Here is a 72,089-nt window from a genome sequence, read left to right on the forward strand (position 1 = left end):
TACCCCTTAAACTATGCAATCACCCTCTAAACAAATCGCAATTTAATATTGTTAAAGAGTTTTTACAGATAATATTGCTAAAGATTTTATTCTCCCATTTTATTTTTTCTACTCTCCCTTTTAATTAATCCAATCTTATACAATGAAATTTAATTTACTGAAAATTAAAATAATACAATAATACAGTAATATTATACATAATATAAATGAGAATAAAATTAAAATAAAAAAAAAAATTTAAAATGAGACATTTCAACTTATTTTTATCTTAAATGTCATATCACTGTCATTTTAATGCGTTATTCATACGGTAGTGTAATAATAATAACAATAATAATAAAATAAAATTGAGAAAATTCTTAAAAATCTCATGAGACAATTTCCGACTTTCAACTCTATTTCTATATATAAAATGCACATACAAGTATACAAACACATTAAAACTATCACGACACCTACATAATAATATGTAAAACTGTAAATATAATGTATGTATATTTATTTAAAGTATGTGGAATTTCTTAATGCAAACATTAACAATATTAACTTTTATATAACGGCATACATTGTGGCATTAATGCTATTGTGCATGATAACAAAGTAAGTGTATAATATCTAGGTTTTTAATAAAAGTACAAAAAACATTAATAATGGTTATCTTTCTATTAAAAAAACTTTTCAAACATTAACACTTATCATGCACATGTTATACATGGTAAATATACTCGTATTATTATGTACACATAGTGAGGGACTAAAACTTAATGCACTGTTAATTTTTCATATCATCAGGAAACTTTTAAACAGGAATATATATCAATATATATATATATATATATATATATATGTATGTATACAAAACAAAAAACAACTTGACCAACAGCTTATATATAATACGCTTTGGTTTTATGAAAGTATATAAAAATTAAAATGATATGCAATAATTCTGCTTAGAAAATGTTCTTAGTTGAAAGGGTTTGTGTTACAGTCTTACAAATTTACACGGTAGATCAGGTAACATAATTGTAAATTTTATAACTTCGGCTATTAAACGAACTTTTAAGTAACAATCTAGCCCTTTATATCTTTATTCTGCTGCAGGATCCGGAATAAGGTTCCTAAACTCAGTCTCGTAATAAACGCGGCCGTATTCAACAAACTATACACTAAATATTTCTAAATTTGTTTTAAATTAATAAATCTAGTAATGTGCATTTGCGTCACATCCGATTATAAGTGACTTATTATAATTGTTGCAGTACTCTACCAGTTCCTCGTTCGGGGGTGCAATTATCTCTTCCGAAATATTTGTTCTCAATTTAGAATCATGATCATAAATTCTAAAAATAAAATATATAGTGAATATTTTTTTAAAAGAATTACAATCATAAAATAGTTGTGCCTGCTACTCTATATTCTGTCAGTACATCTCTGATGAACAGTCCTTTTAGTTTCTGTTTTATTGAATTGCCAGATAATGTTTGCTTAGTATTTGGATGAATACAACCAAAGCTTACTTAACTTAACGGTTAATATTCATCCTAAACATTCTGCAATATTCTCCTTCTTTTATTTAAGATAAGGTAAACAGACAGGTACATCAGAACACCAATAACTTGCAAATATGGATGATTAATTCAAATTTATTATCCGTTTTCTTCATCGTTTGTAAGAAGACATCCGTCCTACGTAATTTCAAGCTTGTGTCAAAGCTCTTCTTCACCCCTAGTGTCGCATGGTGTATACATTCTCACCTAATTTCTCTCGCTAACAGCATTGTTTATTTTCAACACTCTTGATCTGTAAAAAAATTTGAATTGTGAAAAATAGCAATTTATTTACCAATACTTATGCTAATAAACAAGCTGAACAACAGCTTTATATCATTTTTATTTTAGTTTTGCAGAGATTTCCATACTTTCACTTTGAAAAAACGATGTGACATTATAAAAAAATAACAACTATTTTAACGGAATTTTGTTAGTTTCTTATTCATTCGCTTAACGGAAAAATCATATGTCGTGACAGTAAAATATTAAATCCCTTTTGCAGATAGCAAAACCTCCCTTAAAACAAAAAAAAATTTTTTTTTTTTCTTTGTTTTATCTTTACCTTTTTAATCTTTCGCCCATTTTATTATTTTATATATACAATATTTTTTTTTTTTTAATTTTAACATGTATATTATGTTTTCTTATTTTTATTATCCTGTTATATGTTAAGTGCATTCTACATTCTCGAGGGAAACGATTAAGTTTTTGTTATAAAAAATAATAAAGTAATAAAAAAAAAATTTGTAAAAGCGGCATATAAAAGCGGCACGAAATAACAAAATGCAAGAAAATTTTCAGTCAAAATTAAAGTATATGCAAAGCTCATAAAGTTTAAAAGAAAATAGAGCACATATGAGAGATAAATGTGTCAACTTGACAATTAAAATTTTTAACATTTGTTTTTGTTTTGTTTTTTTTTGTATAACATTTTTTTTTTTTCATTAACTTTATAGTTTTAGTGTATTTAATGATTTTTATTGAGCTGATCATTAATGAATCAACCTCATCCTAGTGTTATGCAGTAGGTCTATTAACTAAATCAAAAAAGCTGTTTTTTTGCTCTAAAAATTTTGCTCTAACTTTAACAGTTTCGACTTTGAATATTTATTAGGCAGATTGTTTTCATTTGATTTCCTTTAATACTTTAAAACTATCGATTTGGACGTCCCCTTTATATGTCAAATAAACAATTATTTTGCTAAAGAAGATCAAGGATTCAACATATAAGAATTTTAACATCAGCAGATGTTTAATCAAAAGTATTGAAAAATTTTTGAAATAAGAGAAAAATTTGCATATATTTAGGCGTATAAATTATATTTTTTTAAATAATAATTATTTTATCAATTCTTGGTTTCACAAGAATGATAAGGAAACAATGCTAATAGTAGATACTTGAATATATGTATCTGTATTTTTCAAATACAAATTTACAAAATTATCGGAATCTAGTAAAATTTCTGCACAATAAATGGAAAGAACAAATCAGTGCAAATATGAAACCAATACGTACATAACAACTTCACTATATTATATGTGAATAAACCTGTATAAGCACTTGTTCCTATACAAAATATTTTATTTTATATTTTCTTAAATTTCCTAAATGTTTTTTTATAAAAAACATACGAATGATCCTATATTTCTGATAAAGAAAAGAAAAATAATCCTTACAAAAAAGTCCTAATAAAGTTCTTCAAAACACAAAAAAATGCATGAGGCAAAAAAACAAGAAGAGCATGGCAAGAAATAAATAAACACTTTTTTTTAAGAACAGGAAACCACCCCAAAAAAACATTGTTGCTTCTTAAAACATTTTCTATACCACAACACCATCATAAATTTATTTAAATACATACATTTACGTGTATGTAAATACTTATAATAAGTAAGTACACATTATATGAATAGTAATCAGGTTAGGCAGGAATATATGTGCGGCAGTAATAACCGTCATATAAATTTTGGCCTTTCAAGTACTCAAAAGATTTAAGAAGTTGAACTGTTTTTCCTCTCTAGTTTTTTTTTTCTTTTCTGTGTACTTATACTCTTTCAATGGGTAATGAAAAAAAAAATATTAATGTATTACTGATTTGCATGTTTAACGTAATCATTACCTAAGTACATATATAATAACGGTGAATGTAAGTGTGTATATTCATAATGTACTCCGAACAGCCTGTGTATAGATTTCTATTAAACGTATATAAGAAGAATGGCAGGTTAATGCATTTTCTTTTCATAATTTTTTTTAAGCTATGTACGATATTTAAAATATTTCTTAACACACATTTTGATTATATAAGAATATGTACATGTATGTATGTGTTCCTATATTTTGTACTTGGTAGGCATAAATAGGCTATATTTGCTTCATAATACGTACTTATATTTAGTAGGTTTCCTTTAATATGCTAATATAATATGTTTTTATTTCTTTTATTTTTGTTAAAATGGATTTAGTACTTTAATTCTTCTTCATATTTAAAGCAATAATACTAACATATTTACATATGTATATGCATAATTGTATAGGTAAATAAAATTTAGGTGAATAAGTTTTCGTCCTTAGCAAACTTTCTACTTAAAAAAAGTAGAATTTAAAATATTAATATTGAAGTTTTAAGTATGTGTAAAAAGCAAATTTTATGTTAAACGAAAAAAAAGTAAGTACAAAACTGTGTCATGTTGACGTCGCTCTTTTGTGTCAAAATTGAATAATATCAAAATTTATTAATTTTCATCACAATAGCAGCTGTTAAAAATCATCGAAAGGCATAGATAGGCGAACTCAAATTTTTGTCAAACATATTGATAGTGTATGATCTTAACCCAATCTAAAAGGCCACTGGGAGGTAATAATTTCCTGAATTTAGTTAAACTGACTAACCATTACTTTTGTTCTATCGTGTCTTTGTACCTTCATTCTCTAAAGGAAGGCACAGATGTTCTTTTTCACCTCGGGAGAAATCGGGAGGTCTCGTTCGTGTCAGTTTTTTTGTCCTAAGCTTTTCTGTATAAATCGAAAAACCTCAATTACTATACATTCTGCTCCAAACGCGACCTGTGTGTCACACAGTTCCTTATTTCAACACTTTCTTCAAGGCCGCCGGAATTTTTATAAATGCCATTATTGCGTACATACCAGGGAACATGAAAAATGTATATTTGTTTTATATGCGTTTGCTTGGCACTACCCCGTATATGTTGCCAATTTAAACCTACGTCCAAGTTTTCTCTATATTTGTGTTCTAATTTTCTTATTTTCTTCTTCACTTATTCTTTCCGCCTGATTTTGACATCCATCATTCATCTCATTCGTAGATATTTTGGTATGCTTTGGATCGATGCTCTAGCACCATTCAAATTTTATTGTGGTGTACCTACTATATTTTTGTTTGTGAAATTTACATTCAGAGATTTACTTTCATTTAGTTTTATTTTCCATTTACTTGTCCAATTTACTTATATTATTGTAGTTACAGGAACTTTCTTGTCGATTTTTTAATAATAGCCAACATTTCTGTAGCATCATTAAGAAACAAACCGTCTAGTAATAATTTCTATATAAAACAGACCAAACAGGCAAAAGCACAGACTTAAGAATATTATTAATTAATTTTTTTTTTTTTTTAAATGATGAAAGAGTTATTTGACTTTCCTTAGCTTTTGTAAAAAAAAAACTTTTTCGAACATTTTTTTTAACTACCTTTTTAATAATTTGTTTTACAAAGATAAAAATTTTAAATATTTGTGCAATGATGGATTTCAAGTTTATAATACTTTCATATTTTTAACGAAATTATTTAATCATATTCTTATATAAAATCAACGATCAATCAGCCATTAACGATCCTATATAAATTTTAAATATGTGGAAAATGAAAAAATTATTTGAATTTCTAATAGATTTCAGGTAAAGACTTGCAATACACCAGGCTTATCAATGATGAATGACGATTTGAAATGAATTAGAATTTTTTACCTAACTTTTAAGAAAATTCTAATTTAAGGCTACTACTTGATGGCAGTTCTAGCATGTAACAAGATGAAGTATATAATCTTTAATTTAAAAGAAGAGTTTGTTAAATTATTCCAAAATAATTTTTGTTTTTTGTGTTGGAATCCTATAATGTCCAGTAATAAATGCATTTAAATATTTTTCTCTCTCAAAATTACTTGTTTCGGGTATACTACATGAATTTGTGTATTTCTGTTCTATTCAAAAACTTTTAAAAGGTAACATGCATATATATTTTATAACTGTAAATGAACTCGCATACATATGTACATGTATGTAACATATTATTTTACATAGAAATTTAAGAATATTTTTAAAATATATCCAAAATAAATATAGAACTTTTGATTAGAAGAGTTCAACGTTTTCTTATAATATTGTTTAAAGTAAAATTTTTTAGAATATTTTGAAAAATTAAAAATGTAAAATTTAAAATGAAAATATTTTCGTGTAACATGTAACATTTTTTAATCTAATTATGGAATTTAAGACCGGCTCAACCTTTTAAAACATAAAATTTTAACCACCTACAATTTCTAAACTATTTCATTATAATATTTAACTTTGATTAATCTCAAATTCCTGAAATCGTATTTTAATCACAAAATTTTTCTTAAACTTTGAAATTGTATTCTTCTCTGTCATTCATTTACCCCGATAAACATGCTTTGAGTTTCATAACGCAGTATTTTAATGTCATAAATACTGCGTTATGAAACTCAATGTCATAATGTGTTCAATTGTCATAAAGTGATGACGATTTCGGTAAAGTAGAATTCTTCTTTGCAATAAAAACTCTGGAGTACTGTTCACCTTTACGACATACATAATTTAAGATTTGATCTAAGTCTAATGAATGACGTACACATATGTAACATATTTTTGATGTCAGACAATATCTGACGGCGAATAATAGAAATTATTCTACTCTCTTATCATATGAGATAATTATTATGCTTTTTGTAACCAATCGTTAAATTTTGACGTAAAAACTTAGTCCCATTGATGGATGTTAGATGGATTTGATATGTAAACAGTCTTCAGACTTTGTCGTAGATATAACATTATCTTTGTCGTAGATTTTGTCGTATATCTAAAAAGCAATAATAAATTCCTTAAAATAATTTCTTTTAGAAAAATATATAAATTGTATCTATAGCATGGAAATCAAAAAAATTTTTAAAAATTTTCATAATTTATGAGCATAATAAATTTCTTAGATCACTGGTTTTATTATACAAAAATTTTGAAATTATTTAAAATAATTGTTTACCAAAAATTTATGGAGGATTGCTCAATTATAAATAACACCAAATATTGAAATTATTTTTATTTACCTATTTATTTGATCAACTCTTTTACGCTCCACTCAATTTAATTACGCTGTTGTTCTGTGCCTCTTTTTGAATATCTAAATATTTACACCTTTTTTTGGATTTCTTTGTTTTTTCTTCTTTAGCCTTTATAACCTGACGTAAAGTTGACATTTTCCGCTAAAATGAAAATAGAAATAAAATTTATTTATACTCGTATTTGTCTTCAAACAATTTTCCACTCTATTAATTTCATTCAATATTGAAGGTAATAAATTTTTTCACAGAAAATTTACTTGTACTTGACTTACCCACATATATATACATAAAAAAAAGTTACCTGGAATAAATTAAGAAAAAAGATGGAAATAAACAAGCCCATTTGCTTCTTTGAGAATATTTAATTTGCAATTAACTGAAGAAGACATCCAGAAAATCTTTTTTTTTTTAGTTTAAAATTTGATAATAATCGAGGGGGGGGGGATTCTGTAGTACTTTTACAATCCATGCATAGTATGTATACATGTGAATTTTGTTTACCATTTATTTATTAATGAACATAAAGCACTTTTTAAACACACACTTGAGTTGATAATTTTTTTATTAAAGACTCCGATGAATTCAAAAAAATCTTGGATTAAACATTCTTCTTCTTTTCAGAAAATTTCGAAAGCTTTCGAAATTCGTGTAAATATGAAAGCATAACGGGCGTTCTTATAACTAAAAAATCGTATTCAGGAGCCGATGTCGAAACCGGAGGCAAGGTCTTACAGTTATCTTAGTTGTTGAATTCGAGGTCTATGAAGAAAACAATAATTATTTTTTTTCTTATTTTCTAACAGATGTCGCAGTCAAAACACCTGCGATTGCAATCAAATTTGAAATTGCAAAACAATAAATTTATAACAGGAATCGGAATCGAATTTTAATACCAAAATTATAATCAAAATGAAAATCATGTATAAAATTATTTACTTTTAATATAAAACAAACAGTAGAGCAATTAATCCCTGCACCGGAGGTTCAAGAAATCGAAAAGGCGGTTGAAAAACTAAAAAATAATAAATCACCAGGAGAAGATGGACTAACAGCTGAGCTGTTTAAATGTGGTGGTAGCTACCTCTCAAATAGAATACATAGCTTAATATGTAGAATATGGGGCAGCAATTACATGCCAAAAAAATGGAAATTGGGATTATTATGTCCCATTCATAAAAGGGGTGATAAATTAATATGTGACAATTATAGAGGAATAACATTGTTGAGTTGTGCTTATAAAATATTATCGAACATCATCTGTAATAGATTAAGACCATATTATGAAGAAATATTCGGACAATATCAAGGTGGTTTTAGAACTGGTAGATCCACAATCGATCAAATTTTTATAATTAGGCAGGCCATGGGTAAATGCTATGAATATAATGTTGATTTGCATATATTATTCATAGATTTTAAACAGGCATTTGACAGCATTAACAGAAGGAACATTCCTAAAGCCCTGTTGGAGCTAGGAGTACCAAAGAAACTTGTTGAATTAATAAATATGACCTTGTATGAATCACAAGCAAAAGTTTTAATACAAGACAGCGTATCAGATGAATTTAATATAACAAGCGGAGTAAGACAAGGGGCGCTATCAGCGCTGGTATTTAATATGATACTTCAATATGCAATTGGAAGACTAGATAAAGGCGGCATTTTTATAAGGCCATATCAAATCATTGCATATGCAGATGACATTGCAATAGTTGCGAGAAGATTTTGCGATATGAAAGAAGCCTTTTTAATGCTAGACATGGAAGTAAAAAGAGTAGGTCTTAAGATTAATGAAAATAAAACTAAATTTTTGAAAATGTCCACAAATGCAAGACGAACACAACCACAAGATATACAAATACGGGACTATTTACTCCAAGGAGTGGAAAGTTTTAAATATCTCGGTGTAGTTTTATCCAATGATAATAGCATAAAAACATGTATACAGGACCGAATTAAAGCAGGTAACAGGCGTTATTTTGCGAATAGAAAACTTATAAAATCAAGACTTTTAAAAAGAAATGTTAAGATACAAATATATAAAACTTTAATTCGTCCTGTTGTAACATATGGATGCGAAATATGGACATTGAATGCAGTGGAGGAAAACCATCTAAGAATCTTCGAACGAAAAATACTGAGGAAAATATTTGGTGCAATAAGATTAGAAAACGGAGAATATAGACGTAGAAATAATAACGAAATTAATGATCTTATTAAAAATGAAGACATAATACGTTTTAGTAAATCGCAACGTTTAAGGTGGGCAGGACATGTTGTGCGAATGAATGAAAGTTTGCCACAATATAGAATTTTACAAAGCAGACCTAAATTTAATCGCAACAGAGAAAAGGCCAAGAACGAGATGGGAGGACAATGTTAAAAATGACACCATTAAACTTCAGAAACTGGAAAACAGAGGCTAAAGATCGAGAAATATGGAGGCAAATAGTAAAGAAGACCAAATCTTACCAGGAGCTGTAGAGCCAAAGAAAAAGAAGAAGATATAAAATCTGATAGAAAATCTTATATAATTAAAGTAATTTTTATTAGTTGTCTTCAATAGATGACATTAGATGTCAAATGTTGTTTGCATTCCAAAGTCGTATTCTTCACACTCAGATTAATTCTTAAATAACGTCTTAAATGTAAACAGTACCTTAGAGTTATAGAATTTTGACATCTAGCTCACAGTCATGTCTTATTTATTCAGGCAATAATACAATTTAAGAATTTCAATCATCTAAAATAGTATTCGAACATTCGACTTGTATCCATCGACGTTTACGTATATATAATTTAAATTAACATAATTCTTTAAACAATTCGGACCACTATAGGTGCCTATGGCTATTTTCAACCATATGTCCAGTCTTTAACCCTGACGTTAAATTGGAAAGGATTTAAATTTTTAAAGCACAGCATTACTTTCAGATTGCAGTTAATAAAAAACCTTTATAGTTTTTTTTTTTAACCTTTTTTATTATAATTTTTATACTTTTCTTGTTAAATCAATTTTTCTTACACCCGTTTTCAATATTATTTCAATTTTCACACTTGCTATATACTTATATCCTTTTTTCTCACCATCCTTTTGTTATGTACACATAAAATACATTACACACTCAATGTATATACTTTTATTATAAAGACCACAAAAATTGTAAACCATGAAAACGGAAGCTATAAGCTGAGACCGGAAATTATAATACGAAATGAATGTTAAATATATTTAAGTAGTATGTACATATATACAATATATTGTATATATGTATAATAGTATAATACACTTTTAAAATTTGCATACACTTAAGGATACCACGTTTTATAATCTGCGCTCTTATTGCAAAAAAAAGAAGCCATTCAAAGTGTAAAAAATTCAAAATTCTGCACGTTTTCAATTCAATTACATTAAAAACATTGTATGTATGTATGGATAACATATATTAAAATTTTATATTATGTACGAATATTTGTCTAGTATGAAATATAAGGTATAAAATTGTATTTAAGTATTAAGGAGACCAATCTATTAGAATTTTATATTATTCAGAACAGTTCGTCGTATCAATAACTTTTAACTTCTAAGATCCTTGTAAATCTTGGCTTGTAAAATCGATGTCAGATAGGAAAAACTTTTCAATTTGCTCAGAATTAATACAAATTTTTTACTGGGCTATTTTTTCTGCCGTAGGGAACCGAAACCCTTAAGTCCTCCTCACGTTGATTGATAGGATCTTTTGTGATTTCCATTTACACCTCTATTAACGTTATATCTACTCAAATTGAACTATTGCAGATACCTCAAACCGCGAGATTTCGGATTTATGTTTTTGATCCATCGCGCTCGCAAACTTTTCTTGAAGCGCCTCAACCGCAAACGACCGCTTTGCACATGCTCTTCAGATGAACCATCGACTGACATTAACAGCATCAAATCTAGACGATCAAGGGTGGCCAGTTTCCGCCGCCTCCGTCCCAAGAGAACTATAAAGAGAAGAAATAACCCGGTCACTAGACTATTGCGTTATGTTAATTCTATAATTCTTTGGTATTTCATCCAACTATTACTCTTAGATCTAGATTTTTGGGTAATATAAACTTGTCGTCACATTGCTTCTTGCTTTTTCGTTTTTATTCATTTATTTTTCCATTGTTACTGTTATTAGATTTGTTCTTACTCTTGCAGTAACTGGCAGTCGGTATGTTTGTAATTTTAAAGTTTTTTTTTGTAGTCGTCGTTTCATTTTAATTTCTTTTCTTCTCCTTCCACTTATTTAATTTTTCCAACACTCTTTTTTGCTCCCTTTCCTGCAGTAAATGGCGACGCTTGTTCCTTGTTAACTGATTGTTGTTGAATTGCGACTAAATGATGTTTTTACGCCTTTTAGCGATATGTTCAATGCTTGACCTAAGCAACAGCTGTCTAATATATACATTTTTTTTTGAGTGAGCAAATGTTCTTAATGTCGTCCCTGGTCCGTTTTTCGCAATCGCTTAATAATTCCGATTATATATCGAATATTATGAAATTTAAAGAAAATTTTTAGATTATTCATATATTTTTTAGTAAAAAATTAAGCCACACGATTACTTCGGGAGTGCAGGAAATTTAAATGTCAATTTTTCTTTTAAAAAATTTGGTAAACATTTTTTTTTTAATAACACCATTTATAATTCAATTTTTTGATTTTTAATTAAATTTTAAATAATCACTATTGCTATCACTATTTGCACTATGTGAATATTATTTCATTTATATGGGAACCCTAAAATATTTTTATAGGTACCTATACATACACATACAAAAATTAATGTCATATAAGAATAAATTTCATAGGGCTCAGTGTTACTAATACTTTACACAAGACTAACAAACACTTTTTTTTATATTAAATATAATTTTAAATTGTAGAACATCTTATACAAATAGGCACCATAGAATTCAGGAACTTTAACAGCTATACATAATATGTATAGCTGTATATGTATGTATATATAGAATGAGGATGTTTATTTGGTACAAAATATAAAATTATAAAAATGCTTTTTTAAACGGAAGAGTTAAAAGGATGTTTGAAATTTTTCTTTTTTATTTTTTTTTTTAATTTTGCGTTTAATTTTTTTATTTTTTTTTTTACTTGTATAAGGCATTAAATTGCTTAAAAATTTTTTTTTTATTTTTTCATCACGAAAAAATAGAATTGTAGCAAGAAGAAAAAGAAAAACAAGAAACAAAAGTGGTAAAAAAATAAATCTACCCTTTCATCAGGATTAAAAATCCGCTTGAGAATTTTTTTATCATTTTCAGCAAATTTCTCTTCCGCTTCATATCCTTTTATATGTAAACAAAAATATTATACATAATTGTATGTTATACAGGTACAGGAACCTATATGCACATATGAAAATGTAAAAAAAAAAAGAAAACCAGATATCCTTTCAATATCACGTATAAAAGTGAATTTAACCTTGAAAATGAAATACTAGCATAGAATTTTAAATACCAATTCACTGAAAATCGGAAAAATTCTATCTATACCCGCTATACATATAAATAGAATCCTGTTAAAAGAAAAAAAATATTGTGTTAGGATTGTTGCTGTTTTTTTTTTTGTTGTTTCTTTCTTTTTCCGATCATACCATTTTCATCTCATTTATGTGCCAATAAAATGCTTTTTTTTTATATTAAAAAGGTGTCACAAATTAAGGTGATTATTTAAAAAAAAAAACACATTCATTTTATACGTCAAATAAATGCTGAAAGGTGCAATGAAAGGAAAATTTTATTTTTTAATTTTTCATTTCGCATTTGCAATTTATTTGATTTTTTCATATTTTTTTACAAAATATTTTATTTTTAGCATATTTTTAACATTTTGAAATAAATTGTACCTATTGTACCTATATATGTACCAAGTGTACCTATATACATGTACCTATATACATACATTTACATGTGTTTGTGCGTTCATGTTGTGTACAAATTTATGTAATGCGAATTTTTTTTAAAAATTATGAGCTACAAAATGGATTTCTTAAACTTTTGCAGCCAAGTTTGTTGTGAAGTCTTAAATATTTTAAATATAATAAATATTTCCATTTGATATCGGAGCCATTTTCGGATTCAAAAAGGTGGCTTGAAAACTTTAAAAAATTTAAAATTTTACAGTTCTTCAATAATGTTATTCAGTTCTTTATTATAACTAGAAAGGCAAGGGTAATTACTAGATGAATGAATTGTAGAAATTCACTTTAATTTTTATTTACAAATAGCTTTCTCGATACACTATAGAAAATAATTAACTGCAATATTTAATAAATACTATAGTAGGCTCTTGCCCGGGGTTCAAAAGGCCGGCTATAAAGAGCCATGTAGGTATAACAAAAAGGTATACACAAATTGACGTACCTCCACATTTTTCATCTGGAAATATTAAGCTTGAACAATGCTAGTAATATTGTGTAGCTACCTTTCTTTACCTTAAAATCGGTTGAGAAATGAAAGAGTAAATCGCCAAGTAAAATTTGTATGGAAGTCTTTTGAACGGAATTATTATAAGATAAAACTTTACACATAAATGAATGCAATAAGAAAAAGTTGTAAGAAATTTTATATAATCTAACATTTGGGATTAATTATTATTAAAATTATTATTTAATTAAATAGAATTTAACTATAAAGACAGTAAATCGAATTGAAATTGAATTAACAACAATCTAACATAATTCTCATAGTTTCAGTAGGTTTAATGTGCTCAATTCATATAGTTAATCAGAAATGGCGAAAACAACCTAAGTATACTGATAAAGTGAATCATTTAAAATTTAAATCAATAAAATCAAGTATGTGTGTATATTAGCTCTAATTAATGACACATAACACATAGTGCCGCAGAGAACAGACAAATTTTCCTATATTAATGAATTTTTAAATTACAAAACTGGATTCCAGACAGACATATTTTTTTAAAATTTATTTACTCTTATGCTTATTTTCATTTTTATTACTCATAAATATTATACATTTTATTAATTTTTGTACATATTATGTATGTAAGAACATTTTTACTAATCATATACAAATTACTAAAATTATTTAAATATAATTCATTGGAATTTTATTAATGAAATGGCCTGACTAAAAGATAAGCTCATTATCACTAGCCGTGTCAGCTTTAAATAATAATTATATATTTATGTGTGCATTTTATCAGTTATTAAAATGGTTTATCCTTAATAGTAATAAACAAAGCAACTTATTAAAAATTTAATAAAAAGAACTTTGAACTGAAACTTTGCAATCTTAAAAAAAAAATCAATAAAATAATAATAATGACGACGGCTTTAACTAAATTCTGTTTACTTAATATAATCTATAATATTTTAATATATTTTTCTATTATATTATTTTATTTGAATACGAAATATCTCTAAAATATATTTACATGTTATATTAATAGAAAAATTTAATCAATCTCTTTTGAATTATTAGAATGAATTAGAATCTCTATATGTCAATAAATAAATAAATGTTATTCTCACCCTATTTTTAATTATTTTGATAATTTTAAAGTATATTTGTCTAAAATACCTAATCCTAATCCAAATTCTAAAAAAAATATAATAAGAACCATATTTCATTGCCAACAACTTTTAAACTTGCAACCTGCACACACTAAATTATTTACACTACAAATGGGGGGGGAGTCGAACATAAAGAAACTGGAAGCGCAATTATTTAACTTCAAAATCAATTTATTTTCTAATCTTTATCACATTTTTCCGGTTTGTCAAATTTTACAGTTGCCAAATTTTGAAATTCTAAAGTTCATCCTTAACGTGTTAAGGGCATTACAAGTGATACTACAAGAATAGAATATTTACTATAAGAATAGAATAACTAGTATCTTATTGTTAGCAAAGTAAGGCCAAACTGCATGAATTGGCACAGTACCAAACCGAAAATTATGCAAAATACTGCACAGTCGGTACTCATTTCAAAACAAAAATTAAAAAAAAAAAATATTGTACAAAAATCTCTATACTAATATAATGCAAACCTTTTTGTTTCTGTCGCGAAACTAAAAATATTGATTGAGTTCATGTTTAAAGTTCTGAGTTAGAAAGGCAGTCGAAGTCCATATATGCTTCAAAAAGCAGTCCGTTTTATTTTGTATTTTTTCGAAAGTTTTGCCACAAAATTTGCAATGAAAGAATTAATACCATACTTCAGTGTAGCTGTTTGTCTGTTTTGTATTTTGACAATATTTACTTTAATTATTTTGTAATTTTTTTTCTGAATAGGTAATAGAGTTGTAGCTCAAAGCATATAAAAGCTAAGTTGACAAGATCTTGTCTACATTACAAAAACATATTATAATTGCAGTGACACCTATGATTTAGTGATGGTATTACTATAATTGTTTTGTTTATGAAATTCATTTCCTAAAATCAAAAAAAAAATATTTTTTAATTATTTTTTGTTAAAAAAAAATTAATAATAAATCATTGCAGTTTCCTTTTTGCCCTATATATGTATATAGCTGTCATTTTATTACTCTATTAATTTTGATGATGATTATAAAATTTATTATATATGTACTCGGAAACATAATAATATTATCTCTTCAACTCAAAAATACACACATACATATGTAAATGAAAATCAATTACGGAAAAATAATTTGACGTTGCTCCGATCATTCTATGAGCACACGACGTTTGCACGTTTGCTGTTCAAAATATTTTTGACATTGAAAAGATATTTTGGAAATTAAAAAAAAATATATAGATTAACAATCTACTGTATTATTTATATTATAAATATATTTACATATATTTTCATATAAATTACCTATATATAAATATAATCAGTGTATACATACATTAATTTCGTATATAAAAATTATTTTAAATTATCTCTATATAATTATAAATTTATTTTGTAGAACAAATTTTTAAAGATTTATTTTAAATTTTTTTACCCGTATAATAGTTTCTAAATATTATTGAATTAATTTAATATAGAGAAAAAATATAATATAATTTATAGAATAATATGTATAATTCGATTTTACATATATTATTGATACCTACATACATACATACATACATATATGTACATATAAGAAAAATTAATATAGACATTATTTTAACAAATAAACTAAATTAATTAAATTAAATTTGAGTCGAATAGAAAAATAAACGAAAAAATTAATTAACAATGAACATATTAAAAAAAAAATTTTGTATATATATATGTATATTCTCATATATACATACATATAATAAATTCTAATATAATGCATTATTTAGTACTGTATTAGTTTTTTGATGTACCGAATCAATAACAGATGAACCAATTTTAACACTTGTACTTGTTACAGCACCAAACATTCTTCCCATAATACCTTTTGTCATAATATTATTTTTACCATCATTATTTGTATTCATTTTATTCATTTCATCAATATATTGTTGTTCTTGTGCTCTTTTACCAACTAAAAAATTTAATAAAATTTTATTAAATTCGATTGAGGCTTGCCTATGTGGCCAATGACCGCATGCTTCAATTATTTTAACAATTGAATTATTACAATAATCTGTACTTTTAATAATTGATTCTAAACGATAATAATCATCTTCATTACCAGTTATTAATAAAACTGGACATTTAATAATACAATTTTCTTTAATACGATAAAATGGAAATGATCTATAATAATTTAATGGTCCAGTCCAATCATTACGTCTACTAAATATATATTTATAACAATCTTTTAAATTATCTTTTGTATAAATTTGATCAAAATTTTTACCATCAAATATTAATTGATTATTTATATTATTTAAATATAAATTATTTATTAAATTTGTATTTGATGTTGATTTTTTTGAATATAAAATTTTTGATGCTGCTGTTGTTGTTGATGATTTATCTAATAAAATTTTTGATAAACATTTTTCTAAAAAATTTGAATATCTTGATGAATGATCTAATTCTGGTATATATGGTAATTGAATAAATTTTAACCATGTTCTATTCATAATACATTTTGTATTTAAATTATCCCATATTAAATTTGGATGTGGTGTACTTATACATATAAAACGTTCAATATTATCTGGATTTGTATGTGCAAAATACCATCCAATTAATGCACCTAAATCATGTCCAATTATTGTTGTTGTATTATAACCTAATGAAAATATAAATTGTTTTAATTCTTCACAGATTTTTTCTGGTTTATAAAAATTTCTCCAATTTGGTTTATCTGAATCATTAAATCCTTTTAAATCAATTGATATTACATGAAAAAATCTTGATAATTCAATAATTTGTTTATACCATCCTAACCAACAATCAGGGAAACCATGTAATAATATTATTAATGGATTTTCAATATTACCACATTCAACATAATGAAATTTAACACCTTTTAATTTAATATATGAATGACGTCCAAGTTTATTATCAACTAATATTTGTGGTGGTTTATTTGGATAATAATCATTATTAATTGTTGAATAATAATAATAATTATTTAATAATTCTAATGATTTTTGATTTTGTTGATGATATTGTTGCTGCTGTTGTTGTTGTTGTTGATTATTTTGATTACGATTAAAATGATTTTTTGATGCTATTGTTATATTATTCCATATAAAAAATAATAACCATTTTATTAATATCCATACACCAATACATATTGATTCAATATAAAATAATATTAATTGACGTTTTGGTAATGGCTCAATAACATTTGAATAATTTTGTGCTGGAATAAATTGATTTTTAATGAACATTCTATCACTCATGATGAATTCAATTGAGCGACGATCTTTTATATGAGAATTATTTTTACAAATAATTGCAGTTAATTATTTTTTAAATATTTATAATTAAATATTTAGGAAAAAACCAAATCGAATTTTATCGCATTTAATTTTCTTAAATTATTTTTATAATTAAATTTGAATTCACGCTACGTATTCATCGTCTCAAATATTGTACTGCACTAACGAATTAGTTAAAACTCGGTTGATATGGCCATTCAATTTGTATATACTTAGTTCTGTATAGTAATCTAAACATATTATCTCTATACTTTATTAATTGACCGTTGCTCAGGTCATAATATTTTGTGTAAATATATATATTTAGTATTAATGTATGTTCACAAGTAATTACATTTGAAAAAAAAAGTTTTTTAATCTCTTTATTAATAAAATAATATGAAGAGTGTACAAGACTCGATGAGACTGTCAAATCTGAGTGATGGAAATTTGTCAAGTTGAATAAATTTGGTAAACTAATTTTAAAACTCATGACTGATTTTCTAATGGCGTATTATAAACCTAAAAGCCTTTTTCAATTATTAAATTTTAAAAATTTTTCTAAAAATTTTTCTTTTACCCTCCATTTGCTTCAAATCTTTAAAGCAAAATAACTAAGCCAAATCGTACACCCTGTAGACATATATACATACATAATATATATATATATGTGCATATATTATAGTATATATTTGAGCTGTACATGATTTACTCAAAATAATTTCCTAATATTGTTGATAGGAGATTATAATTATACTCGACACATTTAATCGTACCAATGATTTCAAAACTGTACGTAATGAAATTGCTGTGTTAATTAACAATTCTATTCACAATTAAATTTTATAAAATGCAATGTTTTATTCTGAAATATAATGTAAATCTTTGAAAATTATATGAATCTATTACAAAATTATGCGAAAATATATACCCCTGGTATTTTAGCAAAATACACAATGTGGGTACACAAATATGCAAATTCATAATTCAATAATTTTTAACAAATCAGCAAAATGAATACAATTCTATAAAATTTAGTAAAATTAATATTCACTGTTATACTAAAAACAAAAACACATTCAAACTCCTATCCGATTAGTAATATTATCACCAGATATCGCATTAATACATACATGCGAACATATGTATATTAAGCATGTGTACATTCAAACAAAATATTCTGAAATAACCCAAGTTATTATCAAAATTTTGTTATATACTCATTTAATGATAAGAAATTTTATGTATACATTATATTTTTAAAAATTTAAAAACTTATATACATATATTTTCAATACGCATACATACTTAGTATATTAGTAATTATGATATTTATCAGTATATAGTTGTCGTATGTCGTGACTACATAACATTCCTAATATGATATTATGTTTGATTCTATTCGACTTTGAACACTTTCAATAGAGATGACGACAAAATTATTTATTTTTTTTTTTTTACATTTAAAAACATAACAATTTTCAAGAAATTCAATCATGCTATAGTTTTTTTTTTCATTATAATTATAATTACTAATATAATAAACAAAAATTTTTATATAAGGTTGCCAATCTTAAAAAATAACACAGGAAAGATTCTAAATAATATTGAACATAATATTATTACAATGACTATAGAAAACTTCTATACAATTAAATACAATTATTTAAATACAAAATTAAAAACCTCAGGAAATGCAATGTAGTAGTCAAGCAAAAATCTGTATAACAGTATAACAGTTCTTATTCTGAATAACAGTCTAACTGCAATCGATATTTTGCAGTATACTTATGCTAAATAATTTCATTTTTTATTTTGTCTAGAAAATCTCATTATCAAACTTGCATATACATAAGTGTTTTACAAACTTAACCATTTTTCCGAAATTGTTATACGTATGTTTTTCGTCATGATTCGAAGTGAATTAAAATTTTCTAAATACCTCCGCCCCAATTCTCGGTTTGAATTCAACTTTAATATAATGAAATTTCTCGCAATTTTCCGCAATAATTTTTATAACACAATTTAATAAATTTTGAGTATAGCACATATGTAACCATAATATATATAGTGAACGATATAAATAATTAATTAAGTGAAAAATAATATGCAATCAATTAAATTTAGGTCATTCGAAACAATTATACTTTAAAAATTATTCACCATTCAATTAAAGTATAAGAAATTTTTTTTTTGCAAAAAATATTTCAAAATAATTGAAAAATTATTATTAAACCTGCAGATAATTCCCTTAACAAAATATACACATACATATAATGTACATACATATATGTATATCCCATATGTGTATGTATATAACTAAATATCTCAATTAGAAAAAAAATCATTTTCTTTTTTTCTTTATTCTGGCAAATTGCAGATGACATCAAAAGCCATTAAAACCAAATGGTCATACTTTGCACGCTATTTTGGTTTTTTTGTTTTTTTTTATTTCTTTAATTTTGCTCTCTTTTATTTTCTCCAATAACTAGGTCGTATAAATTCACCCAATTCATGTTTTTATTCCTAGTTACACTTCCTGTTCTTTTTTGAAACTAGCAATTTGTGAAAAAAAAAACAAAAATCTAATAAAAACCAATTGTTTGCTTTTTAGCATTAAATTTTATTTCAATGATAGTGTATGGTGTATCTCTACATACATTCATATATACGAGTATAGTTTGATATTAAGGATTTAAAAACGGAGACAAGTACGACACAAGATCCTGCCGAAAACGACACACAAATACATAATAGAATGGAAGCAAATAGTGCAGAATAAAATATATGTATAAATTTATGTATGTATACATGTGTGTGTATGTAGAACCTGATAGAACTTTAATAATTGTAACATTTTCATCCTTCTATTCTATTTCTTGTACATTAAATTTTTTTTCTTGTTTTCCTTGTTTTTTCTTTGTGTACATTGTTCATGAACCTCTCTTTGTTATAAAATAAATACAATAAAATGCACATTTTATAATTTTTAATATAAAATAGAAATATAATATATTTTATAAAAATGGTTCTATTGTTGCATTTCCGAACATATTGTTTCTCAAAAATATTGTTCGTAAAAACAACACAATATACATATACAAAATTAATTGTTAAATATATTATAGTTATTCTCTAGTATACAAAAAAGGATATAACAAATTGACAGGTTTCATTTTGATAACACGACAAATTCTAATACTTATTTTATAACAGAAATATTTCTGTTTAAATATCTAGAAAATTTTTTGCTCTAAAGTTTTAAATTTTCATTAAATTGTATAGATTAATATTGGGCAAACATTATTGTCGCTTATTGCTATATTTAAAACTGTTCTACTAATATGGTATAGAATTTTTTACTAATTCTAATGTGTAGGTAATAATTAAAATTTTGCATTCTATAATTCTGTAAAAAATCACCAAAAAATGAATAATCTAATTTTTGGGAAATTTTAATTGATAATGGAGAAAGAATTCAAATTTGTGCCAAAATTTAGTTAGATAAGTTAAAAGAATTTTCTTTTGAATAAAACGGAATGAGAAAAGTGCCAATCCATTTTTAAAATTTTCTAATCGTCATACTGAAAAATTACAATTTCAAGAATATTGTGTTTCTTTCTTAATTTGCACAGCCATTTAATTTATATTTTGGATAAATCGTAAGAGTTGGATTGATTCTATTGTTTACATGATTCCATGAATTAAGAAAGTTTTTGTGATTGAATTCAAATTTCATAAAGTGCCGAGTTCTTAATGCAAATTCGCACTTCTCTATGTTATAAAAACGCAAAGGAATTTTTTTTCGTTCATCTGTGATAGACGATATATAAGAGTTTGCTTGGAGTTTCTCTATGAAAGATAAACTAAGATTTATAAGCTTTGTATACAATCTACATATAGAATTTCTGAATGTTCTGATTGCATAAGATTTCTTCGTCCAATCACCTTATATTAACAAAATTCAAAAGACCGACCATAATTTTTTAAATTTTTTTTGTTATTGCTCTTTCATATAAGTGTGACAATTTACTAGTTGGACATTTGATCAATTTTATTGATTGTGAAAATTATCAATGACATTTTTGTATAAAATAAAAAGAATAGCAAAAAAAAAAAATGAGCAAAATCTATGAAATATGTAGCGGGGGTGGATTAACGTTAACACTGCTGAAACCTCCGTACTTATTTATATAAGCTATTTTACTTATTTATTGTTTTTGTATTTCAATATAAAGATGACAATTAAATGATTTTAATTTTCTACTTTTGTTTAAAATTTTATACTTTATAACAATAAAAATTCTTTGACCTATATATTAGTTATACAGAAACGTACACGTATAAAACATCTAACTATAAATTAATACATAAAAATAACCTCCCGTCAACTCTTCTTTCATTTATTTGTGTTACACACTGAAGTTAATTGATCCTGAATAAAGAATTTTTTTTTTTTCAAAATTCACCAATTTAATTGGTTTTTCTCTTTTCTCTCAGTCTTTTAAATATTCCTAAATATTTATACGAATTAGTTAAAATGTTTTACTTATTTTTAAATTTTTGTTTTCTTTTTAGAATGATAAAGGGCTACAGAATGAAAAGAAAGGGATTTTTAAAACATTACTTAATGTCAAATCTGTTGACAAGGATATAATAAAGGAAAACAAAAGTAAAACAATAAAAAAGGACCTGCATCATTAAAAATATTCTCTATAATTTACTTTTAAATAAAGTAATTTTATGTAAAGAAATTATATTTGAGAGGAGAAAATGTAATTCTATTTAAATAGAATGACAAAAAAAAATTTATTGTATTGTAACTGCAAGGCAGATTAAATATACCCAATATTTGCAACCATATGTGAGGAAGACATTATGCTGAATAGGAAGACCTTATGTAGGTACGAAATACAATAAAATGATTTCATTTTTAAATTAAATTAGATTAAAAATTCATGTTTTTATAAATTTAACTTAACTCTTACAATTAATATTAATATGATCTCAATGAAATGGATGTTGATTTTCAATGACAATGTGATAAATTATCGAGAAACCAGAGAGATAACAAATTAAAATGGAATGCGTGTCATATAGAAAGAGAGTCACCCTCTAATTTTGGTTTATTACATAGAGTGTGTATTACAGAACATTTATGTTTATTATTTTGAAATATAAGTAATAAACTCACTTTGCAATTCCAAATAATTTAAAGAAATAGATATACATACAAATAAAAGTACATAATATTCATAATCATTACAAATTTTGATAATTACGAGTACTCAATGTGCCTTAATGTTTCATGGCTCTTTTAGAAATTGGAAGCCCAAAAAAAAATTTGCTTTTAATAATTAAGTCCAATATTAATGAGCAATATTTTATCAATGATTTAATTTACAGATTTTACATTATCAGAATTTTCTTTGACCTTAATATTGGTATACTAATTAATTATTGGAGTTTGAAACTCTAAATTGTTTATTACCCCAAAATTAAATGGTAACAAAATTTTTTACTTTAATAATTAAAAACCATTAAAATTTTAATATCAACTTATATAGTTTTAGTATAACTTTTATAAATTTAATTGTTTCCTAAGATATGTAAAGAAATACATTAATAAAAATATCTTTTTAATTTGTTTGATTGGATCAGTTGGTTTAAATTTTGATTGCATCACTTCTTAGACACAATGGATTAATGTGATCGATTGCTTTTTTAATTAATTGTTCTAAATTATAAAACTACAATCCTGTCTGTATCAATAATTATTGTTTCACATAATCTTTAATTAAGATTCACGCAAACGATTTTGAATCATAATAACCAAGATCGTTACAAATTGATACATTAAACTAATTAAACACATTTAATAAAGTTGAGTTGATAAAAACCCGCATAATCAAAATAAATGTATATTTAAGTACTTAAATATACATATTTAATACAATTAACATATTTGTATGTATCTACATTTATATATTGATTAATGATTATTATTATAATAAATAGTTATATTCATAAAAAGAACCTAGCTTAATTATAAGATCCATCGTAATTATTTTACTGGCGAATCCACTACTTAAAAAAGGGATTTGTACTTAAGTGAAGCTAAGTTCTTTTATCGAATTTGAAGTAGAAAAGAAATTTTGTCGAATTTGTTAGAGCTACATTTCTTTTCCCTTACAGTGTGCCTTATCATTTGTAAATTAAAGAAAATATTAAAGCTCTCAGTTGCTCTTTACACTAACAGTGAATCACAAAATATAAAAAAGAAAACTTTTTTATTTTAATAATAGAATTTTAATAGACAAAATATATTTGTTCAATTTTATTTATAAATACATAATTTTGTTTACATTACACTATTTCAGATTAAACTTACATATAAAAATCATCAATTATATAATGGCATCCATTTTTTTAAGAAATAAGAAAACTACTTAAAAATTTATACTAAATACATCATTGGATCATTTAAAATCAATTTAATAAAATCTATTCCGATTGGAAGTTCTTTAATTGCAAAATTTGTAAAATCTGACATTGGTGGTGTAGCAATATTTTTTATGGATAATTCATCTATTCTAGAGATTTTAATGATTATAACTTTTGATTTGATTTGTTTCTCTTTTGAATAATATCTGTGATTTTTATGAATTGCAACTTTATCTCTAAAAAAAAGAACAGAAATATGCAACAATCAATAAAAATTGTTAATTTGTGTATAAAAGTTTGTAGAGTGCATACTCAAAATGTTTTAAATCGGCTTCATTCAAAATTATAACTTCTATTAACTCTTGAACTTTCTGCACTGTTTCCGTTACCAAGGCGTTAAAATATTTTAAACAATCAGGTAGATGTTTTAGCTTTGAATATTTATTATAAAGTGATTCATTTGATGGAAAATTTTTCGATAGTTCCAAATACATTAATTTATCTTTAGGTGACCAACAATCTGTAACAAATATAAAAAATTTAAAATGATATACAACAATACATCCGCATATTCTAATGCGCATCAATCACATGTTGTTTTAGCAATATTGTGATTTTTGTATTTTAAGTAAATTTTAAAGAAATATTTTAAGTTTATTACCTTCCGAATATATGCAACTTTCCCTGGCAACAATTTTATAAAACTTTTTATTATAATCTTCAAAATTTAAGGGACAGCATTCAATTACCAATTCAAATATCGGACATTTGGAGTGTGTTAACATTATAAAGTTGCTATTATAGAAGCTGCGTACTTTTAGTTTCCAAAAGTCATTTATGCTGAAAATATTAGAAATAAATTTATAAAATATCTAAATATTCTAAATTTAATAACTTATAAGAAGCAATATATCTTACATAGGGAATTTATTTTTCAACTGTATTTCAAAGTTATTTATGAAAGGAAAGCAATTTTTAATTTGTGTTTCTGTTATACTGCGTGCATCCCTAAATATTAAAAAAATATTAAGTACATATTTTTTAAAATGATTCCAAACTTACAATTTTTCATTGTCAATACCAGTGAAATTTAGTGAATACTTTTCAATTTGTCGTTTTTCATCTGCATGCCATACATCTGCTATAGTTGGTAAATTTTTAAATTTATCTAAAATTGAAAAATCTATTGGCTTAATAGGGTTACATTCTAATTTAAAATTTTCAAAATTCGTAGCGTCAATTGAAAATCTGCACTTTCTACATCTGGAACAAGAAAATGAATTTGAAAAAAGGTCTTTTTTAGGTTCACAAGAGATCTCTCTAAGTTCTTGTTTTTCATTTGCTGTGCTTGTACAAGAGTTTTCCGCAGAGCTCTGCACTAAACTAAGATTCGTGTTTTCAATAGTGTCACGAAAACTTTCATTTTCATTAAAACAACTCCTAAATTGATTTGCACTAAGAACCGAAACTCTCATTGAAGAATTGGTATTATTCGTTATTGTTTTCCTTTTGCTTAATACATCTTCAGCAGTTTTAATAGTTTTTTCTGGAAAATTTTCACAATCGTTCAAAGCATCGTTTTGTTTCTCATCGAAATTCAAATTTCTTCGATAACTTTTAACCGATTTCTCACTATGATGAATTTCATTTTCTTGCGTTTCTGATGTTTTCATTGGTGAATTTCTCAAATAAATTTCTTTTCGTGGGCTTTTACTAATTTGCTTGCTAGATAAGAATAATTCGTTGTTGGATCCTGCTACTGGTTTATTAAGTGATGAAATTGCATGATTGGGACTTGCAATTTTAATAACAGGAATGGGCTTTGAAATTTCATTTAATAATGGTGTAGGTAAATTCGATAAAAAAGACGTATTTGTTTGTTCATGTACTGGACTGAATACTTGTATCTTTGTATCACCATCAATATTTTCTATTCTAATAATATCCCCTTCTTCCTTTTTAAGTATAACTTGATTCGGTTCATTATTAATTAAGTTTGATATTTCATTCATTAAAGCAAAATTTATTTGATTTTTTGTAAGTTGTTCTGGTTGACAGTTAATTGAACTTGCTTCAATCGAGTAATCTAGTGCTTTAATGCCGGTCAACTCCAAATCATTAAATTTATTATAAAGTAAAGTCTTTTGAAAATGTTCGTCTTCTTTACATTTTAATTTTAAAGTTGTCTCTTTTTCAGGTTTTTCACTTATATAGTTTTGTTCAATTTCATTGGTGCCACCACCCTTCTTCTTATTTTCAATATTTTCATCTTTTTGTGTTATTTCAAATTTATTGCTAATTGAATGTAATTTATTACTTCGTTTCAGAAACGGAGCCTCCGGGGGAGTACATTTGTGAACATTTTTAAATTGACTAAATTCCTTTTCGTTCGTCTTTTCAAAATTCGATACTTCATTTTTTCGAAGATAGCTTAAAGATTTTTTACTTTTATTCATTTTATTTGAATCTTCGCCATTAAGAGAGATCGTGGGATGCAGTTTTTCACTAAAATATTTGGAGGGGTTACCTAATTGATGCAACATCATTTCAGTGTTATCAAGATCCTTAAAATTGCTTGACACGCAGTTAACAGTTGGAAAGCTTGCACTTGCTTCAGGAGTAAAATATTTATTGGTTGGATTTGTGTTTCTATGACAAGAAGAACCAGATACCTCATGATATATACCATTTCGTTTATCAGCTAATTCATTAGGCTCATCAAAATTATTTCGACCTAAAAATTTTGTTTTATTATATTATTGTATGTCATTAAAAAATTGATTTTTTTTTCTCTCACCCGTATTGCAAATATTATTTTTTCCACTTGTGTTGATTACATCGTTTAGATTCTCATTCTTTTCTAATAACATTTCTTTGCCTTCAAAGGTATTGATACTTGGTACCATTTTTGCTTTCTCTGTTTCCTGTAAATTTTTTTGCACAACGTCAAGTTCCATTTCATCATTTAAATAAAGCGTTTTACGATTTCTATTGCTCTTCGAATTTGTATCAAAATCGGAACTGCAATAATCAATATGCTCGTTTAAATTTTCATCTCTGGGCTTGATTCCGTGTGAAAAAATATTGCCAGTTGAATTTAAAAGCTTTTCATTATTAAATATTATTGTTTTACGCTGTTCAGGATTTTTCGTCTCGCCTTCTATAGTATTAACATGGAAATTTTTATTCAAGCATGTTGCTTTAATATCTCCTTCAACTGGATCTGGTTGTAAATTGTCAATTTCCATTTCTTCATTCAAAAAAATAGTACGACGTTTTTCATTTGTGTTGGATTTTACATCCAGTTTGAAAGCAGAACAATGAACATCTTTATCTAATTTTTCTATTCTATTTTTCAAATTTTTAAACAAACGGTCGGAAGTTTCATGTGAGGGCTCTTCAATGTTAAATATTATTTTTTGTTGTTCACTTACTTTAGGCGCAACAGTATTAATACTTAAAGTTTCTTCTGAGAGTTTTGTATCGATTTCTGTTCGAATTTTATTTAATGGGGTATCATTTTCAATTGGTTCATTTGATTTAATGCATTTATGAATTTCTCCAATATTTTGTAAATTTGGTAACGCATTATCACATTCTACGTGATGGACTTGATGTTGGTTACTTAAAGCAATTTTGTCAATTTCCATTTCAACTTCACTTGGTGCAATATTCAAATCGTTGGTTGATTTCATGTACGATTGAGACTTTTCTAATGTGTGAAGATTTGGAAGATTTGGTGCCAAATATTCGATTTCCATTTCATCATTCAGAAACAATTTTTGGCGAGTTTTTGTTCCTTTTGATTTTGCATTGTAATCAAATTTGCAGCGAACGTTTTCAGTACTCGTGTTTGAAATTGTTTTCTGGTGATCAGAACTCTTTTGGTTATTTAAAAACATTTTTTCAATTTCTACTTCAAATGCAGTCGGTGCCGGTTTCAGCTCATAATCTGGTTTTACCTGGAATTCAGTTTTTTCAATTTTCTGTGAATTGTATATAGGACAATCGTATTCCATTTCATCATTGAAAAACAACGTCTGTCGACATTTAGTTTTCTGTGGTTTTATATGGGAGTTGGATACATCCAAATTGATTTCAGAATGTTCTAAATTTGAATTTTGAGCTGCAAAATTTTTTGTTTTACCTGTATTGTTCTTAATAGTGAGAACTGAAGGTTCGGCACTTGAAACGATTCTTTCTCTGTCCATTTCCATAGCATTGGAATAAGCTTCTTGCTCATTATTCGATTTTATATGCAAAAAAGGTGCATTTAATGTCTGCGGTTTTGGAATCAAGGTATCGAAACCCATTTCATCATCTAAAATCAGTGTTTCATGACCATTAGTTTGTTCAGCATCAAGCTCAAAATTTTCAGCATATTTATTCAACCTTGACTTTTCTTGTTCACCAGTAGTTACAATGCCTTCATTAGGATATACAGTATCCTGTTCACTATTTAATTCTACGTCGTTCACAACCTTCTTGACGCTTTGCGGTTTATACGGCGAAATACAAAATTCCATTTCATCATTGAAAAGTAACGTTGGACGAATTTTGCCTTTTTCTAGTTTTGTCGGACATTCAAAAAAAGAATTATCCATTTGGCAGTTTTGATTAAAAATTATTGTCTTCCTTTTCTCAATAAGTTTGGACTGATTTTTATCAACAATAATATTACTTAAATATGTTTTTTCTAGCTCCATTTTTTCTGCAACAGGTATGACATCCTCTTCAATTTTTTCATTATAGAAAATCGTTTTACGGCTTTGCATAATTTTTAAACCAGTTTTTGGGTAAATGTCTGGAGAATCGAACTCACAAACATCTAAGTTTGTATCAATTATCTGTGTATTATTGCTTGTGGTACTAAGAGTATTATTTTCTACAATTTTATCGCTTCCAGATTTCTTGTTATTGTAATTTTTCATTTTGTTTGTACTACTTGAAAGGGTGATGAATTCCTTACTGGAAACAGAATTTTCTGTATTATTAACAATGTTGGTTTCACGATTTTCATTTTGCACCAAATTAAAATCATTGTTATTTAAAATATCTGTAAATTTTGTTTTTTGCTGATTATAATTTTCTGATTTATCATGCATCATTGACATTCTACCAAAACTTTTACTTGCAGACTTTTCGATCATCATTTCAATTTTCAAAAATCCCTCAGTTGTATTCATTTTGTCGACAGACATATCAATATCAGTGTTGTTCAAATATGAATTTTCAGCCGCTAATGAAGATTCTCCAAAACGTTTTCTTGGTGATTTTTTTCTCAAACATTTCACAATATTATCAAATTCTGTAGCTTCTAAAGTTATGGAGCTTCCATCTTCTACTTCTACATTTGAACTTCCTAAAATATTCTGTTCTGACCGGTTAAGTGTAAAGTTTAATCTTTTGTCAAATTCTTTAAACGAAAAATCTTCGGCATTTATTTGATTTTGCCTTGTTTTATATATTGAAGACATATTTCCATCTTCACATATTTTATCTTGTAAAGGTCTTGTGCCTTTGCACCTTCCGTGTTTTATATCATTATACATTGAATTTTCCTTATCATCTGTTCCTAGAATTGGTTGAGCTATGAAATTTTGTTTGAATTCGTAATCCTGATATAAATTCCATTGAATGCTATTATCTTTAAATAAATTTTTTCCACATTGATTGTTAGCTTTTGATGAAGATGAATTTGCTGATTCTTCATAAGATGTTTCCCAAATTGTTATAGCGTGCTCTCCAGGACGAAATTCCCTAAAAATTAACATTATCATAATTTTAATTGACAATTTAATTTCCATCTTACTTAATTGAATTTTTTCCGGAAAAACTAATTTTTCTTTTACTTTTAAATGTTACACTTTCGGTTGGACTGGATTCTTCATTTGTAGTTTGCTTTTTTAATATCTAAAATTTAGATTTTATAAAAATAGATTACATTATGCATATGCAGATATCTACATTATTTATTATATAATTTTAGTTTTCAAAGCTATCCATATGTACTGTTTGTTTAGTAGCACCTAAGTATCAACTAAAACTGATTTTATTCATGTCTGATACAGTTTGTATTCCGTATAAGTTTCACATATATTAATAAAAATTTTCGTTTTTAACTTTATCAGAACATATTTACTTACTGAAACTCTTCTTTTTAAATTAGGATTATCCATATTTGTATTGGAGCTTTTGTAGCTTGGGATTACCAATTCTGTTCTTCCTTAATACCTACAATTGTTTAATACTTTAAAATTAAACCTTATATTTTTATAACAATTATCTCACAAAAGAAAATATCGTACTACAAATTTACACAATGTTGATATTAAAATAGAAGTTAACATTTATTTACTTCTTTGAATTTCAAATCAATTTGAAACACAACAAGCAGTTTTGTGAAGTTGGTAATATTGGTTGTCAAAAGAAAATTGTTCGCAGCGACTCTTGATGGATATAATTTGAAACATCAATTTCCCAATGCACAGACCTACCATATTATAATATTACAATAACAAAATCTTGAAATGTAGCAATACACAAAAAATTTTTGTTAATAAAAATTAACCTGTCAAAATAATTTATTTAATAGCCAATACTATCATTTGTGACTTCATTTATTGGTTTGGAAGATGGTGTTAGTTTTAAAAAACATTTCCATCCATACACAACCCGACAATTCATATTAATTTTGACATAAAATGTTTTCACTTTACTTTTAAGCTTTAAAGTTTGCATATAAATAATTATTTTGTTATTTTCAAAATGTTTAATTACTGGCATTCGTCATTATAAAGGCCATTAGTTTTAAACACCATAGCTGTTAGCCATTTGTTTTTTTGAAATATCTTTGAAACAGCAACCTTGTTTACTTTTTTTGATAAAAAATTTGAAAATTGTTTAATTTTTTAAATTTTTTCAATATGTCAAATTTTTGCATTGATTAGTAGTAGGATTTTAGCTTTAGTAGCATAAATTGTCTTGCTAGTAGTCAAGCAGACAGAAAAGGACAAGGTGAATATTTCAATTTATTAGCAAAATTGTTGAAAATGTATTGCAATTTTTTTGTCAACATTTTGCCAACTTTTGCCAACTTGCCTTTGTAAACTACGACTCAAGCTGAAAACAAAACAAGAGTGATTTTAGGAGGTAAAATGTCAAAATTCATATAGAAAACATATATCTAAATCGAACCGCTCAGAATCAAAGACAAAATACCGCCGCGAAATAGCTTAGGTTTCTATTTTACTGCTGGCGTTTTTTATTTTGACATTATCTCTTTCCTCTATGGTGTAACATTATATGAAAAATACTGTACAATTGATCTTTACGTTCCGCTGTTGTTCTGGAATAACAACAAAAATCGTTCATCGCTTTGATTATGTTTTTAGAATTAATTATGTAAGTTAATTTTCAGAAAAAATGAAAATAACAAGTGTGAAATTACATTAGCAAATTGAAAATATGTATATAATAAAACAAGCAAAAACATTTTAACGTATTATTCATGTACATAATACTCGGGTTTGAATACGTTGATTTTCATAGAACTTGAACCGACACTGTATATAATAAGTACATACGTATATTTGTGTACAAAGAACCTCTTCTATGTATATCGACATATTATAGAACCTATTGGTCAATGAGACCGATATAGCCTAGTATATGTACATTCGTCAGCTTGCCTTTCCCTTTGTAAACCACTCAGTACACCCATTGTAACGGATCGAATATAGTGGTTCTCATCTAATTTCAAGAGACTTGACAGTTGTACCGTTACCCCCATTGTTGCTTATATAACTCTGTTAAATGTTTTTTAAAAAACATTTTGTTGAAAAATAATTACTCGGCTTTTATCTGAATAAAGTTTTATCTTTTAAAAATAGAACATTCTCCAAAAAAAAAAATTAACCCACTAAAATAAATGATGGGTAGTGTGTATTGGAACAAAATAATTTTTATAAAAAATTTTATTCATTTTGGTTAATTTGGAAATTTCCTTGGTTTGTATACAGACTTCCATTTTTGAAATTCTTCATTCTGCAACAATACTTGATCAGTAAGAATTTCTTCTTCAACAAATTGATATGGTAAATAATTAATATTGAAAAATGAAAGCAATTGTCTTATATAAACTCTTCGTGCTAAAAAATCATTTTTAAGCCAAATATTAATTGCATAGTGATAAAGAACATCAATTGGACACGATAAATTTCGCATAGAACAAATTTGATAAATCTAAAATTAAAGAATAATTAGGAAAGTTTTTAAATACAATGAAGTAAGTATAAAGCTTATGTAAATTAATTTTGTCTACCTCTTCGTAAAATAATGAATTGATATGATGTTCAAGAAATATTTCAGTGTCAGCTCTAACGAATTCCAAGCAATATTGTTTCAAGTTTTCAATACTTTTTTCAGCTACAATACACAAAAATACAAAGTTGTTTTTTGTTCTTTAATTGAAAAATTTTAAATTGCATAAAATTACTTACTGGAATATCGCCAATATCGTAAACTTGTTTCTGGTAATATATTATTAATCATAATTTCCAATGCTTTATATGCTAAATCCAAAAATTGATATCGACTTGCTGCTCTATGAATTTCACATGCATTTTCTTTTGAAATATGAACTTTTCGACTATAAATAAATTCTAAAATCAATTTTAATGAATTTGAATCAATCCGTTCTGATAGGCTTTTGGCAATTGGATTTTCTTTAAATTAAATATAAAAAGAGGAAATTTCATATTTATTATAAATTTTTTAATATAAACAGAATATAAAATTAGCAATATTTAATTTTTTTTTTGTTTTTATACTTGTAAACATTTACCTTCCAACTTTTGACGAAAATATGGGCATGATGCAGCTAATACAACTTTATGTGCCATAAAACTCTTACCATCTAAAGCAATAACAGTAATATCAGTGAACTAAAATATTTCAATGTAGATATAAACGCGTTTTATTTTAATAACTTATATTGTATCACAAAAAATTTTACATACTTTATTTGATGTTCTAAAATAATTTAGTTGCTCTTTAAATTTTGATGTACAATGAAGATCGTCTTCAAATAAAACAAAATCCTCAAATTCATGTTCATTGTGCATCATGTTTGTATTCCAGATTTTATTTCAAATTAAATCAATATTTTGCATTAAAACAGTTTCATTCATTTATAAATACTGGAAGAATAATTTCATGCCCATTTATTAAACTGATATAAAATTATTATTGTCTAATCATAAGATATTTTCTCTTATCTTTATTTTAAAATGAGAACATGATTATAAAAAAAACAAATTCGTTATCTAATTGATTACTTCATCAACTATAAACATTTGTTTACTATAAATTCATAAAAATTCTGGGCATTAATTGTTTTAAACAAAATTTTATAATGTTAAGGGGTCTTACTATGTAATTTGATTTTTGAATTTGCAAAAATGGTAAGGTAGCACCCATTAATTTGTATTGTACTTTTTATTTCCGCAAATATGAAAATCGAATTGCAAATAATTTTAGACGGGGATTTTTGAAAATTCAGTTCTAAATTGAATCTTGATATAAAACGTGTTTGATAAATAAAAGCTAGATGATTTTCGATTATTCAGACATATACTGAAAGGGCTAAATTAAATCTTCTGAAAGCTTTTCTACATATACTTGCAAACAACTTTCTACAGAAATACTCGAGTAATTCTTCAATATGCAATATTTTTCTATTAAGTTCCGCTTCTAATTACTAATATTTTTGCAGTAGCTATAAAAAAAAACACAAAAATTCCTTTAAAACTTCATTTAACTACATCCGAACTACAAAATCTGCCATTTTTACAATTTGTAGTTTAAATTAATCATTCGTAATTTATTTTTAGACCTAAGTAAGAAATGAGTTATTGACAATTTTTAAAATTTAAATTTTAGCATGTTCGATAAATAATTTTTACTTTAAAGATTTCTTTTAAAAAGCCACAAAAATAATATTTTTAAAATTTAATTTGGAACTTCAAGTGCATATTTTGAATTATCGAAAATTCCGGATTATAGAAGGTACAGGAACACAAAAACTGGAATTAAAGTAGAACTATAAATAATAATCAATAAAATAATATAATAAAGACAAAACCAATTAATTTTTTCTTATTTTTTTCAAAATGAAGAAATTTTAGAAAAATTTTCTTAATTAAAAAAAAATTTTTCCTCATTTCAAAATTTCTTTTTTTTTACTTTATTTAACACATACTTTTTTTTTTCTTTTGTTTCACAATTATATATCCATAGTTTTTTTATTTTTAATTTTAATTTTTATTTATTTGAATGTAATTTTGCTTTTATCAAATTGAAAATTTATATTTCATAAGTAAAAGATTATTTTTTTAATTCCATTGATTTTCATTTTAAGTATAACCTTTATTTTTCAAATTTCATGAAATATAATTTTCATATTTTTTTACATAAAATTTCTTTGGATTATCCAATTTGGTTTTTTAATCTAAAAAGAAAAAAATTAAGACATAATGAATGATTTTATTGAAAAAAATTTTTAAAAAAATTTTCTTTTAAATTTTAATATGACATTAAAATTATTATTTTGTATTTCATGTGAAAATATGAGGTGGGGGGAGTGGTTCATATAAATTTAAATTTTATTCAAAAACATTTTACATTTTTAATATTCTTTAATTGATTTAACAATTATTTTTAATTTTGATAATAAATTTTGAGAATAAAAGTATACAAAAATTGATAATTACAAATAAAATGAATTTTTAAATTTTTAAAATATTGTCTAAATTAAATACTGATTTTTTTTTTTTTTGTAATAAAGCAATTTTTTAAATTGGGGCATAAACAATTTATTATTTTATATTATTGGGACATTTCTTAAATTTGTGTTTTTCTTGGTTTGAGAATTTTTACATGAAATACAAATTATTTGATTCAAATTAATTTCGTTTGATATTAATTTTTAATTTTTAAGAAAAATAAATACAAAAAAATTAATGAAAATCAATTAAAATGTCTTAATTTTTTTTGTGTTTTTCGTTTTTCTTTTTTTTTTTTTGTTAAAGATATACATTGTTGACAAAGTTATAAATTTGTTCACATAATTTTTTTATGATTTTGTTTTTTTTATTTTTGTTACATAAAAATTTTAAAAATGCCTATTTTTCGGTAGTAAAATATTCATTTAAATCACATTATACAATCTCTCTGGATTAATATTCTTAAATTAAATTAAATAAAAGAATTTAATTTTTATATTTTTTCTCGTTTTTTTTTTCCTTTTTTTCTTAATTAAATTCAATTTATTACAATTCATTTTAGAATTTTGATGTTAATAATTAATTATGATTAAAAATATTAAATTGATCTTAATTATTTTGATATTTTTCTTTATGATTTTTTACTTAAATTACAACAAAAATTAAAAAATATTTGATTTGAGTGTACTTTTTTTTTTGTTTTGTGTTTTATTAAATTTTATTAAATGCTTTATTTTTTTTCTTCTGAATCATTTTTAATTTAAACTTGTAATTTAAGTTACAAAATATGTTTGGAGAAAATTAATCAAAACTTTTTTGTGTTTTTTTTTTTGGTTCCGGAATATTTTTCCTTAATTCCTTTTCATCAAATTGTTACCATTTTAAATTAGAATTTGTTTTTTTTTCATTAGAATATTTTTTATGGCTAAAATATTCTTACACAATATTTTTAATTAATTTTTTAATTTCATTTTCATTTTTGAGTTTGGTAATATAAGATCATTTTTATATTGTGTTTGAAAATTCAAAAAAAAAAAAAAAAATTCATCAATTAAATTATTAAAAATACATGCATTATAAATTACTTATACATTATTAAAATTAACGTACAGTTCAGCTCAAATATTTTATTAATAAGTTTTTAAAATATTTTCATTTTTGTTAGTTTTTTTTTTAAGTTTAATATTTTTATTAATAGGCATTTTTTTTATTTTTCAAAGCATGGTTCTTTTGTTTGTTTATTTTTTTTTTTAATTTTATTAAATATTTTTTTATTCCAATCCATTTATTGTTTTCTCATGTTTCGAATTCCAATTTTGTTTTATTTTATTTTTCTTTTTAAATTATAACAAAATGAAAAAAATTATATAGAAGTTATAAAAGAACTATTTTTATTTGTAATGTTTAAATGATTATTGTTGAGAATATAGTTTAAAAAAAATAATAGTATTAAATTTAAGTGTACAATAAAGAAAAAATTCAGGACATTTGTTTGAGTTTTCTTAATATTATCAAAAAATATTAGATATACAAGAGATTTTAAAATTATTATAATTATGTAAAATAAAATTTCATGTTCAAGTGAAAATGAATTTTATTTTATACATTTTAAATTTTAAAATAATTCAATTCTTAAAAATACGAATTATTTTTTAATACAATGTGAAAAATCAATAATTTTAGAAATAAAATAATCAAATGCCTGCATATGATTCATTTTGTTGGATTTATTTTACAATTTTTAAAATTAAAGCAAATTAAAAAATTATTTTATTTTTTACAAAATGATATGGGGAAGCAAAAAAAAATTTATCTTATACAAAAATGAAATTCTAAAAAAAAATTTTATCAAATAAAATAAATTACAAAGTGCTTTTATTTAAACGGGATAAATTAAATAAATTAAAATTCAAAAAAATTCAAATTGTTTTTATTTTTAAGGGCAGTGAGTGAGTGTAAATATTCGAAATATTTATACTTAAAGCAATCAAATTAATAAAATTGTTATTTTGAAATGTTTCTGTTTTTTAAAAGAGAAAGATGAACAAATATACGAAATACATTCAAAGTTGTGATACAATATTAATAATTTTCAATTACTTGATATGAATTTTTTTCATTGACCATTTTTTATATACGACATAATGTAGGGTTTTAATAATATTATGTACCTTAAACGTCAACATATTATTCGAATACAAAAATTATTTATTTTATTAATAAAAAATAAATCTATAATTTTATATTAAAATTTTTTTTTTTGTAAGAGTTCACAACATAAGTATTGAAAATATTACAATATGTACATAAAATAGTTAACAATGAAATACATTAATTAAAATGCAAAGAAATTCATATTTAAATAAGAAAAATTCCATTTTGTATAAGATGTCATATTTATTATAAAATACAAATAATTAAATTTTTATATATTTGAAATTAATAGTTTTTAATTTTAAATATTTTATTATTAAAAAGTACAAAAAAAAAAAATAAAGCTAATTATAAGACTAAAAATGTAAAGGAATAAATGTGAGAAAATTAAAGTTAAAACTTTTCTTTAAAGATATTCTTTCGTCTTTTGAAATTCAAAATATAAAACAAAAAAAAAAAAAAAAAATTCATACTTATATTTTGTGGGAATTCATTTGAAAATAATAATTTTCATATAAAAGTATGATTATTTAATTATTAGCCCTCATTAATCATGAATGAATGATATTTCATGAATATATTATTATTTTTTTATTTAAAATACATAATGTTAATAATATCTCAATTATTCTTGGATTTTTAAGATCTTTTTTAATTTCTATTAAAAAAAAAAAATTATTATTTAAATTATTGTGCATTATAATATATTAAATTGTACTATAACATGATTATAAAAATAAAAAAATAAGCAAAATTTAATTTAACAAGTGCAATGTATAACAATATTTTGTTTTATATTCAAATCTCTTTAGTCAATTTGGCAGCCGACATTAATAATCGGAATACAAAACGTAATAATATTATAAATTACAATTTAAATTATTTATTTTTAAAAAAAAAATGTGTTTTAACAGAAAAATATGGAAAAGAAAATTAAAAAAAATGTGAATTATTAATATTAATATAGGGAATATTTTGAGAAATACGAATATTAAAATTAGTTTTAACATTATGTATTTTTAAATTTATAAGAACATATGTAGATTTATTGTTTTTATTTTTCTTTTATACAAAATTTTAAGTTTTTCTTTGTAATGGATTTTGAGTTTTAAGAATTTTGTTGTGATTTTAAGAGGGCTGTGATTTTATGTTTGGTTTTCTCTTTTTCATTTATTTTGTTTTTCCATTATTTTGTTTTCTTTTTTCTTACTTTTAATAAATTTTAATAATATATTTTGTTTGATGGTTTTTTTTTTATTTAATATCCATTTTAGATCAAAAATATGAGAAAAATTTAAAAAATTTTATAAGCATCTTTTTTTTATAAATATTTTATTTTCTTTGTTTGTTTGTTACGTGTTCGCTGTTGTTTTATTTAAATTTATTTCTTTTTTAACAAATTGTAATTATTTGTTGGTATTTTCTTTTTTAATTCTATAAAGTTGTTCATTTTTTTTTTGTAATCTTAATGAAAATTAAACATTATATTAGTAATATATTTTTCATTTTTTTGTGCACAATACTATGCAATACTGTCTACTGTGTTTTCCTGAAAATATAAAATATATACTATTTTATATATTTTAAAAAATATTTAAATTGTTTTTATATTTGGAAAACATAATTAAATTATGTTTTAATGTAGTCAAAATAATTATAATAATAAAAAAAAATTATTTATTTCTTTTAATTATTCATTTCGTTTTTTTTGTTTTTGTTATACATTTTTTAATGCAAAAATGTTTTTTTAAAAATATAATTATATAATATAAATATATAAATCAGTTTATTTTTATTTTGTTTCCTGATCATGCATTGAATTCGCATTGATTTCACTGTTTTTGTTTTTTTCTACTTTTTCATATCAATACTAAATTTTTAGTTAGATAAACAAAGAACAAATAATATAATTCCGGGGTAAGAATTGATATTATACTGCTATTTAATATTCTATATACATAAAGAAATATTTTTTCATAGTAAATTATTATTAAAACAATTTAATTATAAAAAAAAAAATGGTATATTCACTGCGAAAATTAAAAGGAAATAACAAAAAATAAATTTTAAATAAGTTACACGTAATATAACTATATCTAAATTAAGACAAAATATTTTCTATTCCGAAATATCCAATATTATTATTATTTTTTAAAAATATAGAAATTTCAAAATTGTGTATATAATATAATAATATATTCGGGAATAAATTGTAAATTATAAATTTGAATATAGATGATGTATGTCATCCAATTATCCAATTGTGATATTTTTTTAAATTTTAATAAAAGGTTACACTACAAAAGAAATAATTTTCTTTTTTAAATATCACAGTGAATATAATAAGTATTTATGTTTAAAAAAGTAGTACTATATACAAAATTCTATTTGAAAATTTATAAAACTTTATCACAAAAAAAAAAAGATACAAAGAACTACGTTTATAAAATCATTTTTATTTAATTTTCATAATTAACTTCATTTACCAAAAATTTTTAATTAGTTTTCTTTATGAAAAAGTTCATTTTTAAATATTTACTTTACAAATAATTTAAATTTTTTCATTTTAAGAAAAACATTTAAAAATTTAATTTTAAAAAACAAAACATTTACATAATATACTGAAATGTGATATTTGCAGGGTACTTTCATTTTTCATGTTCATTATTTTTAAATACTGGTGTATTTAATATTAATAAAAATATGTACCAAACATTCTTTATTAAATTCTTTTTATTTCAAAATATATTAGCAATTTTTCCGAAATAAACAAATTGAAATATATTAGATTTACAAATTATTGTTAAAGGAAATCATTAATAATTAATTCATTTATTTGCTGAATATTAAATATTTTATATATTTTATTTTTAAATTTAATTTTTTATTTGCATTTCCAAATATTGATTTTGCACATTCTTTTATTTTTTTAAACTATAAACGTCTATTTTTTCTGAATTATATTTTACATTACTAATTAAGCAAAGAAAAAGAAAAGTGTTTATTGCAATTGTAAAAAAAAAAATGTTTTCTATGAATTATGAATTGCAACAGCAATCACATTGGAGTCCAGTACATTAGAACATATTTATAAGTGAAATTCATCAGTTTTTAAAATTAAAAAATCATTATAATAAAAATATTAAGAAAATTTTTTAAAAAAACTCATTAATAGTTTTAGTAATAAATAATCTTGTGTTTTGTACATTTTTTATTTTTTAAAACTAAAAATGGAAGATCGTATATATTCTACAATGGCATACACTACTACTTTATATTTATATCATATTATTATATACATGCATTAAAAATAATAGTACATACATTAATTTACATATTTAATGAATGTATACATAAAATATACATATACATATTATATAATTATGCATAATTATGCATTTCTAAAAACGATAATTTCTTTTTACAATTATTATTGTATTAATTAGGTCACAATTATGTCAAGTTTAAAAAATAATAAATACAAAATATTTTTAATTAAAAATGAAAAAAAAAAAAATTTAAAATATTATTTCATTGGATGCATAGTATGTACACATATTTATTTATTTCCTTTGTAAAACCTTTCTTCATTTTTAAGGTTTATGAAATTATTATTATAAAATGCAAAATATTTATTTAATCATTTTTTCAAAACAATTATTGATTTTTTTTTCCTTTGCCTTCTCATTTGTACAAAAAAGTAAATTTTAATTTTTTTTTTTAAATAATGTTAAAACTAAAGAAATAGTAAAAATTAAAGTTAAGTTTTTAAAGCTTTACTTAAGATATTAGTTAGTTTTGTTTGTTTAATTTTTTTTCTTTTAATATTATGTAATTCTTAAATATTTTTGCATTTATTTGTAAAATTATGAAGCAATATCAATCTATTATTTTTTTTATTTTATTGAAAATTCTAATTTATAATTTGAATTAACTTTTTCTGGTTTTTAGTAATTCTTAAATTTAAAACGTCAGTAAATAAAAAATGATTACTTGTAAAATTATTTTAGTATTCCATTTAAACTTCTATACTCCTAATAGATTTTCATGAAAAACTGTATTTTTTATTTGCAAAATAATAATAATTTTCTTTTAAATATAATAATTATTATGTAATATAGAAATCTTTAATTCTAATAATTATAAATTCATTTATTTCACTGAACGAGCGTTTATATATTTTTGTCAAAGGACAAATAAAGAAAAAAAAAATTTCATAAAATATTAATATAAATATTTAAAATTTTAAGTTATGAATTCATTATAAGACTATAATCAATTTAGAAATTTAATTTCATTAAACTTTCTATTAAATTTTTATAAAGTAGTAATCAAATAGTGTAAAATATGGTACAGATTTAAAAGCTATATAAGTACATAAATGATTTTTAATTATTGTTAAAGAAATTTTTTCATTAAACGATTTTTTCTTTTTAATTTTTCATTTTTCAAATACATACAAATGATGTATTTGAAGTTTTTTTTTTTTTTTAAATAAAAAAAAAAAACTTTTTTACCATATTTTTGATCTAAAATGGACTGCATGTTTATATTATTTGTATGTATATTAGGAGTTTCAGAATACTCTATAAATATATTTTAAAATACAATTATGAAATATATATTTTAAACAAGACTTTAAAAAAAAAATCAAAAAATTACTTCATAACTTTTACATATAAATGAAAAAATTATTATTTTTACTTTGTTTTAATATATATAAATATATATATACATATATATATTTACAATTTTTCTTTGTTTTCTTTAATATCATCATTATTTTCTCTTTTTATCTTTTAAATTTAACAAAAAACGTTAGCGATGAAATTTTTCGTAAATGAAAAATTGGTCCATGAATCAATGTTTGGATTGAATTTGATATTGTCTGCAACTATATGTTGCGAATTCAATTGATTTTTTTCTTGTTCAGCTCTTAATTCTTCATGTTGTTGTTTTAGTTTCATAAATTGTCTTTGTTGATTTGTACAGCTATTAATTAGAAAATTATGATGATTATTAATAACTTTACTATCAATAATAAATTTATGATTGTTATTCTTATTATTATTGATATTTTCCTTGTGGTTTTGATCTTGTACAGTTTGACCACGAGATTTTTGTTCATTTGATTTTTGTTGTGGTTCTTGATCTTGCTGTTGCGTTTGAAGCTGTTGATTTTGCAAATTATGAGATTTTCTTCTCATATTACCACCATCCTTATTTTCATTAGAGTTCTTTCGTTGCACGCCATTGCTAGTTATTGTTGATTGTAAATTACTATGTTGTCCTAATGATTTTGTTCTCAATCGAACAGAATTATTATTATTACTATTGTTATTATTACTAGAATTGTTACAATTATTATTATTATTGTTATTTGTATTATTATTATTGGTATTTATATTGTTATTGATATTATTGATATTGTTATTATTTCCACCATTCTTATTGATACTACTATTGTTGTTATTATTATTATTTGAAATTTTATCTTTATCCTTCTTACTTCCATTAAAATTGCTGTTGATGTTATTATTATTTATGATTTTATCGCAATTAGTACTCCCATCGGTGCTAATGCAAGAAAATAATTGCCTTTTGGAATTTGCATGTTTATTCGATGAATATTTAATATTATCTTCGAAAAAACGTTTTTTAGTATCGCCATCCTTGTTGTTGCTAAAATAAATATAAATTTTTTTAAAAACGATTCTATAACTAAATATATCCAATTTTACCAATTAATTTTTGATGCGCTGTTATTTGCTTTATCATATCCACATGACTGTTGCTGGTGTACTGAACGATCAACATTGTTATTACCATTGTTCTTCATGAAATTTAATTTTAAATTAATACCATCAATATCACCCATAGATTTATGACGTTGTCTTTTATTTTTTTGATTATTGTTATTATTTTTATTCTTATTATTTTTGATATTTTTATTATTATTCCCGTTATTAGCATTATTTTTATCATTATTATAATTATTGTTGCTATTATTTTGATTATGATTATTATTGTTATTATTATTATCATTATTGTTATTGTACATATTATCGTTATCATTTTTATTAAAATTTTTAATATTATTCTTATTATGATTATTATTGTTATCAATACAGTTAATATTCTTATTATCATTATTACTGTCATTATTTTCGTCATTACTATCGCTATTTTCTTTATTCTTTTTATCATTATGCATATTATCACTATTTTCATTAATTGTTCCTTTTAATTGATTATTACTACCATTATTTGTATTACTGATACTATTTTCTCCCTTTTTAAAATCTAAATTAAATTTCTTAGCTGATGAATATGGTTTTACAAGGCCGTTTCCAGTACCACTGTAATTATAATTTCCACTTGGATTATTAGTATAATAATTGCTACAACCATTGTTATTGTTAAATGTAGTAATAGGTGACGATGATGAATATTTTCTTTCGATTCCAGATCGATTGTCACTAATCCATTTCTTTAAACGTTTCATAAATGGAATAATCATAAAAAATGAGTTTGGATTAACACCCAATTGTGATTTACAATTAGTATCATTTTTAGTTGTTGGTAATGAATCTAATGGAAACCATTCACAACATTTAATCTCCTTTCGAGTTCTGGGTAAAAAATTTGTACTTGTAGGTACATTTCTAACTATGTACAAACGCGTGTATTGATAGTTTATTACACATTCAATATAATGATCGGGCACTATCATATTTGTTATATCGAAACCGGTTTCTTCATATACCTGTTTAACATTTGTAGATATAAAATTAATGAGCATTCACAGAAATATTTTTTTTAAACATAGAATAATTTTTTAAAATAATAATGTAATAATAGAAGTGCACTTACTTCTCTTGTTGCACAATGAACAGGACTTTCATGCTCGTTAATTTTGCCCTTTGGAAAACCCCATGAACTCTTAGCCCAATATGACTGCACTAACAAAACATTTTTGAGATCTTCAGATACCAATATGGCACCATATGTTGGTACTGATAATTTGTACTCTTTCCAGTCTTCTAATATCTTATCAACTTCAGTTAAATAGATGCATAAAAACGGAATATGCTGTCAAAAAAAAAAAGTAAATCATATTTTAGTTATATTACATACGTAATTATTGAAATATTATGGCCCAAAACAATATTAAAAAAATAAATAAAAATGTATAGGTATATGTAAGTGCAAAAAATTATGTTCAGAAAAAAACGTATGTAATCATTTTGTTTACGTAAATACTACCTGAAATAGATGTGAAGCAAATTGCTTCAATCCACATGGTATTAATTTTTTTTCTTCATTTCCACAAAAGAAATCCAAATAAAACCAATGCGCCAATTCAATTTGAAAACAAATTCGTATGAAATTTTGACGCTCGTCAACTGGAGTGTTAATTATAAAACGACTTGCTAAATCATCTAAAATATCGGACGGAATTTGATGATGTAAATTCTGGGATATCGAGGATGATTTTGCAGTATTATTACTAGTATTGCTACTGCTATTGATTACCGTTGTTGTTGAAGTTGTTGTTGCTACAGAAGATTGCGATGTAGATTGCAATACTATAGTTTCAACATTCTGATCAATAATGGGAACATTAGCGCAATCTTTTTCTGTACTTGAACTATTAGAAATTACACTGGAAGGTATTTTCACCGTGTCCACTTCTCCCACTCTATCCTTTTTTATTGAAGTACAATTAGATTTATTAACTAATGCTGCTAAAAATGCCAAAGTCGCTGCTCCAGTTTCATTCTCAACACTTATTGATCTTCGTAACTGAAGTTGCATCGTACTTGTTGATGTAGATGTATTCAACATTGTTGTTTTAATAGGCGATATTGGAGATATGCGACATGAACTCATTTCTTGACCACTTTTTTATATTTTCTTCCTGCTTCTTTTTTCTTTTTTTAATACTTATTATTGCTTTTCTTCTAGTGGCTCTTTGTTTTGTGTATTTCTAAAATTTAGCAAAAAATATTTTTTTTTGTTCAAAAAACATATTCAAAAAAATTTGATTTGCAAAAAAAAAAAAAATGGAGGATTAATCTAATTTTTTTTCACAGCCACAATTATCAGCCATGTAATTGAGAAATTTCTACTATGGACTTCCTTACATTTTTATAATTGAAAAATTTCCTTATATTAGCAATTTTTTATCCTCTAAATGGTGTATTTTAACTTTAACATAAACTTAGGTTCTAGATTTATAATTATATTCTAGAATTTTCACATTAAAACGATTAAATTATTATAATATCACTATTTTAAAATTGTTGAAAAAAAACTTATTGCGTTTAAGCTAATGGCTGCCATTACTAAAAGTAAATAAATAAGTTCATTAAAAAAGGTCAGAGTATATGAAAATGAATTGGTAGAAAAGAGATAAACATATTGTCATGACATACTTAAAAATTCTACATAAGGTGGGGCACCTTTTAAAAAAATTAAATATTCCAGCGTGACATCTAGCAGATTAAATTTTAACTTTATATAGAGTGGATAAATTTTTTTTGAGGTATTACCGGTTTTAAAGATACTTTAACGAAATTTTGTCGAACTACATTTATGAGGCAATAAATAAATGTCATAAAAAGTCTTTAAATCACTTATGCTTAGATTTTTCTAAAAAATTTAATTTTATTTTGACTGCGGGAATTTTTGTGTTAAATTTAAACAAGCGGGGTTATTATGTAAGCGATTATGTGCTCTAAAAAAAAAAGTTTACTAAATAGTATTTATGTGGAAATTAGCGCCATTATTAGTCAAAGGGCGAAAATGGAAGTAATAACTTGGAAATATTTCACTTAATTGTTTGAGTAATGAAAACGAAGAAAATAGAATTCAATTTTATTCATTAGAATAGAATTCAAAAATAATTGTTTTTCATGTTGACTAATTTCATATTGTCATAAACATTTAAAATATTTTTGCAAAAGTCTGATACGTAAACGTACAAAATAAACCTGATGTGTAAATGCTCATCTAATTTTATTTTAGATTAAATCGTAGATTTAGTCTGATGTGTAAATGGCATCTGATAACTTTCCGTTTGTTAAGTTGTTAAAAATTTTGTTAATAGATGGCTAAAATCGCTTAAAAGTTTAATTGTATTGTCATACTGACGTTTTCAACTATAATTCGAATTTTTAATTTAGAATTAGAAAAGCGGCAAATCAAGCAGTTTTGAAATTGAAAATCGAAGAACAATTTAATAAATTAATATTATTTGTAATAAAACTTATAAGAAAAAAATGGCTCTCCGAAAACAACCAATTGTTTCTGCAATTGGAAATGAAAATATAGGAATAAGTTAAATAAAGATTGTATAATGAATAAAATATAAAGTAATTCATTTTTTTTTGATTTTAGTGTCCAATGGAATTAATATAAAAAATAATTTAGCAAATCGTCCAAAATCAAAACAACCGTTAGGAAATATAAATAACACTATTCATAATCAATTAGGAAGAAATAATGGAGGGACCATTGATATTGAAAGAAAGAAAAAAAACTTAATTCAAGCAAATAATGAAAAACAACTTCCAAAATCTTGCAAAATTTTTCAAGATGAATTCGACGACTTTTGCAGTTTTAAAAATGATGACAAAAGTATCTAAAGTGCATTATAAAAAAGTGAACTTATGAACTAATTTTTCTTTAAAATTTTAGCGCCTGAACAAAAATGGCTGGATGAAGAAATTGCGAATTCGCGAATTTTCGAAAAAATAATTGAAGCAGACAAACCTAGAACCAAACCAATTACAAAAGCCGAGCTAGATTGGATTGAATTTTTTGAATTTGGAGAAAAAAACAATGATATTGCAAAGGACATCGATTCGAATGATTCTTTTGAGTTACCAGAATTGGAAATTCCAAAATTACCAAATATTAATTTTAAAAATTTACGAGCACCCTCTCCACCAATTCATCTTTTTGAAGATTTAGACATATCAGATGTTGAAAATATTTTGCAAAATGATGAAATGGAGGCCCCAACACCTATTATAACGGCAAATTTTGATGACAGTTTCAATTTTTAAGAGTTTATCGAGCTACATACTTATTAATTTTTTTTTTGTATTTTGATTAAAATTAACATTTTTGTTTAAATGTAAATATTTACTAAATTATGAACTATTCATAAATTTTTTTTTGAAAAATTTAATTTGTATGTAAACATATGTTCCTAAAATCCTATTAGGATGACTTAGTGAAAAATAATTAAAAATGATTTCGAACTATGACATTGTAAGTACATACAAATGAATCTATTTATTATTTAAATTAAAAGTTTTCATATTTTATAAATTCGTATTCTTTTTATTTTTTCTTTTCTACTCTTCGCAAAAGTAATAAATATTTGCTAAATTGCAGAATATTAGTTTGGAAGTGATGAGTAAGTCCTTTTTAATCATGTTATACATGTATACAAAATGTTCCTATCTGACTTTATTACACGAAGCAAAATTACCTAGATCATTTCAAGGAAATTATCATTGAAAAAGTATTACGCTTTATTTGAATAGGTAATTGATAAGGAAGTGATGATAGAGTTATTAAAGGAAAGGGGTTGCTTGAAAGATATTTTTGTTAATTATTCAAATTACGAGTAGCTACAAAATTTCAGTATAATATTAGAGTTAAACATAAAAATGTTGAATTTATTTAAATTTGTAGTTTGAACATTAAGTAGTTGCTTGGGCTAAGTTATTTTCAAATTGTGCTTTAGTTCCAATTTGCTTTTCACAGGAAAATTTAATTTTATATTTTATTGTCATTTATTTATTTTAATTTTTGAAAAAATTTAAGAAAAAAATTTTTAAAGAAAGTTTAAACCCATTGTTTTCAAAATGACTTACAGCGAAAACTTGCGTAATCGCATGTAATTATGTAAGAAATGTTTTCGCTTTTCAATTTTCCATGACAATTTTTAACTTCCTCAAAATGGTTTATACTTTTCTGTTAAAATTTTTGTTTTAAATGAAACCACTAAAAAGGACACTATTTTCTATAAATACTGGTTTGCAAATTTTATTTTTTTTTCTGATTAAGTTTGGAAAGTTGCTTCAACGCTGTTCATATTTGGTGCGGGTTTTGAAAATGATAAATTACTCATTAAAGTACGTTTAATATAAGTTTATTTTTTTGTAGGAAGGACTTGAAAGGATTTTGCTTTGATTATCGAAAAATAATTGAATAAATTGGAATTGTCTCCATTTCAAAATTATGAGATTTTTAGCTGAACAAACTAGCATAATGAATGCATCGTATTCTTCTCTTAAATGTATGTGTAAGGAATGTGTGCGTATACCAAATGTATACCAAAAACAAAAATAAAAATTAATCATGTTTTGTTTTTAGTTTCCCTACAAGATTCTTTTTTCTCTTATTTGTATTTGAATGGCTTACAAGAACCTTTGTTTCATACAATAAAAAAGGACTTTGTTGCTGATTTTAGTAAAATTATTTAAAGGATCATTGGTAAACCTTTGAAAAACGTTAAAGTGAAAAACTTTTTAATACGTTTTGTCATTAATCCTTTTTTTTTATTTATTTGTTGTTGTTTTCTATTATGAATTTTGATTCTTTTTATTCACACTATGTTGAAAAGACGGAAAAAGAAGATCCTTTTTTTTTGCTTTAAAAATATTATAAAGGAAAACTCCTTTAAAGCTTTTAAAATTTACATAAAATTAATCAAAATATTTTTATGAAAAGATATTAAAAGTTGACATTTTAAATGGATAATTTGTCAGAAGTTTTTTTTTGGAACAGTAAGTTTTTGTTACTTCCCCCTGGCACCTCTTTTTTTCTGTTGTAAAATTCAATTAATTTAATTTTTTTTTGGAATAGTTTCTATGTATATAAAATACGGTTTCAATTGGAAACTTTCTATAAAAATAATGTTTTATTTTAAGGTTAAAAATGAGATACATTAGTGTGCTTTTGATTATTCTATTAAAAATGATTTTGAATATCGGATTCAGAGAATTATAACTTTTAACGTTATAAAACTTTGTGCGAGTACTTTCCTATAATTAAGTAAAAATAAATGATTTTATAATTTGAAAACCATAAATAAAAACTAAATTTATGTAGATTTTTGAAAAATTTATTGTATTTTAAATTTGCTATATAATGGGGATTATTTATGTATAAAGAAAATGAAAGCGAGGTGGTTTTACGTTGGCCGAAGAAGATCTCAACATGGAAACTCATTCTGAAAATTTCATTTTGTTTTTTCTGGACATAAGAGCTAAATATAGAAATTCAAGAATATACAACGCTAAATTTTTCTGTTGTAAAATTTCCAAGGGAGCCAAATTATGACAAGGGGGTGTCTTTTCCTAGGATTACCGCTCCAATATAAATCCAAAACTATTACACATATTTTATAAAATTTAAAAAATTTAATACTTTTTCAATATTTTAAATGATTGAAATCATACTGCGACATTATTTAAATTCAGAATTTTATCAATTTTTTTAATCTCTGTATTCTAAAAATGTATTCTAATACTTTTAAGTTTATCATTTTTCATTCTTTTACTTTAGGGTAAAAAGTTTTTACAATCCGAAAGGTTTTTTACAATCTGAAATTATGGAAAAAATTTATTAGATTTCCTGAATGAAAATGTTGAGTTGGAATTTCATATGATGTACGGTACAGTCAATATTATACACTCGATATGAGCACAAAATAAAAAAGATTAGGTTATGTTGATAGAAGAATTGATAATCTAGAAATGATAATCCTTTCTTTCGTAAATATTTTTATTTTAATTTTTTGTTTCTGGTCCTTTTGAATGGAAGAAAAAGTGTGTAGGTTCGTCATTTACATTATTATTTGATTTTTATTTTCCAAATCTTCAAAAAACAAAAATGTTATTTACTTCCGTCTTGCTTTTTTATTATTTTTATTTTATTTAATTTTTTATTTATTTTTCTTGTGTTTTAGGTTCTATATTGGGCTGCTTCTACATATGTACATCCATATAATATTTCCATTTTATATGGGGAAGAAAATTAAATTAAGAAAATTTGCATTTTTTGGCAGAGTTGAGTATGATTGACAGCGATTGGACAATTTTATTAAATTTACTATATGTAATATTGTAATATTTAGGATACGGGTACCTCTATCCAATATCAATAAATTTGGAGCATTGAAAAGTATTCATCCCAGAATGTTTGAATAATTTTTAAAGGTAAATATTAAATACTCGTATTGTAATTTTGTCTTATATGTAGAAGTAGTGATTGAATTACAATTAATTAGATTGAAATAATATGGAATGGTCTATATAATAAAATATATATATATATTTTCCTTTTCTATTGCGCTTCGGTCCAGTAATCTAAGGTCTTTAAAGTAATAGGCTCCTATGATGAACTAGGTTCTGCTAGTTTACTTGGTAAGTTCGCAAATTCTTTTTTCTTCGCTCTTGCGTCATCATATTGTTTTTCATCAAGGTTTTTTTTTTCTTATTAAACAAACACTGATTCATTTCACGGACCTTAAAGACCAACGCAATATAATAATAACGTAATATTGAAAAAATATGAAAATATTATGAAGTATAATTGAAATTAAATAAAATAATTTTTTGAATATTATTGTGGAAAGTACTCGTATTTCTCTAGTGAAAATAAACTTAAAATATGATTCGAGATGTAGTTTTATAGAATATACTTCGGGATCTTCCTTAGAAGTAGTTGGATGATTTTGAAACTATGTAATTCTTCAATTACCGGGATGACATCCCACCGGACTCCAGTATTACTTTCGACCACTGATTTCAGAGTAAAAATTTTTTACAAAAGGTAAGAAAAAAAAGGAAAAATTTTGTGATAATTTTGCTTAGTTTTGTTTTTCTTTTCCCAAAAAGATTTCACTTTAATTTTTCATTCATAAGTTTTGCTACTTATAGTTTCTCAGAAGGATGGTATTTATACAATTTCATGATATTGTTATATTCTGCTGCTTTCGTTCTTATGTTAGGAACTAAAAAAAAATTCGTTTTATTTTGACCATTATATCATATTTGTTTATTTCATAAGAGTATAATAGTAAAAATTGCTAACACTATAACACAAAATCGAATTGTTGACATATAACAGTAAAAATTTTATATATTTTTGAATCATATTTTCTGATTATTGTATAAAAATTTAGAGAAAATTTTGGCGCATGCTCTTTTGAAATATTAGGAAATCTCGCTAATAAATAGAATATAAAATGAAATAAAATAAAGAAGAAAATTTAAATAAATTGTAAAGAGCTTGATATTTAATCATAACGCATATACTTACTTATCCGTATAATAATTTCGTTCCCCAATTCACAAGATTTTGAATTTATTCAAAATACAATGTATGCATAAAACTAATAGAAATCGGTAGAATAAATTTGCAACTTCAAAATTTTTGAATATTATATGAAGGCTTTTAAAAAAAAACTATTGTTATAAGTGTTAAATAACAATATAAGAATACAAGAGTATTCGTTATAAGAAAAATTTCATAACGGTAATTTATTGTATTTTGTTTATGCTACACTGTTTCTTACTCAATTATTTACTTTTAGAATAGCTTCTATATGTGTTATCAATTTATTTTTATCTCTTAACTTTGTTATTCCGTTTCATACATTGTACAACTATAATTTATTCTACTAGTATACTATAATGTGTTTTGTAACATAAGGGAAATTTAAGAGATTTTTTGAATCTCTTTCTGGTAGTGAAATATTAATTTTTTCTCTCCTTCATGTATTACGTTTATTTACAATATGCTATACATTGCATTCGTAAAATTTGTGAATAATTTTCTTTTCTATTTCATTATACTTCATTCATTTATATTACGAGAAATAAAATAAGTGGGTAAAAACTTAAAAAAGGACTTTTTTATGTTCTCTTAGAAAAGGTGAATATACAATATTATTCTATCCATATACAGTGTATACAGTGTATAAGAATTATTCTTTTGATAAAATTCCTTATTTAAATATAGTGTGGTAGTAATGTTACTGAGAGAATTATTAATATTTACCGGCATTCTAACATTAATACTTCAGTTATTGTTTAATATTCGAAGAAAACACCGAAATTTCAGATTTTAGGTATTTTTGAATTTCGTAAAAAAGGATTTTGTTTCTATTATAACACAATTTTATTTTAATTCAGATTCAAAAAATTTAATTTGAAATTTTTTTCATTTTTGATAAAATAAAATTGGCAAATAAATTTCTTTGTTTAAGAAATAACAAATTTCACAAAGAAATTATTTTACTGCTTAAGAGAGATATTATGAGTACAAAAGCCAGGTTAAGAGATATTCTGGTAGTGTAATAATAATTTTCTCTCTCCTTCTTGTATTACGTTTATTTAGAATATGCTATACATAGTTTTTTTAGTATTTGTGATTTGTGAATAATTTTTTCCCTATTTCATTTTACTTTATTCATTGAAATGACGAGAAATAAAATAAACCGGCAAAATTATTAAAAAAGAAGAGTAAGGACATTTGTTTGTCCACTATGTATTTTGTTTTCTTTTTTAGAACTTAATACAATTGCCCTGTATATGGGATGGATAGAATAATTGTACAAAAATCATGCTGAGAAAATTTTTGTTATTTATACCGGCTGTCCAACATTTTTTCTTCAGTTATGGTTTAACTTTCAAAGAGAGGGGTTAAATAATTTCGGATATTAAGAATATTTGGATTTTCGTAAAAAGCATTTTGTTCCTTCATATTTTAATTTACTAATAGTCATGATAAAAATATGTAAATTAAAACTTGCATAATTAAGAGCTACTATAAAATTTTCAGGCATAATCAAGTTATGTAGTTAAAGATCTCTACTAAATGGGGTTAGATATTCCGTTTTTTAACTCAGATTCTTATAAAAATTTCCTGTTGCGTCATTTCTTTTGCGTCAGAGTAATTTTATTGTTATCATATAAGTAACCTGTTTTTGGTTTTGTGAGTTATTAATAAATTTAAGTTTGCGAATACTAATATTAAACCATTACCATTAACGAAGACTTTGTTAGCATAGGTTAAGGGGCTTTTTGACTAAATCTTTTAATAAATTTTAAAAATATAGAATATTAAATTTTGCTTTTGTTACATTATTAATAAATATTTCATGCCAAATATCAGTTTTGTATTGCAATCAGTTTTGATTCAAAATTGCCTTAAATTTTTATTTTATAAGATTTTAAAGCGAACGCCCTTTCATGTCTTAACTTTTTCAATAAAATTTCTTTCGTCATGTTTTCAATTATTTTGTGTGAATGTTTTTTAAAACAATTAAAATGATTTTGTTAATTCTTGAGTTAAAATTAATTAAAAGGAAAAGTTTTTCGGCAATAAAAATGAAATATTAAAAATTTTTCAATTTGATTTATGTACGTACGTTGTTAAATGTCAAGCACTTAGACCTTAAAATTTTTGGAATTTAAGAGTTATTAATTTACTTTAAGAAATTTAATTAATAAATAATAAGAAGAAAAAGGAAAACATAAATAAAAAAAAATTAAATTTTAATCGTCTATACTGGTTTTTTTTTCTTCTTATTTTTCACATTAATAAAAATGTCAGAAATTCTTAATTTTTGATATTGTTTTTGGAATAAAGTGAGAAACTTTTCACAAAAGTTTTTTATTTCAGTTTTACATATGAAGATCTATAGACATAAAAATAAAATATACAAAGGCTATGCAATAAACAAGACTGAAAAGTATTAAATTTGACAGAATTAAAATCAGTATACAATACATATTCACCTTCATTCCGAAATTCACCTTCCTATTAATACCGAAAGTATTCATAGTTTGTTATATTGATTCAAGTTGATAATTTAGATCACTATAAACACTTATTTATAAAGCGTCTTTAAAAAATCACGCCTATACATGTCAGTAGTGAATAATTTCTAAATGCTAGCTTTTTGTGACATTTGTTAAGTATTATTTACAGTAAGATGCTTAAACGAAGAGAACAACATTGTTAAAATTATTGAAATTCATTTTATGAAAATGGTAGATCTTTAAAAATAATAGTGGAAAAATACAAAAATATTGGAAAAGAATCGACAATTCAAAGGTTCGTGAAAAAATATTAAGAAATTAATTTAGTTAATAATTAACTGGCATATTAGTTTAGTTTTTTGTTAAATTTTTATTAATTTTCACAATTAGTGGGCTGTGAAACCGATTCACTTCATAACAACAGGACGCTTAAGTCGCGAATGGCTGCGATGGCCTGGGGGGATACTCCTGCCCCACTCAGTTACCCTTAAAATTCTATAATCTACAATAATTGACTGGCGGATAAAAATCTGGTTGTTCTATTGAGAATTGTTCTATTGAGAATCGGAAACACAAATTTTTTGCGGCCCGAGCTTAAAGAAATACTGAATTACAATATTCGGAACAAGTTTGCTTCAATTAATATGATAATGTTTGAATCTGTACTTGAAAATTTTGGTTTTCATGACAGCATTTGCATGCGCTAATGGTTTACATTAATCTTTGCATGTTTTATTTTATAACCTATGTAATTGCATATACATATTTTAGGTGGATATTTGAATTAATTCATTTAATGTCATTTTATTGTTGCACATTCATTTTTACGATTATTAATATTATCCGATTTTAATATTATAAAATTACAATTTTCCATATTTGAAATAAAAAAAAAACAAATCTGGGAAATTTTGTATTGGGTGATGTTTTACATTTGTTTTTTTTTTTTTAGGTACCAACCAGCATATGGAACAATAATCAACAATACGCCCTTAAATTGCTTACCATCTATAACCTGAAAGATTATTTTATACATCTAGATGTACCTGTAATATCCAATTTGGCTTTTGTTATAATTTTTTAAGATTTTGTTTTTTTTTTTGGGGTTAGTTTTTCTATCAATTTTCAATAGTATTTTGTAGGCCCCATTCAAATCTGCAACATTTTAAGTTATATTGATTTCTATTGTATTACCTAGTAAACGTATTGTAAATATTTCTATAACAAAAAAAGGTTTCGAATTTTTCCAGCCGGAAGATTTTACATCCATTTTGCTGATTTTTTTATTTTATATTATTATTAAATATGTATTTTTGTATATATACATACGTAATGGCTAACCTATACACATGTGGATCAAAATAATTTTTTGATAATAATATTTGGTGGGGATTTTAATTTGACCATAATATTCGGATATTTTAGAGGTTTATTATTGTTAAATGAACTGTGCATACAACAACGAATATGAGTGAAAAATTATGATAATGATGATATCTAGGCTTCCATTATTTTTCTATTTTGTCCATTAAAAGTATATACCTTTATAAAAATCTAAGTATGGGATTTTTTCGTAAAAGAATTAAAAATTTTTTGTGTTTTTATTAGAAAAAAATTATTTGATTACGACTAATATTGAAAATTGCTTTAGTATGGCTTCCTTAAATGTACTCGGAAATATTTGCATGAGTATTAGGAAGGAATATCATAACAGAGACCAATTTGATACATATTTAAAATATTGAACTACAAAACGAGTTTTAGCTAAGCAAAAGCAGAAATTATTTCTTCGAATTCAGAATTTATTCTTACACTTTAATTTTTCATTCATATTATTTGGTATGATTTCGGCAAAAAAAGGTGGAGCACACGATTCAAAATTTGACCGAAAATTTTTCTGATTATTTCTTACCCTTAAGACTTAATGGTTAAATTGCATTCTATGTCTACCATACCCACCATAATGTGCGTTAAGTGAATGTTTCTGATAAATTGAATATAAAAGTTACTTTAAAAAAAAACCTTTATTTTTTTTCGCCATTCTTCATTAAAATTGCAAAATTCAGTAGAAAAAGGATGTTCAAATAACATAAAATAATTTTTTTTTCTGAAATATTTTTATGATGTAGGTTTTTCCTGTTAAATTTGAATGTGACATTTTGTTTTTATTTATTTACATAATTTTTCATATATGTCGCCAAATACGTAATTAAAACGTTTCTATATATTAATTAAGAATCCGCGTTTTACCGTTATAATGCGTTTGAAATGAAATTCGGGTTAAAATTACAGAAATTACATAATAAATCAAAAATAAAAAAAATGAGAGGAAAATTTCATATGTGTACGTGTTTCAGGACCTATATAAGTATACTTTGACCTTGTTATATAAAAATCTTTGTAAGGAATTCAAAAATTTTAAGATTGAAAGGGTGTTACGTTGAAAATAATAACTTGCCGATATGAAGGTGATAATTTCATTTCACAATAACGGTATTTCTCCTATACATTTTAAGTTCTTGTAGATTTTGATTAACGTTTTCTATGCTGATTGATTTCCATACATATGTAAACAGTAGTTCATTAGTTAGTTAGTAAAACAGTGTCACTAGGCCCCTCCTAACGGCACAAATCACTAAGCCATAAAAATTGGTACTGTAACTCCAAAAAACCCACGAAAACGACAACCTTTCCTAAAACGAAAAGTTGAAAAAAACTGCTGCTAAAACGCAGAAAATAGCGTCAGATAACCGAAACCAGCTCACCTTCCATATAAATTTCAGCAACTTCGCCAAAGAGACACCCAATGATTCTTTCAGTCCACCAAAAAACAAAAATTGCGCCACATTCATCTCTTCATCAAGAATGGACAATCGCAGAGAACATGTTTCACAACTTCAATCGCCGTGATATTCTAATAGCCTCAACAGATAATTGAACGCATTATGCCTAATCTACTGACCATCGTACTCAAGAGGTACTGTACCGACAAGACACCCACCATTAAGTTCAAATCACACCAAGTATTCGCCAGCAAAAATCGACACCTTAACAGTATTCAAGTATTTTTATATTGAGCACACCCTAATTTATAAATTGAAATCGTTTGCATTTTAAACGAATATTTCGGTCTCTTTCGAATTCCTACTTAATTTGAATTTATTCATTTACCATATAAAAATCAATGGAAATAAACCAAATATTGAATATTTTCTGCTATTAATACACAAATAATTTTAGTTTTTTTTTTTTTTTTTTTTTATTGTAAATCATCAATTTTAAAACACAAATGTACTTAGGAACTTTATTACATATTTTGCGTATTATTTTAAATTGAAATTGATTGTTATTTTGTTCAAATATTCCAAATATTTTGCATTTTTTTCAAAAAAAAGAGGAGAAGAATCCACAGTTGCATGAAAGCATAATAAAAGCATTGCCAATATTACCATACCTAACATTACTGTTATATATGGGTTTAATAATATTTTTTTTGTTTAATGAAGAATAAATTTATTGACTTCAACTACTGAGCCCTTTTAAAAATTTTGTAATTCAATTCGAATTTTTTAAATTGAACAATTTTTTAATATTTTTAAATTGAATCGAGAAAAATATTTGAACATTTTTATCCTTTTAAAATTTAATTGACAAAAATCTCCCAAAAAAATATTTTATTAGATATTTTTGAATGATTTTCATTTTCAATTTATCTCTCAAAAGAATTATTATTCTAATGCTAATATATGTATGTATGTATTGAAATTTATGTAGGCTATATAACGAAAAACTAAAAATACACAATAAATACAAAAAAAAAATGTCCTTGGAAAATTTTATTACATTTATTTTTTTTTTATTATTTTTTAATTTTCATTTTTATTATAATAAAAATATAATTGATTTATTTTCCATTTTAAATGTATATATGTATGTACGTTGTGTATAATATAGTCTAACTGTTGATCCTCTAAGGATTTTAATAAAATAAATAATAATAAAAATTTCATATTAGTTTATGGATTTTTTTTTTGCCATGTTATTTTTTTTTTTAATATGGCCATAACTATTAAAAATGTTTCTATAAAGTTTTTTCGGAATTTTAATGATTTAAATGTTTTTTTAAAAATATTTATGATTTATTTTATTGAAATTATATATATGTATATATTTAAGGAAATAAGGATTTAGACTAAACAAATAAATTTTTATTGCGGCTGTTGTGTTTAAGTAGAGGAGTGTTGTACGATACGCGGTAAGCGAAAAATTTAATTTAAGATATTTGAGTATTATAAAATGTGGTTTAAATACACACAGATGTAATTTTATAATTATTTTTAAAATTTAGTGGGAGAATTATTGGAAATGTTAAAATTTCATAATTAAAATTTTTTAAATATAAATTTTGGAATTAAAATTGCCCCGATTTTAATGGGGAATGCAAAGGCAGCAATAAACTGCCTGTTAAGTAAGTTCCCGATGGTTACTCTATTTTGCATGGCTTTGAAGTTATAAGCGTTTATTTATATGCAGGAACAATCTGATACCTTGTTTTTTTTTGCAACGGGCTGTAACTAAAAACGGGTATATCTGCACCCTGAAATTGATCAAAGAATCATTCCCGAAATTATTTGCTACCTTATGTGAAATATTTTGTTAACCTGCATATGATTATATGGAAACAATAACCACTTCTTAAGAGGTTCTTAAGAGGTTATTTTTTTACTTTTTGGATTAAATACGATTTGAAAATCTCAGAACTCAGGCTTGCTCATGAATATCCATATTAGTTATACATATAGTTTGCTCAGATTTCGGAATCACATATGGCTTTGAAGTTCGAAAATATTGAAATTTGAGTTGGGAGTCCAGGTAAACTGATCTTTAATTTGGTTATAATTGCAAAGAGTAGTGACCCGGGCAATATCATATGGCGTCTTTCATAGATGCAGCCCTGTAAATCAACTGAAGAGTATAACTAAAATTTCTTATAAAGAAGTCCCTTTGTATCAGAAGTTTCTATACATACCTTCATCAAATTTTTGTGTATATACATACATATTAATTCTTTTCACATTACGGTCACTTTTTCAGCTTTATTTATTTGTTTTACAAACTTTTTAATTCTGTTTCACTTCTGATTTCACACAAATAATTCAAAAGTTTTCATATTAAATTAATTGAATACGTTGACGTGACTACACTACATCAGAGGAATTCTATATTTTCACCTAATTAGGTATAACTATTAGGACTAGCGGTATATCAAAACGAATTCTCATTTAAGAACCTTTCAATATCATAAAGAAAATCAATTCTAATATGTCTATACAAATAGAAGGAAGTACAATAATTCCCTACATTATTGTCTAACATGGGTCATTGTTTTTATATGAAAACTATATAGGAAAGGCTGAAAAGAAAATGTGATGAACAATAAATTCAATTAATCAATAAAATATTGTTCTTTTTTTCCCAGACGTTTAACTATTTAAATTCCAGTGGGAAATCAAAACTTTTTCTTTGGATTTCTTTAACAAGGCAATATAGTTGTCTTTGTACATGTGCGCCTCTTTAAAAATTTATTGATCATGAACTGGAAGAAAAATCCTTTTGTATTTTAAATAATGGAATAAGTCTATGGTAAAGCATGAAAACATCAAAGGCTAATTAAAAATTTTGTGCTTAAATTTAAGTTTATATATATACTTTGGAAATATCTGGGGACATTGGTGCACCTTCTCAATGAGTATGGAACGGTGATCCTTAGGAGAAGAGACAGCTTGGGTTCATCCTGGCTAGTAATCATATCGTTGTGGAATATTTCCTTGAGAAAGTTGATCGGATTCATCAGAAATTAGGGTATGGAAGTGGTGCTCTGGACAGGTCACTGAACACGCGTTGGGAGGGGGCACAATATATCTTTAGATCGTTGTGCATTATCACTTCGATTTTCAATTAATAATCTACAATCCAATTTAATTAAATCAAATGAAATGTTCAAAGATTCCGATGATTTCTTGACAGCTTTGTTGATGGTTAATTACGCACCAAGAGAGTGGGATTTGCCTCGTTGAAGTGTAGGTTAAAGAATCTTTCCTTTTCATATTTTTATTTAATACAAATTGAATTATTTTTTCATTTTTACATTTTTATGTTCCTTGCAAATTTAAATTGTAAAACAGCTGCAGTGTGTGCTTTTTAATACCACAATCGTATTATGAAAAATTTAAGATTTTTTCATTCTTTTTTCATAATTTTGTTAATCTTGGTCATTTATAAAAACTGTGAATATTTTATAAACCTTTAAAAAGAATATGCAATCCTGTTTGAAATTAAAAAAACAAAAAATATTTCTGAAAAATTTATGTGGTAAGAGAAGTAATAAGATTATCTACGTTAAGAATAAGTTATTTAAAGTTGCAACCATGTACGAATGAATATAAAAATAAACAAAAATCCTGATCCCTTTAGACACATTTTCTTAATAATGTCTTTATATTACATAGTCATTAAAATCCAGATTACTATTTTTTCAAAAGTTGAGCAAAAGTTTTTGTACACAAACGTTGAAAACTTTAGTAAAAAGTTTTCCATCCAAAGATTTCAAATTTAGTAGAAACTTTTGGGTTTTTTTATAGTTTTTACATTCTGTTTTAAGTTAATAAAGTCTATGTTCCAAAACATTAATGATTTTACATTAAAAAATGAATGGAAAAGTTTTATAATTAACTTGTTTTTCAGGAAATTTAATGTAGTTTTGAAATATTACTCGGATCATTAGAAAATTATACAGATATTCTTTTGAAATTCGAAAAAATAAGCGAATAAAAAGAAAAAGTATTGAAGTCATTTGAATACACTGCTAAAATAAATTCTTTAAAATTTTTGAATTTGCCTTCAACATTTTGTATGAAAACAAAATTTGGGGGCAAAAGGGGGAAACTCATAACCCGATTTTTATGCTGATTTCTTCAAAATGAATTGGTATTCAAAACAAATTATGAGGTGAGTGTTAGTATGCATGTGTAAGCATAAAAATGCAAAAGTACATGGTTGTAAGTCTATGAATATCAATATTGTGCAAGACAGCCAGATTATTCTTAGCGCTTTATCCTCGAGGATGCAATTTCTATTATTTATTCATTATTAAATGAATGAACTATATTAATTCATTAACGGTAGTGCGGGTAAAAGAATAAATGGAAACAAATGTTGAGAAAATTGCCTCCATTGGCTCAAGCTATGAAACACAAAAAAATTCATAACTTTCACTCCGAATATAAGGGTGAAAACTATAATCACTCTAAATTCATAAGACATGAGTCTCATATTTAATGTTTGTTGTTATTATATTAGACATACTGTCCCTTTATATGGTGCACCCAAGAAAATTTTCTTTTCAAAAAATGAAAAGAGCTATTACTGAAATTTCTTGCTTTAACATGAAAACGAGACGAAAAAGATTCTGCTATGTTATTCCCATAGCAAGGCGTTTATTAGTTTTATAGATATTTTCATTTTGCCTCCACTTTGACTTCAATGATTCACAATACAACAGTTTTTTCCATGTCTTCAGTATGGCACTTATAATATAGTTTTTATGGAACCATGAACACATTAATCATCTTCATTTATTAAAGTTCTTTCATCACAAAAATTATTATTAAAGTTTAATGGTAAAAGTTAGTATGGTAAATTTGCAAAAATCTTTTTACATTTTCATAATAAACCTTCAAATTGATCCTTAATTTACTATGATATCGTAAATATTATAAAAACGTAAAAAAATATTGATTTATTAATTAGTAATTCTTATGTATGTATACTTTCCCCTATATTCATTCTTTTGTGTATAGTCGCCCAATCCCATTCAGATGTTGTCCATCCATCAAGTAATGAATTTTTCATTAATCTGCTTTTCAAATTATCATTATTCATTTTACGTTGTATACACACACGGAAATATTGAAATTATCATTGCAAGGATATTTAAAAATGTACACATACATACATACGTATTAATTACATATAGTATAATATTGTATAATTGATAACGGAAACATAATTATCTCATATCATGCTACATTCATAAACCACATAATTTTTTGAAACCACAAAAAATAATAATGAAAATTCTTTACTATTACGATAGTAAATTGTTGCCTATTATTTTATATATGGATATGTTATGTTATGTTGGGTGCACAACGCGCCATTAAGAAGGAAATTTATTCATATATCCAAGTATATATTTGAATTTTATTATACTTCATTAAATTCCAATCAGTTTAATTTAATTTAAACTTCAATGAATAATATTAAAGATATCTTGCGATATAATATAGAGAGAGTATTAAAATTTTAATAGAATACGATTTCCTCCGTTTAAATTATGTGAACTACTTTTTACTAAAAGAAAAAATAAAACGCTTACATTCGGAAATAAAAAAAAAACGCATTAAAAGCTTTAAAAAAATCTCATATCATGTTGTAATAAAATATTTTTTAAGTGATGATTTTGCATTTAACACTTTTATTCCATAAAAAATTTATGATAGTTCTGTAATAGTAAATTGTGGCATGTGAATGCAAGAATGATTTCAAGTGAAAATACATGGTGAATAACACAAAATCTAATATGTCTATGGTGATTCGGAAATGTGTTCAACAATCTATACCATTGGTTAGAGGATCAAAAATTGCTAAAACAATGTGCTTCGGAGTTGGTCTTAATCGCAACAGTTTGTGAGGTATAGGAATTTTAGTAAACTTCTGCTTGGCTAAATTTTTTCACTAATGGCTTCCAACAAACAGTTTTTTGTAAGGACCATTAGAGACGAACTAGAACATTAAAAAATAAGAAGTACAATATTATAACAGCGAATTTGCATGCACATATTTTACATATTAGATGCTTCTTGACAGTTGGTTCCCTCTAATTCGAATTCAGGCATTTTGTATATATCGGAAAGATCAACCTATCCTGAATCCATTTGTTTGTTTATACGTTCAATTTGGAATGAACTACCTTCCTCGGACCCAGTCATTGCATATATTCGGGGAATTCAGCCGTTGTATGTATGTTTAAAGCACTCAGCTAGCTCAGATCCAATTGTTATATATATTAGAAAGATTCACTTGGGTTGGATCCAGTTGCTTATATATGTTAGAGGCACACATCTAGCATGAATCTATGCGTCGTAATATTGAGTTATTAATATGCAATTGTATATATTTATAAATACTGGGTGCCTCGTTTTAAGGGAACTGCTATATACCATTGTATATGGATAAGATATTTTCAGTTTAACAGGCTCCGAGTTACAAAGGCTCAAACTCAATTATACATTTAAGTATAATTCTGTGTCAGTAGGCGTGTTATTAATTTTGATTTGGAAATCTCAGAATAAAGGCTTTATCATGAATATGGGTTTAGATATCGGGATCACCTGACTCTAAAGTTCGAAAAATCTAAAATTTTAACTTTTCATTTAAAAAATGTTAATTTCTTAAGTGAAAATGTTAATTTCTGACAATTGACAACAGCTGACATCTTAGCTATCTCTGATAACTGAGGTTCGTATTTTGTGCGTTTCTTGTTAATTGTTACTTCTTATTATTTATTTGTATTAGGGTTTCAATTATAACAACTTCAATATTAATAAGTTGCAAAACAATTTCTTATGTTCTTTGGCAGGGCAGGGTTCTCATTAACATTTTAATTATCAAATATGGTGTAATGATATTTTTAATAAAGATTCTAAAAATTTTCAGAAATCCTTTTTTGATTTTTATAAAATATCAATTGCTAAACCCATATATTATTTGGTATATATACAAACTTTAGCCCTTTTGCTAATGTTACAATATCTTTTAAATCCGAAGACATTTTTTATAAAAGTAAAAATCTTTAAATTACATATTTTCGCTCTCCCATATCACACGCACTAACAATGTACGTTTATACACACTTTTGTTGCAGAAACCATCGATATTCACACAAACTATTCATGTACAGAAACTTTGCTCCTCTTTAAGAAATATTTAATATTTATATTGATTTCTTTCTTTCTTACTCTTAAGGTGGTACGGGTTTTTTTTCATATTCAAGGACATCAAGAATTTCGATTAAAAGTAAAACGACATATTTATAAAAAAAAGGATGAAAAAATATTAAAAATAGTTGCTTTCATTTTCTTATTTTTTTGTTATCTTTTTCCTCGTATTCATCCACCTTTGAAAATCATAAAAAACTTTCTGCGGCTCATTCTCATATACAAGTAATATAGAGATGCTTCTAGTTTTCAAGAGAATATCAAAAAAAATTTACACATATAAAATGAGTTTATAGTAAAATTAAGCCCGACATTAAAATTTATCCTTAAGGAGTAATATAATATAATTATGGTAACAGAAATAGTATCAGTGAATAGTTACAAAAATAACTACATATTTTTTAACGTGAATATTATGTAGATTTACAGTGCATTTAGGTATCATTTGAACGGCATTCAATTTGAGAATTTTCGATTAATAAGAGTTTACTCAATGTTTAACTTTCAAATGCACTCTCAATAGGACATACGTGTTATGTTTATTCAATATTTACAATATTTAATTTTTAGGTGCCATTCTAAGAGTACACGTTTATTTGTAGCGTAAACAACAACTAAGTGAGGATCGAATTCACATTTGCAAGCTATTAACTTCACTGAGCTTATTGCATAAAATTCACGATAAATATCGTGTTTTTGTAACTATTTTCTGTCATTGTTCTGTGAAATAAAAGCAAAGTTCCTCATAAGGATAGTAGAACTTCTTCAGTACATTGGATTACAATATTTCTGTTCAAATAATTTTTAAGAGTTAGTGTAAATTGATTGTGTCGCTGTTCGTTAAAAAAAATAATATTATGAATAAAAAAACAAGAAGAAAAATAATTTTTATTATCTATTTTAAATGAAAAATCCCTTCAGATGTTTTCGCTGCTACAAGTATTTTTTTTCTACTATTACCTATAGGTACTAGAGCTATGTGATATTTAAAGAGGGTATTTAATGTGTACAAAGGAATTATATATATATGTATAGGTACACGAAATATTCTCTTTATGTATCGTTAGGTAAAAGGAATCTATTCAATTTTTTTCTACTCATTTGGTTTAAAGATTGTTTTGCATGCCACATCAATTGGCATAGTACCTATATGCATGGGTATGTTCTACTGTTTCATATATATGCTATATAGAATGGTAGTTATTGTTTTATTCATGCCGCTGTTAAATTCTTCTCTATATATAATAGGTTTAAAATTGTATTAAAGTTCTACATAGATCAGGTTTATCAAACGACCGCACTGTATATGGTGAAAAATGAAATAAAAAACTAAAATTTATTAAAAAAAAAATAAAATTTAATTTTTTTTTTAAGAATAATGGAAATTTTTATATAGTTTTTGTTTGCATACGAGTACAATAATTTATAAATTTTGTCAATGAAAAATTATAAAAGATGGTGAGTTTTATTTGCATAAGGTTTTGAATGTGTGCGGACTAAATTACAATTGAATGCTATGCGAATGTTGTGTGAAATGTTAATAACAGAACGCGTACATTTACAGTTTGACATTTAAAAGTAATTGGAAAACACTTGGCTGCGTTAGAAAGAGATCTTCAAGATTTGTTAGCCCAAAATTATATGTTAGGAAAGCCGTTTAGTTTGTGAGAAGGGGGTAGGATTCTGGGCAATACTTAAAAGAAGTATGCAGAATAAAATAAAACTGAAGTCATATTCAATATATACAAGTAGACTCAATAAACAAAAGTGCTCACATCCAAAAAATATCATTTTGTTCGGTCGTCATAAAATACTAATAATGAGTATTAGTATAATTGTCAAAATTAGTACACAAGTCAATTAGTAGATTAAGACATTAAAGAAACTGCGGCCATACCAAGCTACAAACTTTTACCAAGATAATTCGTATCCAGGCCTTGCATTACAAAACTCAAAAGCTCTAGTAAAGGCTCCACAAAATGGAACGGAAGGAATGCACATAGATAAATGCTCTACGTTAACCAAAAAAAATATTAGTTCGCAAAAGATAACAATTACATACTCGAAAACCCCAGAATCTAGTTCCTATCAAGTAAAACAATACCGCAGACTTGGTTTTACTAATCCGCAGATCAAATAAATTTCCATTCAACTTCACCGTGTGTATCCATCCTAGTTATTTGGTCATACCTGCAATAGTTAGTATACTGTGAAAAATATCACGGATGGTTTTAAATCTGAAAAATTTAAATAAATTTTGTGCTTATGTAAGTTTTTATCCAAATTTTATTGTACAATATTAGTTCGCATACAAGAAAAAAATAAATGAAATCAATAGGTTCAAAATAGGATCAAAATCTGAATAGGATAAAGTTTTCTCAACATTATTACTTATACAAATGATAAAAAGGAATTTCTGAATGCGTGAGTAAACCTAAAAGCATAATTAACTACAAAGTTACGAAAATCAAATTAATTGTACGAAATTAATGTGGGGGTCTTTATTTAATTACTTGTCCTATTGCGTGATTTTTTCGTATTAAGGGTCTTTTTAGGATTTTTGTCAATTCTTTTTACTTCCTTACCATCTTGTATTAACAATATAATTTTAGAATATTTGTTGTTTTGTTAATCTGTAAGGGTAATATAGATGGCTTCCCAAAATATGAGTGCAAAAATACACAAATTTGCATACTTTTAGGACTCATTAGAAATACATAAATTTGCATACTTTTAGGAAAAACTCATATTAAATTGCATTTGTTGTAATTACAAAAGACTGTGACTTCTATGAACGAGCTGCACGTAGTACAATTATATTCTTAATCTTTAAAAAATGACAAAAATAATGCAATAGCCAACATTATCCTTTTCCTTAACTTTTATTTTCCTTATGTTTTCTATCACCTTCATTTATTTTAAATGTTCTTCTTTGAATCTTAGCAGTCATAATAATCCCATATGAGATCTTTATTTACCAGAATGGAAAAAAAATTCTATTTTTCTTCGACAAAATCTGATTTGCTTGGTATTCTTATTTTTATCACTATAATTTTTCATTCACCGTACAATTCTCAAACCTAAACTGAAAGGTACACATGGATATTGGAAGATATAATACATATTACAAATATACTTTTTGGTATATACCTACATACATGGATAAGTACCTAGATTTTCATATAATTCTAGTATTCATGAGTATTTTTTGTTTAATAACGGTATAAGTAAATTAATTTTCTCCGTTAATATATTTGGTCATTTGTAATTTTTCATACATTTATATTCTTATACATACATACATACACATATATGTACTCGTATATACACAATTTTTTTGTATCAGTTTTGAGTTGTTGCAGAATTATTGTTGGTAAAATTTTCTATATTTCATTGTATAAGTAGCGGATGAGCTTCTTTTTGTTTTGATATTCTCGTTTTTTTTCCCAGAAAAATGATAAATATTTCGAATGTGTCCACAAAGAATTATTCTTAATGTGCCTACATACATAAAATAAATTTATTATTTACCTTATGTGATATTCAAAGGGTTATGTATGAACATAAATCTCCGATATATATTTAAGCAATAGGTCAGGAGTGACTTTTGGTCTATCCATCGTTTTCACATTGAGTTTCTGTAATGAAAAATTAGGAATGCATGATTAACAATTTAAAAATTCATGGTATTTTCTTCTATTATTTAAAAATTGATCTAAAAATAGAATTCTAGAGAGAAAAATTTGATTTCTTCTTACAGTGCCTCTATAGGGAATAGAATGGTATTACTGATTACATATTTTTAGAAACAATGTTTTTGTGAATTCCACCAAATCTACTAAAAGGTGATTTTGTATTGATTTTCGGATCATTCAAATGTAGAATGCAATGAGTAAACTGATAAAACAGCTATATTAGTGGCATCGTTTGAAGTAGCAAGAATTAAATATTTGGTGCTTCTGCTATTGGGTTATACTTTTGAGGCTTTGTAGACAAGGAAACAAGGAGAAAAGTGAAAATGTTTTGATTTTAGCATTTCAGTGAGCAGAACGACCACGAAAAAGAGGGGAATTGGTATTAAAGTCGGGATTTTGATGGAAGAATGTGTCTTGGATAAGATGCCTAATGCATTGAGAGTTGCATCATCGGAAATGCAACGACAACAACATTGGGATGACAAAATATTTGGATAGTAAAGGACATCTTGCTTTTGATGTTGAAGAGGACAAATTCCTTTTGCAGTTTCTGTTTGGAAATTTGGAAGAGTTTCCAGGAACTTCAATGAGAAATCAACTTGAATGGAAAATACCGGCCGGTGTGATGCGATATTACTTATGCCAAAGAATTATCAAAGAGTTTCTAGCAGCCTAGCGTTGGACTCCTGCATGACCCTATCACACATATAGTAATTGTATCCCGTATAGTAAATAAACAAAAATTATTAGTAAAATTCTTTGCTTAATATTTTAAGATATCCGATTTGCCATTTGTCCAAAATTGTGTCAACACACTCATTTACTATAACTCGTAAAAGATTTATCGACTTCAGGATACTATCAGATCTTGTATGAATTTAAGAACTTCAACTGTATTTTTTTTTTAAATTCGATATATGCACGTCGGATTTTGGAGCGTATTATAAAAAAAAATTGCAAAATTTCATTCTTTGACCGGAAATCTTTCATTCTGCTGAAGGATTAAAATCATATCAAAAATTTTTTATTTTGATTTTTGGAAAATGTTTTGTTGAATATAATTCTATATATATAAATTTTCGTCGTTCATCATTTTATATTAGTCATTCAACGAAAACTAAAAAAAAAGAATATTTGAAATACTCTTGTGCATTTCCTTATAAAATAATCAATACTTTATCCTTGAAATGTGAAATTCATACATGTACATGCACATTGTAACCATTTATATGATGCTTAAATTATAAAATATGTATTGTACTCTCTACAGTCTACATCATAATCTTAAAAAGATATTCCATTTTACGATATGTGATACCCGATTATAAATCAAATGAAACCCAAAGCATCATTCTATATATGATATCCTTGCATACCAATATACTTTACATAACATGAACTTTTAATATGAATGTGAAGGCAAAACGTTGGAATAAGGACGATAAGTAATATAGGAAAAAATAAATGACACATACGAGTATATCTTTTATATATTTTATGTTGTACAACAGAGATGTTCAAATGCGGGTCTTTGAGCCGTTCAGTGTGGTTCATATGACACTATAATAAGGGAACTATTCTTGAACCGGCAGTATGAGCTTGCTGAGGTAAGAGGAGTGTGAGTCCCACCCACGTCTTGTCATTTTAGAATGCGCAGTAAACATTGCGCTACGATTTGCATAATGTTGCGCTTGCGCATCCTAACACGTTGCTAAACTGTTAAGTTTTACAACTGAGCTAAAAAACATAGTTTTCGTTTTAATTGCGAAGGCAAGTTGGTATAACGATTGGTCTTCTGACATATTCTCCATTAATTTCTCTCCATTCAATATTTGATTTTCGGTCATGCTCCGCAAAAATTGATCAAAGAAGTTTACCCCCAAAATGTCAACATCATATAAAACTGAGCGAAATTCTTTAAATTTTCGTTCTTTGTATATAGAAAAGAAATAATTTGCTATTCAAGTGTATAGAAAATAAAATGGAGAGTTTTTTTCGTAAATTGTATGTGCTTAATTAATGTGCGGCTGTTAATAATTTTCGAAAAACTTGATTGCGGCTCCTATTCACCCTATATGTGGACACCCCTGCTCTATACCATTATCAATGTAAAATGTATTATAAAAAATATAAAAAACGTATACTATTTGTGTACTCATGGATTTATTTTAAGAGAAAATACATTACCTAAGGTATACATGTTTACACCACAAAAAAATATAGAATAGGTATGTTTACTTGTTGAAACTATAGGTAAAAGAATGGAAAATAAATTTACGAAAATGGTATAGAAAAATAAAAAAGGATGTGAACAAGTAGAGTAAAAATTTTGATTATTTTTATAAAAGCTTGAGTTTAATAACATTTTGCACAATATTTTTGGAAATTTTCCAAAATAAAAATTTTTTTTCTCTATACCTTAATGCATTTACATATGCATATGTGTTAGTAACCTATTTTCTAAAATTTTTTTTTTCTTTAAATATTTTATGCTTTATGAATTTCCTTATTATTGCAAGATAAAATTATTTATAATAAATCTATGTGTATTATTGACGTGAAATTTCTTTTATGTACAAGTATATGCATATGTGTCATATTAAAAGAAGCCGGTACTGAATAAGTCATATAATAGAATTAAATAGTGTAAAGAGAACTGTATGTAATAGCATTAGAAGGTCGTTAAGGTTAACGTTTGCTTATTAAAAATGCGCTGCCACAGATTTAGAGATTTTAATTGCGCCCGAAGATGCAGCCCGACAAGAAATTGTTGTGGGAATATCAAAATTCCGCATTATTGGAAAGAAGATTTCTTTTGATATTTTGATCTTATCTTTTCTCCATTTGGAAACGGTTGGTCGACAATAAGAATAGGGTCGCAGCTTTAATATTGTCACAAAACTTATCAAAGTTTTAATGTCCTCTCTACACATGGGGGTTGTTTTATGCGGCAATGGTCGTTATATAATAAATACCAAATGGCTTCCTGATAATAGCTTTGAACTAAGCCAAAATGACTTTAATGGGTGCCGTGGGCTATCACAGCTTGAACAAAAACATTTGTATGAAATTATATTTAAATAATACTTTCCTATGTTTTCACATGCACCTATTTACGAGTATTATATATTTTATTTTGTATTATGTAATATGACCCTTTAAGGTACAACTATTACTTTTCTCATCGACATTTTCACAATAAATTTCAATAAAAATGTTATGTATTTTTTACATTCTCGACATTATAATGGAAACGTTTTAAAAATTGATCAAGGTAGTATGAAAAATTTGGATACATATATTGATTTCTTAAAAAAGACGGCTGAGTTCCAAATTACAAATTGAAGAGTTTTGGATTGCGTGCTTTATAAATTTTTCTTAGTGCTTTACTTGATTCGGAAAAATGTACAAGTGTCTTTTATATTACAAATAACTTTCATTTACAATAAACATTGCCAGTTTATTGCTTCACGTTAATGCCTCTAATAATTAGGGGTTTGCCTTATAATCGTTTTAATAGGCAAAGAAAACGTGCTGTTTGATATTCAAAAAAGGTCATCCTATGTTATTCAATTCAAATTTAGTGATTTGCCATTGTTTCTTTTTAGAATAAAATAGAGTTTGTGAATGTTTTAATAATTTATTTTAACATTTACGTAAAAACGTGCTCCTTACTGTATTGGAATATATCTGAAACTCGGAATTTATTTATGTGATTTTTTGTCATTGCTTTTATTTGATCTGAAATATTTTTGTCCTTGATACTTTTGAATGCCATCTTGTTAAATTGCTAATAAATATAGATTCAGAATTAAATTTCACCAAACACGGTATATTGGGATTTTTAACAAAATTTGACTGATTTTTTGTTTTGTTTTTCCGGAAAACTATTCTATGTTTTATTGACTGAAGCGATTTTTTTTTATAAAATAATTTTCATGTTGATTTTTGTGCCGTTCACCATGATATTTTTTGTGTTTTACGCAATGAACATATTGAATCCTCTTTATATTTTTTCAAAAACAATAGGAGAAACATCTAAATATTTAAGTGTTTGAATAGATGTGCAAACACTCACGTGCATTTTTTATATTATTGCATCAAAGAATTTCATTAGTTTATGATCGTTTAATTTATTTTCCAATGTGGTAGCCAATATTGAAATTTTTGTTAAATATTTAAAAGGAAGAGAAGAATGTAGAGGCAATATTGGTTTTAAAACTTTTCGTTTCGCGAAAAGTTATTTTAAAATTTTGAAAATTCTCATTTAATTAGTTTAATGGTTAAAGTTTAGCTGTTAATGTAGAATTTCTATTATCAGAATCTGTATAATATG

The 72,089-nt window shown here is 25.0% G+C and overlaps 6 protein-coding genes across 7 annotated transcripts; 1 reads left to right on the forward strand and 5 right to left on the reverse strand.

Annotated features, from left to right (window-relative positions):
• Window positions 1–16,117: 16,117 nt before the first annotated feature.
• Window positions 16,118–17,934, reverse strand: LOC129613548 (epoxide hydrolase 4-like). The gene has a single exon (XM_055527660.1). It carries the CDS (start codon window positions 17,745–17,747, stop codon window positions 16,224–16,226), a length of 1,524 nt encoding a protein of 507 aa, XP_055383635.1. The 5' UTR covers window positions 17,748–17,934; the 3' UTR covers window positions 16,118–16,223.
• Window positions 17,935–24,196: 6,262 nt separating this feature from the next.
• On the reverse strand, window positions 24,197–28,141 carry LOC129613540 (uncharacterized). Its single transcript, XM_055527649.1, has 6 exons — window positions 27,007–28,141; window positions 25,272–26,943; window positions 25,128–25,217; window positions 24,871–25,049; window positions 24,522–24,729; window positions 24,197–24,445 (listed from the first exon to the last, which is right to left on the reverse strand). Exons 1-6 carry the CDS (start codon window positions 28,109–28,111, stop codon window positions 24,223–24,225), a joined length of 3,477 nt encoding a protein of 1,158 aa, XP_055383624.1. The 5' UTR covers window positions 28,112–28,141; the 3' UTR covers window positions 24,197–24,222.
• Window positions 28,142–28,154: 13 nt separating this feature from the next.
• LOC129613610 (myb-like protein I) lies at window positions 28,155–30,423 on the reverse strand. The gene is made up of 4 exons (XM_055527740.1): window positions 30,356–30,423; window positions 30,022–30,122; window positions 28,216–29,969; window positions 28,155–28,171 (listed from the first exon to the last, which is right to left on the reverse strand). Exons 1-4 carry the CDS (start codon window positions 30,386–30,388, stop codon window positions 28,155–28,157), a joined length of 1,905 nt encoding a protein of 634 aa, XP_055383715.1. The 5' UTR covers window positions 30,389–30,423.
• A 1,649-nt stretch (window positions 30,424–32,072) lies between these two features.
• On the reverse strand, window positions 32,073–33,382 carry LOC129613572 (kelch-like protein 25). 2 transcript variants are annotated; one of them, XM_055527695.1, is made up of 5 exons: window positions 33,230–33,382; window positions 33,055–33,154; window positions 32,711–32,872; window positions 32,533–32,636; window positions 32,073–32,453 (listed from the first exon to the last, which is right to left on the reverse strand). In XM_055527695.1, exons 1-5 carry the CDS (start codon window positions 33,335–33,337, stop codon window positions 32,199–32,201), a joined length of 729 nt encoding a protein of 242 aa, XP_055383670.1. In that variant the 5' UTR covers window positions 33,338–33,382; the 3' UTR covers window positions 32,073–32,198. The 2 variants fall into 2 exon arrangements, with proteins under 2 accessions (XP_055383670.1, XP_055383669.1); XM_055527694.1 differs by having other exon boundaries at window positions 32,711–32,935.
• Window positions 33,383–41,710: 8,328 nt separating this feature from the next.
• Window positions 41,711–45,485, reverse strand: LOC129613476 (putative uncharacterized protein DDB_G0282133). The gene is made up of 5 exons (XM_055527565.1): window positions 45,295–45,485; window positions 44,414–45,137; window positions 44,021–44,239; window positions 42,889–43,913; window positions 41,711–42,829 (listed from the first exon to the last, which is right to left on the reverse strand). The coding sequence occupies exons 2-5, from the start codon at window positions 45,038–45,040 to the stop codon at window positions 41,953–41,955; spliced, it is 2,748 nt and encodes a 915-aa protein (XP_055383540.1). The 5' UTR covers window positions 45,041–45,137; window positions 45,295–45,485; the 3' UTR covers window positions 41,711–41,952.
• An 867-nt stretch (window positions 45,486–46,352) lies between these two features.
• Window positions 46,353–47,333, forward strand: LOC129613571 (uncharacterized). The gene is made up of 3 exons (XM_055527693.1): window positions 46,353–46,489; window positions 46,550–46,789; window positions 46,850–47,333. Exons 1-3 carry the CDS (start codon window positions 46,432–46,434, stop codon window positions 47,218–47,220), a joined length of 669 nt encoding a protein of 222 aa, XP_055383668.1. The 5' UTR covers window positions 46,353–46,431; the 3' UTR covers window positions 47,221–47,333.
• Window positions 47,334–72,089: the final 24,756 nt, after the last annotated feature.

The sequence above is a fragment of the Condylostylus longicornis genome, unplaced genomic scaffold (genome assembly GCF_029603195.1).
Source record: "Condylostylus longicornis isolate FDR11 unplaced genomic scaffold, ASM2960319v2 ptg000084l, whole genome shotgun sequence".
NCBI lineage: Eukaryota > Metazoa > Arthropoda > Insecta > Diptera > Dolichopodidae > Condylostylus > Condylostylus longicornis.

Excerpts from the sequence above, each read along its gene's own strand:
- LOC129613548 (XM_055527660.1), bottom strand. The coding sequence starts at position 17,747 with ATGAGTGATAGAATGTTCATTAAAAATCAATTTATTCCAGCACAAAAT.
- LOC129613540 (XM_055527649.1), bottom strand. The coding sequence starts at position 28,111 with ATGTTTTTAAATAACCAAAAGAGTTCTGATCACCAGAAAACAATTTCA. Across the intron at positions 26,944-27,006 it reads AAATAATATTTGCAATACGG|GTCGAAATAATTTTGATGAG; the intron begins GTGAGAGAAAAA and ends CAAAATTTTTAG. Across the intron at positions 24,446-24,521 it reads GCCGATTTAAAACATTTTGA|AGATAAAGTTGCAATTCATA; the intron begins GTATGCACTCTA and ends TCTTTTTTTTAG.
- LOC129613610 (XM_055527740.1), bottom strand. The coding sequence starts at position 30,388 with ATGGATAATCCTAATTTAAAAAGAAGAGTTTCA. Across the intron at positions 30,123-30,355 it reads ATTTAAAAAGAAGAGTTTCA|ATATTAAAAAAGCAAACTAC; the intron begins GTAAGTAAATAT and ends TCTAAATTTTAG. Across the intron at positions 29,970-30,021 it reads TCCGGAAAAAATTCAATTAA|GGAATTTCGTCCTGGAGAGC; the intron begins GTAAGATGGAAA and ends GTTAATTTTTAG.
- LOC129613572 (XM_055527694.1), bottom strand. The coding sequence starts at position 33,337 with ATGATGCACAATGAACATGAATTTGAGGATTTTGTTTTATTTGAAGAC. Across the intron at positions 33,155-33,229 it reads ATTTTAGAACATCAAATAAA|TTCACTGATATTACTGTTAT; the intron begins GTATGTAAAATT and ends GAAATATTTTAG. Across the intron at positions 32,454-32,532 it reads ATTCATTATTTTACGAAGAG|ATTTATCAAATTTGTTCTAT; the intron begins GTAGACAAAATT and ends CTTTAATTTTAG.
- LOC129613476 (XM_055527565.1), bottom strand. The coding sequence starts at position 45,040 with ATGAGTTCATGTCGCATATCTCCAATATCGCCTATTAAAACAACAATG. Across the intron at positions 43,914-44,020 it reads TTCATTGTGCAACAAGAGAA|GTATATGAAGAAACCGGTTT; the intron begins GTAAGTGCACTT and ends AATGTTAAACAG. Across the intron at positions 42,830-42,888 it reads AGCGCATCAAAAATTAATTG|CAACAACAAGGATGGCGATA; the intron begins GTAAAATTGGAT and ends TATTTATTTTAG.
- LOC129613571 (XM_055527693.1), top strand. The coding sequence starts at position 46,432 with ATGGCTCTCCGAAAACAACCAATTGTTTCTGCAATTGGAAATGAAAAT. Across the intron at positions 46,490-46,549 it reads AAATGAAAATATAGGAATAA|TGTCCAATGGAATTAATATA; the intron begins GTTAAATAAAGA and ends TTTTGATTTTAG. Across the intron at positions 46,790-46,849 it reads TTTTAAAAATGATGACAAAA|CGCCTGAACAAAAATGGCTG; the intron begins GTATCTAAAGTG and ends TTAAAATTTTAG.